The sequence below is a fragment of the Leptinotarsa decemlineata genome, unplaced genomic scaffold (genome assembly GCF_025532065.1).
Source record: "Leptinotarsa decemlineata unplaced genomic scaffold, Ldec_3_MD MMD2_tig00000505_RagTag_RagTag, whole genome shotgun sequence".
NCBI classification, from domain to species: Eukaryota; Metazoa; Arthropoda; class Insecta; order Coleoptera; family Chrysomelidae; genus Leptinotarsa; species Leptinotarsa decemlineata.
In genome coordinates this window covers 5,169,092-5,234,347 of record NW_027412549.1, presented here as the reverse complement: position 1 = coordinate 5,234,347, position 65,256 = coordinate 5,169,092, and the positions used below count along the sequence as shown (strand labels likewise).

Sequence of the window (65,256 nt, the reverse complement as noted above, 5' to 3'; positions counted from 1 at the left end):
CCTCCAAGCCATAGGTCGCGAGATATTCGCGAAAAACTGATTTTCGTGACTTTTTGACCGTTATAACTTTTTTAGCCGGCACGATATCAATGTAGATTTTTCACATCTACATCAAAACGCCATAATGAAGGTGTATACAAAAATTTAGCTCAGTAGGAATTTTTCCGCAGATTGAGGTTTAAAAAACCTAAAATGACTGGATTATGAATCTACTGCTCTTTTGTGGCTTGCCCAACGAGTATAAGATAACTTTTTCAAAGTGGGTTTATTCTCTCCCGTTTCGTTTTCTACCTGGATTGTTTCAAATAGTTTTAACCGAGACAAACTTCCAGAAATTAATACAATATTAATATTGAGAACTTTCAGTTATAATTTCATAATATGATTCTGCTGATCCACTAGATATATCCACAAATTTCATAAATCGCTCCTCTGCAAACCCACTTTTTTTCATTGAATCTGAATGATAGACATCTGTTCCATTTTGGATAAATCTTGGGTAGAATCAACAATTAAAGTAAAATAGTTGGGGTTCTTTATGTCGCAAATAATATTTTGAAGTACATGTTGGCTTAAAAGGTTCCAAATCTCTTTTTGGATGGTACTACTTATATATTTTGCATTCTTTCTTGCATTGGTAACATGATCTGAAGCTACATCATATTTTTTAATTAAATTCATAAGTTCTAAAAAGTTCCCTTGATTATTACTAGATTCGTCCTCACAGTGACCCCGTAGAAGTATTTTTTTTTGCTAATAACACAAAGATTCTTAATGAAGTTTTTCTATTCTGATTCATCTCATCTTTTTCTGCGCGAATCTGTTCATCAATGCTGTTTAAATAACTGTGATTTAGTTACAATATATTTATCAAATAACCGTCTGTGACCAGTGCTGGTCTCTTGTTTGACTATATTTTCAAGTCCTTTTTTGAAATTTTTGTTATCCATATTTGGATCTGTTCAAACACTATTTTTTGTTTTACCACCATCAAAAAGCCAGCATACAAAACAAAACATTTTATTACCTCTTGAAGAGTAAACTAACCATTCACGTACGCTGCGCTGTCCAAAAGTCGTTTTTCGTACCAAGAAACGTTAAATTTTCTGTAATTGGAAACTGGAAAGTTTGGAAGTCATCTAATAACCCAAGTTGGCAAGGCCCTCTTAGAATTAGTTGACGCGCTATTTCAGAGATCAAAATGGTATTTTTGAATAAAAATGGGTCGTTGGTATAAGCATCTTCATCGACAGAATAGTGAATAGCTACAAAATTGAAATATCAATTAAAAACAAAATGTTTTACCCACCTTCATTCTCAGCAGACATCTTAGCAGAATCATCTTGTTCTTGAGTAGGTACTATCACTATTCAAATGAATCATAATCTACTTCCGTAATTGGTAAATCAGCCGATCCTAATGAAAAATCGGATTTTGTTCTTACTGTATCGGTTGATGTAGATGGAACATCGAGAAATGTTAACCCCGTACTAACCATACTCTTCGTAGTGACAGGTTTATTTGGCACTGATTCCTCTACACAACTATGAGTTTGAATTAATTGGTCTTTCGTTTCTCTCTCTCTCTCTCTCTCTCTCTCTCTCTATATATATATATATATATATATATATATATATATATATACGTTTTCCTTACAAGATGAGATCTTATTAAAATTAAGACAACCCGAGATCTACCTGAAAGAGTGTAAATTTTGAAGTATATTTATAATTAGTAGCATTATAATGACTCATCAAACCTCTATCCCTTGAGAGGGGAAACAGATTTGAATTTTGGGTTTTTGTTAAAAAAGTTTCGAAACGAGATCCATAGAAAGAGTTATCCACGTGTTGTATTAGATTTGTATGTTCTGTAAACTCACACCAACGTGAGATCCGTCGGTAGTGCGCAGCCATTGTTGAATTTGGCACTAAAATGCGAACCCTTAGCAGATGCTTGATAAAAAGACCACGTGCTAGACATTAGTTCGCATCGGAACAGGTCAATTTTAGTTGCCCTTAAACACACAATTGAATTTAAAGATATATTGAAGACAAATGCGAAATGTCGCGGGGAAAGTATATAGTGAAGTTGGTGGAATTACAAGTGGAAACAAATAAGGAAATTGATAGTTTCTATGATTTTGTTATTCCTTTTCACCAAGGACATTATTACTCCGTTACAGTCTAGAGAATTATTACCATTTCATCATCGACTAAAAGACTTAACCTTTCTACTCTACTTTTACAAGAGAACGCGAGCAATAATATGAAATGTGTCTAAATAAGGATTTCTAACATTCAAGAAAAAGTTTAATTATGACTGCAGTAATATAATCACATTTTGTTGATTTCATAAAAGTTTACGCTATTATTTTCCTGTTGACGATGTGCTACTCATTATCAACCCATGCTAGGTGGCAAAAAATTATTTCTTTTTTTACTACGCTTTTATTTGGTTCACCTGTAACTAACAAATAATGTGATAAAATCTTGGAAGTTAATTTTCACCTACTTCCAATCGTCTGAAGAATATAAAATTTGGCACACATATCAAGAACCAATGACAATACAAGAATTTCGTGATGAGAATGTAATAATGATAATTATAATAATTATAATAATAATAATGATGTCCTCGACCATCAAAGTAAGACGATGTTCGTCATAGAGTTTTCGTCTCCTGGCGAATCGAACATCGCATCGTCCGAAAAGAGGAGGAAAAACGGACAAAATATCGAGACTTGCTCTTTGAACTCCGCAGGCTCTACCCAAACCATTCTGTAAAAATGGTGGTTCTGATCATAGGGGTTCTTGGTGGAATGATGGACACGCTGCTCTCCAATCTATAAATCATACTGGTTTGCCGTGATACGGCAGAAATCTTAGCCGGAAGAATGCAGAAGGCCGTCATCCTTGGTTCACTACGGCTACTCAGGGCACATGATACTCGGGCCCAGTAATCACTCACCCCACGGACGTGGGGAGTGGTTATCAGAGTAAATGATCCAGTGCGGCCTCCGGAAGTATCGGGGCTCCGGAGCTAGGGCCTGACTGGGACATCCTTTTATGGAAAAAAATAATAATGATGTGAATTTATTAATTATAAATTCCACCTGCTTCCAATCTTCCGAATAATCTAAAATTCCGCTTACACATCAAGGACCGACGACAGTACAAAAATTTATTATTATTAATGTAATAATAATAATAATGTTAAGAATTTTGAAATTTGATTTTTAGCCATATCTCATCCTCCGAATAATCTAAAATTTGGCACACATTTCAAATACCAATGAAAATATAAGAATTTCCAGATATTTGAAGTTGAATAAGTGTATGCGTATGTTATAGGGATACTCATTAGTTGCTATGTAAGTTTTTCTATATCGGGAAATTTTTGTAAACAAAATCCCTCAGAAATGCCAACAATTTTCTATATACTTGAAGTCATACTCATTGCAAGGTACGAAATCTGTTGGTTTTAATGTTATAAATAGTAACTCACACATTCCTTTAAAAAATCAGGAGATTTTGATACGCACGCACTTATTCAACTTAAAATATCTTGAAAAGCGTTGATATTTGTGAAACAAAACTCATCCCTTTTTTGTGTAGGAAATATTCGGGATTAAGAAAAAGAAGACGAAATCGATATTAATCCAGTGTTGTGAAATTTGGGGAGGGGCGATTAGGGGCACCCACCTGCCGTACGCTCCTGTTTGAAGTTACGAACACATGATTTGCATTGAAATTTGGAACTGAATGTTATCATGTGACATACCAAATTTCATTAAGAGAAGTTGAGCCGTTATGGAGTCAATCTGGAAAAATATATTTTTTGTCGCTTTCAACACCCAGTAACTCTGTTATTATTCATCTTAGGGTATATGTTTATTGGAACTTTTATCCCTAAAATCCCTACCATCAAAGTTTGTCCCCTTTATTGTGGGACACCCTGTATATGGGCATACAAATTTCACCAACGAATAATACATTCTGATACACTGAACAAAAATTCTGTCAATTGCACAAAAAATCATATCGATAATTCAATAAACAATCCACAGGAACATAGACAGAATTTCTCATAAGAGGTGACCGACATTCAACAACTTTTTTGGCCAACCCTGTAGACACACGAACGAAATAATTGTTTGAAGGTGATTGACAATGTTTCATGATGAATTTCACTAGTTCGGACTTCCATTGTCTACTATATAAAATGATTTGAAATCCCTGAAACAACTAAAAAAGGAGAATTGAAAATGAATAGCTGAAAATAACAATTATATTAACCAAAATAAACCTGATTCCTCCGAGAGATGACTATTTATAGGTCGTTCGAGTACTTTCACTTATCCACGCTTTCCATTTTCTGCTTCACTGGTTCCGTGGGAGATGACCGTTTTGACTTTTTATAACTTTTTATTTTTATTTTCTTTTTTCATTTCTTTATTTTCATTTTATTCATTCAATTGTTCTATTTTTACTTATATTTTATTTCACTATTATTTCATTTCAGGTTTATTTTGGTTAATATAATTGTTATTTTCAGTTATTCATTTTCAATTCTCCTTTTTTAGTTGTTTCAGGGATTTCAAATCATTTTATATAGTAGACAATGGAAGTCCGAACTAGAAATTCAACGAAATAATTCTTCTAAAAAGTTCGATCAGATTTGTCTGAAGAAAATAAAATCCAAAAATCAACAGAAAATACGCATGTGTAGACAAATTTCTTGATATATATTAGACATTTAATGCTTTTTGTGGCTCGCCCTGTCCAGTTACAAAAAACTTCTACGAACTAAAATTGTTTTTCTTGATCACTGAAATAATACCTATATCTAAAAATTTAGAAAATCTGACGACCTACAGAATTGCATGTATCAAGAGACATGTCCTTTTCAGCATTCTCGTTCGACAACGTAGAATGACATATTTCACCATTTAGCAAAAGCACAATTGCGAAACAAATTATAATGAACACAAAAGATTAGGATGTAATGTTAACATATGTCTTGAGGAATGCAAGGTGATACGAGATCCACAATAACGCCAAAATTACCGGATCTCAGGTTTACCGTAAAATGCATATTGAGCTGATACCGGTGTATGTTACTGCCACACCCTCTGTAGGCAACATCGAGGAACTTCTGAAGTATAAAATTGCATAAAATGGGTCCAATGTGAGATCCCAACAAAAATTCAATCGTGCCTTTCCCCACCCTTCCTACACCTGATGAACTCTATATACACAGGGATACAAGACGAGATCCGAAATCGGATCTCGCCTTGAAAAATGGATCTCTACTTGTATTTTTTATATCTTAAAAGGATCTCGATTTGTTCGGAAATATATATATATATATATATATATATATATATATATATATATATATATATATATATATATATATATATATATATATATATATATATATAAATGCCTTTCTTCACACAGCCATAACACTCTACTGGAGGGTTATTTAAAGCATTGGTGCACTTTGCATTGGTACACTTTGCAAAAACAGATTGTTAGATTTCCTGAAACCTGACTTGGTATTTAAATCAGAATATGTGAAGATAAGCCTCTTTTTGTATTGCTTAATGGTTTTCCTTCGCACGTTTTTGTTCGGTTTTCATTCAGACTTTATTAAGAAATGAAGTTTACTTTGTTGCATTCAACTGCAGTTTCTGATAACAGAAATACTTCAATTGCAGAATGTTGCAAATAGTAGTTGTAACAGATTAATCGACACAGCTCGATATCACTTCCGAATTGTTTCATGGAAATCAAACCATGAAAATTAGTAAAGTTAGCACAAGTAACTGACACACATCTCTACACTTCTGTTGTCATATGCTTTGCTTACAAGTGGGTGGTCGGGGAGGGTCGCTAGTTTGTGATAAACATGACTGTTGATAATGCCATCAATCATTTTACTATTTTGAATAGCGACTTTTACTTCATCAAATAAGAAAAATATAAATTTGTGTTATTTTCATTGTTGCCTGTACTTGAAATGTGTATCAAATTTTTTCTTTGTTGTCTGCAAAAAATTTGAAATATGTTTTTATCAATTCTCAGATAGAAGATAGGTACATAGAGATTAGATTGTGAATATGGAAAATCACTTATTATTGAATCAATTACTTGAGAATAAGGGGTATCTGTCATCTATGATTATTTGAGAAATAAGAGAGAAGAAAATGGAAACATTGGAAGAAATTAAAACAAACATTCAAATTACAAACCGGGTGTCTCCCAAAGGAAATAACTAATGCAATTACATTCATTTTGATTTTATGCGAGAGTTAGTTAAGACAAATTTGAATCAGATCACCCCCCAAGTACAACGCTTCCAAATTTTCAGATATATTTCTAATATTTACCCATTTCTGTTTCCTAAAGTGAGTTTGTTAGACACTTCCCACGGAAAAGGACATTTCTGTTTTAATTAAAAAGGGATTGAGCACTTTATTATAATTTTTTCTGAGCAGTATGCCGAATACTTCAATGGAATTAGCAAAAAGAGATTTAACTCTATAATGCTGAAAATTCAAAATTTACTCCTTCCAACTGGATGACAATCCATAACTTATTTAAATAACATACTAGAAGTTAGCGATTGCTACTAAATATACAATGAAACATTGATTGAGAAGAATATAACAAAGTTTTGTTTATCTGATCCGCAAGGAATTTTTATTGCACATTGTAATTTTTATTTTTTCTTCTTTCGGGAAGTGATTTTAAAACAGAGTTGAAAAGTTGTTTTTGTATTAAGATATTCAAATTGGAAAAACCTCACGTGGTTGTTTTGTAAAAATGTATTCTTCAACTCATCTTTGGAATCACAAATGAAATAATGTATGTACCTACATTCGAAATCTGATGCTATTTGACGTTTCAGCGGAAGAATATTTACACATCTTTTATTGGTGCAAACTACTCTTTTTGGAAAGTTATCACGTCTTTGTGGCTAGACACAATAATCATGGGTTTTTTATTAGTTAATTTTCAATAAATGGTGGCTTTGAAGCGTTCGTTACCTTAGAATATAAGTCAATTGTCTGCCCCACTCTCCTGTTTTGTATTTAGAAGAAGATGCCAATATGTACAGTGAAAGTCGTTCATCTCAAGTCAAATAGTCACTCAGAAATATTCTTCAAAATTATCGTACATCTCGTATATTATGAACTCGAAAAAAAATGTCATTACGTATGTCAAACTTTCTGTCAGTTGATCGAAGTAGCTGTAGCTGTGAATCAAGTGATTCAAATATTAAAAGAGGAGAGAAAATTATTTTTTTTCGAGGCAATCCTGTATTTACTGAGTGCACATCTAAATTTCGGCTTTCACGGTCAGTAATTGGTAGTGAAAATATGAGTTGAATTTCCTAATGCAAAGCTCTTATGAAGTTTCTGAGGACGTTTCTCTTAGTCTCATTGATACGGGAGAAATTAACTCTGATATCTGTTTTTGCTGGTAGTTTTTAGTTTGATAAATTTTTCGAATGACATTCGAATTTTTTCAGGAACATTGTATGAGCTTCAAATTAGAAAAATAAATCCATTCATAGAACGTAATCAAAACCAGCTTGGCTTTCTAGGACAGTTGAGTTCAATAATTAATTCGTGATTCGCCTAACAACACTGATGAGGATGACACCTATGGTGCATATCGGTGTATAAAAAAATGAGCTGTAGGAAGTTCCTGAAAAATTTCAAATGTTGGTCCAAAAATCCACCAAAATACAAGGTACTTACCAGCGAAAACATGTAGAAACTTTCATTATTGTCTTTTCAAATTTCCATTTCTCTCAGGTATACCATAATAACAATACTTAACTATTTTTTTAACACTGATTGTCTCCCAATCAAATATCACGAGAGTCAATATAGAGACTGGACTGGAAGTTATAGTACGTTGGGAAACTCCATTGGAAATACTAGTTATTTTTGATATCATTCAGTCACTTGGTTACGTTTTTGAGAATCAGTAGTACCTAATAATTGTTTTCACTAGTACGATAATCAGGGCCATAATAGAAGGAAAATAATTTTGATGATATTTAACAAGTAAGTATATCTTATGAATTATCCACCACATTCACTTCAACTATCCTGTTGAATTTGGAAATTCAATCAATTGGAGAATGTATCATGTTATAATAATCTCGAAGTGAAGTTGTTACTCAAGGGTTGGAATGTATAAACGTTCAGACTTCCATTGTCTAATATGATATAAAATGAGAATACAACTGAGAATTAAAATGAATTGCTGAAAATAACAATTATATTATGCAAAAAAAACTTGTGATGCACTGTTTTGAACCTTTGGTGTAGTAATTATTACTCCAGTAATAAAAAAACCTGAAATGAAATTACAATAAAATAAAATACAAGCAAACAATTGGGAATTGAACAATTAAACAAAAACAAAAATTGAAAGATTTCAAGTTTCGATTATTAGTATCAACAATCGTCTTTGGGTGATGACTGGACTGTTCCTCCGAGAGATTACTATTTATAGATCATTCAAGTACTTTCACCTATCCCCTCTTTCCTCTCTCCGCTTCACCGGTTTAGTAAAACTTGACTGTTTTCCGCTTGATTCTAGGTTTCCATATGTTGCGTATCTCTACGCTAGCTTGGCTGAATACGTTGTTGGATAACATATATGCGGCTTCTTTGAAATTCATCCTAAACCAGTATTCCTCCCTGGGACCACTTGATGTTATGTTGATGAGTACAAACATGCTCTGCTATTTGCTGGTTTTATTGGTTCTTTCAGATATTTCAAATCATTTTATAAAATTTTATAAAATATGGTTGAAGACTATAATGAATATCTGTAGAGGTAGACTGTGACTTCTTTGATGATTATTTTGTCATCCCGATTAAATTATCATTTTGAATGCAAAGTTAATCCAAAGTATAGTACACAATTCAGATAATTAAACAGTTTAGATATCTGATAGAATTGACTGATAACGTGATGAAAATCAATGATATACGTACTTGAAAACAATTTTAATGAGATTTTTACAAAATATTTTACAAAACCGCAACACGTGTCTCATTATAAAATAGTTCAATCGGGTGTGTTCAACAGTTTGTTATGGAATCTTCCAGAGAAAGATGGAGAAGTAGAAGGCTAAAACCTTTTTTTTCCACAAATTAGTCTCTCCCAAAAATATACCCCTTTCAATTCATATGACAAAGATTGAATCAAATAATCGAATGTCATTACGTATTGTCGCCAATGATATGAGTAGATTTAAATAATTCGTGACATAAAGTCGCCATTTTATGAATGAATTAAGAGCTCCATCTTGTAATGTTATCCGTCCAGAGTGTCTTATTTCGAAACATCGAATTTCTGCCATTGAGGATGACAGTGTTCCATGTGAGTGAAATTTTATCTGTTTCTGATACTATATTTTTTAGCAATTGTGTGAAGTGTGAATGATATCTGATTCAATTTCGTAACGAATATTTAGGGTACACATACACTGAATAGGACATCAATGTTTCGTATAATTCAATGTTCATATTTATAAGGACCCGTGAACAAAACGAGTCTGCAAGCTGTATTGATCATTGCTTTCTCGAAAATACTACTACAAATATAAAAAATATCTATCTACCATGTATATTGAAAACAAACCTAACTGATCATTATACAGAAGTTGTAAGTATCCTCTTTGAAAACCATCACATACAAACTAACGACACATCTAGATACAAAAAATTTACTGATTACGAACAAGTTAAGCTTGATCTAGGTGCTCTCGACTGGACAATATCAAAAAAAAAATAACAAAAAGCAATTGAGCATTACATAAATACATTCTATAATATGAGAAATACACAACGAGCAGCAAGCTATTTCATCGAGACGCTCCAGAATACCATTAAACATAGAACTACTTTAGTCAAACAAACAAAAAAAAACATTCGTAGAAAACCATGGATGACGGCGGGATAACTTCGCTCCATAGATCAAAAAAATGAATTATATGAAAAATTCAAAGAGAACCCTAACATTCATAGAGAAGAGTACAAATAATATAAAAATGATCTAAACCTTTTGATAAAAAATACTAAGAATAATTATTATAAAGATAAAATCAATGAAAATAAATGAATACAATACAATTATTTCAAGAAGAAATAATACACAGACCTGACCCCGCGTTCCAATCCTTTTTTCTAGAACCAACAAATCATACAGAAATTGAAACAATAATATCAAATCTGAAAATTAACAAGGCCCCTGGGTATGACCTCATCCAAACCGACACACTAAAGCTTACTTCTGGAAAAATATCTCATCAGTTAGCACATTCATTTAACTTAATAATACAAGAGGGCTATGACCCAATTGAATTCAAACTGGCGGTAGTCAAACCTGTATATAAAAAAGGGGACAAAACCCTGCCGATCAACTACAGGCCTATCTCGCTGATTACTACCCTAACAAAAAAATTCGAGAAAGATATAAAACTGAGACTAGAAATATATTTAAATGAATTTAAATTATTATCTGAAAATCTGAAAATCAACAAATGACGCCATCAGTAATCTTCTAAAGAGAGTCTATGAAGCTGTCGATGATGGGTACCCAGCCCTGGGCATCTTCCTAGATATCTTCAAGGCCTTCGACACAGTGGATCATACCTTACTACTAGAAGTGTTGGAGAGAATAGGTTTACGGGGAACCCCCCACAGGCTCTTCTCAAGCTAATCTATCAGGGAGAAAACAAATGGTAAGAATAAATGAAACCTATAGCAATGAGAAAGAGATTCTGTGTGGAGTACCCCAAGGCACACTTCTATTCATAATATACCTCCGAGTTAATGGCGCTGGATACAACTGGTGAAGTAATCAGTTTCGCTGATGATACCGTGATATTTTACACAGACACGAGTTGGATGAACCTCAAATCCAAAGTTGAAGGTGATATGTAAAAATCCTGAACTGGTTCAGTTCACGAAAATTAACTGTCAACTACGAAAAAACGACATACACGTCTTACACCTGCTATAAAAATCGACACCCAGAATTTAACTGCTTATCCATTAAACATAAAAACGAGTCCATAAATATACATGCAAATTATGACATTAAATACCTGGGTATAACGATTGATCAACACCTTAGATGGGATAGGCACGTACGGAATGTTGTAAAAACTCTCAGAAGCATGCTCTACAGATTCAAATATTTTTCAAATACATAGATACCAATCATATGAGAATATTGTACCTACTATACCCTTATCGAGTCGAGACTGCAGTATGGGATCCTGGTTTGGGGAAGTGCCTTAGAAGTACACCTGAAACAGTTAATAATATTGCAAAAATACTTCCTAAAAGGTAAATTTTCATTATGTGGACACCCGGCGATTTTGAAAAAATTTTTGACTGTACTTACGTATTTAGATGCGTAGATTACGAATCCGAAAGAAAAAAGCGGCGCTCTCCCTTATTTAAAAAGTTACGGCCCTTCAAAGTTCAGAAAAGGGCAACTTTTCAGCCTTCTTTTTCACTAAATAAACTATTTAAAAACACAAGCATTTATTCACTAGGTCACCTTTACACCTTATTCCTCCTTCTTTAACACTTTTCACTTCAATAATCAACATTTTTCTTATAAAAATGTTGAAAAATGTACGGAGCTGCTTTTTGGTTACATATCACTGTATTTTACGTTTTTAAGGTTAATGATATGGTTGGTACGACTGATGCAGTCCATATTCCTGAAGTAATTCAAATGTTTTTTACCTTCATTCTTTAGATCGTAAATTGGTTTTTGGTGGTGTATTACGAATTTGAAATAGTAGGCGACGGCAAATACCAACCGCTTTTTTTCTGAAATGTCACTAGTAACTAACCTAAAAATAGAATAATGTCACCAGGAGAAGCATTCGTTTTTAAATTAAGTTTTTTATAAGAAAAATGTTGATTATTGAAGTGAAAAGTGTTAAAGAAGGGGGAATAAGGTGAAAAGGTGACCTAGTGAATAAATGATTGTGTTTTTAAATAGTTTATTTAGTGAAAAAGAAGGCTGAAAAGTTGCCCTTTTCTGAACTTTGAAGGGCCGTAACTTTTTAAATAAGAGAGAGCGCCGCTTTTTTCTTTCGGATTCGTAATCTACGCATAAAATTTGTAAGTACAGTCAAAAATTTTTCAAAATCGCTTGGTGTTCACATAACGAAAATTTACCAAATCACTAAACTATACAAGAGATAACTACAAGATTCAATCCTAAACTAATACCCAGGGTGTGACCTAATATATGGATATGATAAACCACGATAAAGAAACACTCCAAGGTCACTGAGTCTTAATGTTCTACTCAACGATGTAATGAGCCGATTCTTGCAAGAACTTCGGTGGGAAGAATTGAATGTGAACAGGCAAAACACATCAATCATTCAATTCTTCTTAACTATGAATAAGGTTCCTAGTATAACATAAAATATAGGCATCGGTTGGTCCTTAAATAATTCACTCCACAAAAACATGATCTTTCAATTCTTATATTTATTGCTTCCGTAACGATTTTTTTTAAAGAAAAAGAAAATCCTCTACGAGGTACTTCCTCTACGAGGTACTTATCCTCGTCGATTCTATTATCCAAGTCCGTTGCATATAATCACCAGGTAAAAAGGTGTAGCAATACCAAACTTCAAGTAGTCGCAATACTTCGGGAAGTAAAACAGGCTAAAACTTCCTTCTGGATACACGAGTGTAGGAAACTCATAAATATGGAACGTGGTCCGTGAGAAATGAAACATCTGAAATTATGAACAGTTCAAGGTATTTTCAAAGTTTATGTTTCTAAAAAAATGTCGAACGCTTACCTCCTTGTGTCGAGATCCCTAGCACAACAGGAGATGTTTCGAAATCAATGTATTATCTTAATCCAAACTCGTTTGAAACAAGGGTTGAATTCACTTTCAAATAACCCAAAAATGCACCAAACATTCAACCCTTAACAGCCTTTGAAATGTAAATCCGCAGTTTTGCGAAAATCAATCAATGATAGTTAAAAATACATTTACTAGGCAGATATCTTCATGATTTTCTCCAGAAATCGCTATCTCATTTATGAAGAAGTGACTACTTTTATAGGGTGTTCGTGATACAGGAAATATATTCAATTGAAGTTGAATCGATGCAAGGAATTAATTGAACAGAAAAATATTGTAACAACATACCTACAAAAACAAAAATAGCATACTACAAAACTCAGACCACACTTACCAAACTAGACAAGAAACAAATTTGAATACGAAAACAACTGCAACTAAAAGGAATTTCGGCCAGAGAAATCACTATTACTTATGCCAAAGAGTATTCAACCATGTACCTGAAAACTTGAAAAAAGAAATATTCATGGCGAATTCTATGAGAGTCATCAAAAAAAGGATAAAACAATATATATTCAGTTTGCAGAGAAATACTATACATGACTTTCTGAATTGTAAATGAGAAATAGGCAGTAGATTAGAATTCGTGTTAGCTAATAAATTCATCAATTCACGTATACAATGTACAAGGAATCATTATTTAATTGCCAAATAACATGGAAATTGCATTTTATGGCCATGATACATGTATACTTATCGGATTCCCATGTACAACCTCGAGTTTCTGTGGGATTCATGTTTATTTACTGTAGGTTTATTCTGTAAACTTCATCATATCCATGCACTTGGTAACTAAATATTATTATTACTAATTCTATCGTACTCTTTCTTTTTAATGATGTATAATATGATTTTAGTATTGTAATGATTTATATTTTCTATTGTTATATTTTTATCATGTTTTACAAATTTTACTGCATCAATTTTATCTATGTTGAAAATCTGCAACCTACATTACATAATCTACAACATATTACATAATTTAAATTTAAAATACTTTCGGAAAAAATAACTATTAATAAACCATCCTCACCGAGGACAGCCAATGGCTTTGCAGTTCCTTTCCTTGTTTATTTGTTTTACATAGTTTATAAGACATAATGTTGACTTTTATCCAAATAAACCTTATTATTATTATTATTATTATAAAAGTAGTAGTTTCGAAAGTATTTTTTTTTCATGTAATTCAATATGTGTAAGAAATCAGTTGTTTCGTGAGGGCTTTTTAATCCATTTCGTCTCTGAAAGTTATTTCGTGAATAATTTACTTTGTTACTAGCGGACCCGGCGAATGTCGTTTCGCCTCACAGTCAATGGATGAGCAGATTTAGGATTTTAAAAATGATACAAAATTATTAGTATAATAAAATACATGGTATTGATGTATAAAAAAATAAATGGGAACTGGTAGTACGAGTGCACCCTTCAGTATAGCATCCCGTGATATACATGTTAGCTGTCAATTGCGTTTTATTATAACATGTCACTATTATCACTGATGTTTTGTCTTTTTTATTATTATCATTTTTATTGATGAAATATCATATTTTAATACTTGTTATCCTATTCCCGATGAAGACAAATCCAAAATCACAAAAATTATAATAATTGGTCCTGCCATTCTTGAGTTCTTTTATTATATATTGATAAATTATCATATTTCAATACTAATCCTATTTCTGACGAAGACAAATTCAAAAAAACAAAAATTATAAAAATTGGTTTAGCCATTCTTGAATTCTTTTATTACCATCATTATCATTATTGATAAATCAATATTTCTCAATACTTATTATCCTATTTCCAAAGGATACGCAGTCTACGCGACTGCGGTAGACTGAGGTGTTGAAGACACCGTCCTGGCAAGCCATGATAAACCCCTTAGTTTCCGACTTTAGACCACTCGACTTGAGAAAAGCGAAAAGCGAAGACCCCATGGATTGGCTTATCCTTGAGTTGCCGTGGAAGTGAGGTGATCTTTGCGGCTTTTATACGAGCCTTTTGCTGAACGGTTTCCGACTCGGTAACAGAGTTGTGATCACCTCGTTCAGTGTCGATAACTAAACTGAGTTCATTAGCTGCTCGGGCAACTGACCTAAAGAGAAATGCTCCAATTCCTGATCTCTCATGGTCGCGGACCATGTAGTGAAGGGGATCCGAACTCCTGACGACTTTACAGGCTACATCCAGTACCATTCTGTTACGTACACAACTCCAAACTCAAAAGTTCACGGCCTCCCTGTTGTTGGGGGAAGTACAACCGTGGAACAGACGATTTGGGATGCAAACTCCTATAGAGATGCATCATTTTTCGGGTATTTACGTCGAGTTGATACAGCTCCTTCCGAATCCACTTCACTACTCCAAATGAGTAGAGTAAGATTGCAACGGCAAGCATATTTGTTGCAGCAACTTTGTTCTTCCACGACAGTTCCGATGACCAGATCTGCCGGAGTTTGTGCTGATACTTGCGGCGGAGAAAATTCTTCACCGCTGTTACCTCTTGTGAGTGGCGTTGTTCCACCACGAGGTAGGTATACGTCTCTCCGGCATACAAATGGTGTAGGATGCTTCTTTCTACGAGCTGCACATCCTCTCCGTAGTCTCCGCATCGTCCTGTTTGGAGATAGACCATTGCTCATTTGTCTATCCCGAATTTCATACCGATAGCATGCGTATATTCATCCACCACCCTCAAGGACTGATTGAGATCCATCTCTCCAGAGGCATAAAGTTTAAGATGATCTATATAAAACAAATGGGGGACCTTGTGCCTCCGGTTTCCGGGGGTGCCATAGTTATGCCCTCGAGTATTTCTGGGCGCAACGGATAATGGCAATAGTGAGATGCAGAAAAGAAGGGGACTGAAGGAATCGCCCTAAAATACACCCAATCTGAAAGTGACCCACCCTGTTTGAACTCTGTCTTGAACAGATGTTATGGTAAAGCGAGGATACGTAATTCCCAAGAGCAGGCAATATCGCCATGTAGCCCTCTTCGGGCTCACTAATCTCATAGCAATGCAAAAGGCTATCTCTTAGCTCATGCGTACGCTCAAAGCGTAAGTTTTTATTGTCAGGGTTGTCATCGGTAAGCAAATCATCGTTATGGGCCCCTCCACTTTGTCTCTGACACCTCCGAGCGGGTCGATTGTGGGGGCTCCTTCCTCGATTACTAGAAATCAAGTGTTGGGTCCACCGGGTAGTTAGCCCTGTAAACCCACGGCCGGCACCTGAGGGAGAATAGTGTTCTCCTTCCCGGGTGCTCCTGGGCTGCCGGTCCGGTTTTGCACCAGTTGTTCGGGTAAGTGGTGGCGCAACTCACCAAAGGCCAAGGGTGTTAGTGGCCATCCCTGCTTATGAATTCTTTTATTATTTTTTTACCGTAGTATGCGCTGGTCAGGCCCTATCCCCCGAAGCCCCGATGCATTCGGGAGAGCGCGCCAGCATTATCAACCAACGACCACTCCCCACACCGTGGAATACATGATCATTGGGTCCGAGAATCATGTGCCCTGAGCAAGTGGTGTGAGCCAAGAATGACAGCCTTCTGCATCTGTCTGCATTCTAAAGTGTGAAAGATGTGAGTTCGAAGATAGACTGTTTTACTGTCAGGAGGTTCGAAGAGAACATTATGAATATTTGCTCAAATTATCATTTGATATCTAAAATAAATAATGTGGTTAAAATAAAATGTTATCGTTTTATGACCTTCAAATTATCACTTATCTGTTGCAAAAGATGTTACTAATTCATTTTTTTTCCAATGAACATTTAATTTCCTTCAAAAAATATGACAAAGGATCGATGGAAGAGTGACGAAATTCCTAGACTCAAATTCAAACATCAGTAACTCTGCAACCGTTATAGAAATAAAAAAAAGTGATGGTCATTGCATGGAAAATTGAAATACTTTCTGCAAAAAGTGTCACACTTTCGGCAACAAAAAGTACTAAAATTATTCTTTTTTACAAAATTTTAAAAATTTTGTTCGACTATGGTATCTCCCTGTTCGAGGAGGAATATTTACGTCCGCACTGTATTGATGTATATGACGTTTGAAATTCAGCGAATAATTATTGATAATGCATTTATTTGTGTCGGTTTCATATGATGGTAAAATATTTCATCCAACAATGTCGCGTACCTATACACGCAGAGAACATTTTGTACTTTATTCGCGTCTCCTAAAACCTGATTGGCGTGAAATAAACTTATCGAAAATTACCTGATTTGAACTCTGTTGTTGTCTTCTCCCCCCATACATTATTTGTTCATAGTCTGTAAACAGTCTGGAAGTGTTATGTTTACCAAAATAATTTTTTGTTTACTTATCGATAGAAAAAGATAATGAATAAAAGCTAAGTGCCTGGTGGTAAACAGTGACATCAATGATAATTTTTATTATTTTTATTCAAGTTGTTGCTGCTGAACAATAGCTTATGATGGTACTCTTAATTATAATACTTTTCGTTTGTGTGTGTGATTCTGGGTTGGGGTTATATTAGTTGACAGTTCCCATACCATATCGGAAGATACATGGAAATCCACCCCAGAAATGATTGTGGCTGCAGGATATCAAGTTGAGAGTCATTATGTCACTACATCTGATGGATACATACTGGGTGTGCACAGGATACCACAAGGCAGAACTAGTGAGAGGAAAAATGAAACTGTATTGTTCGTTCACGGTCTGTTCTGTTCTTCATCTGACGCCATACTTTTTGGACCCAAAAAATCACCGGGATACTTCTTTGCTGACAAAGGATACGATGTGTGGATTATTAACGTTAGGGGAAACACCTACTCTCGTAATCACACCTATCTCAATCCCGACACTGACGCTGAGTTCTGGAATTTTAGTTGGCACGAAATTGGCACTATTGACGTTCCAACGGTTATAGACTACATTCTTGATGTCACAGGGACTGACGGAGTTTACTACATTGGCTATTCACAAGGTTCCATAGTTTTTCTGGTTATGACTTCAATCAGACCAGATTATAACGCAAAGGTCAAAGTTCACATCGGTTTGGCACCAACAGTATATATGAACAACGTGAGGAGTCCATTACTTCTAACCATAGCATCTTGGAGTGGTATATTGGAAAGTTTCTTGAAACTGTTTGGTGTGAATGAATTTCTTGCGAGAGAAGGAATTGGTGGAAATCTTATCAAAATATTGTGTTCGACAAACATAGGTGCTTCGCTATGCGAAAGTATTTTGTTTTCATTATGTGGATCGAATCCGTCTCAGTTGAACAGCTCTCTCGTTCCATTGATGATGAGCCACGCCCCTTCTGGGTGTTCCACCAATCAAGTGTTTCATTTTCTCCAGTTGATGCTCAAGGGAGGGTTTGGTCAGCTTGACCTGGGATTAGAGGGGAATTTGGAGAAGTACGGTGCAGAGACACCACCGCAATATGACCTCAGCAAAATTACCACACCTGTATACCTATTTCATGGTGCAAATGATTATCTTGCAGCGAAGGCAGACATCGATACTCTTCACGAGAAATTTTCAAGTGGAGTTGCAACCAAAGTGCTGATGGAGGACAGTATGTGGGCTCATATGGATTTTGTTTTTGGTATTAATGCTTCTGAAGTAGTGTACAGTAAAATTACTGATATTTTTGAAAAACATTGACAGTTTTTCTTACAATAACAAAAATAGTGTGGTTTTGTGGCAATAATGTTATCCAGATAAAACGAAATAGAAAATTACTTCTGTGATTCACCGTCAGAAGAATAAAATGAGTTCCGTGCGTAATTATAGTTACAAGGTTATTGATGGGCTTGTAAGTTTGAGTTTGTTCATTTTTGAAATGTTTGTCACACAAAATACACGTGCCGTTTGAATTTTTAAATAATAATAAAATGATAACTTCCAGTTATTCATTTTGATTAAGTGAAATCACACATAAATATTTGAATCTTTTATTAAGTACTTTTATTGGTTTTTCACATTTTGTCTTCAATCGAGGGCCGCCTGCCCGGTATTGACGATGATATGGAAAAGTTTTTTTGACTAACCGTAGAAATATAAATTTCTATTTAAATTGGGTATGGCAGTCAATTTCTAATGGCTGTAAAGAAATAATATTTACTGATCTTCAACCTTTCGGAATTTCTTTTTTCAAGAATATTCAGACATGAAATATCTGTTTGAAATATGTTTTTCCGTTATCTAGCAGTCGCACCCATATGGACGACAACCCTCAGAAGTCGAAACTTGTGAAACCTTTCAAAATGTGATTCCCAACACTGGTTGGACAATAGCAAGTGAAAATCGATCGTCCAGCCTGGGGCTTGAACCACCGACCAACACGGCGGTCTATTCGAGTGAGTGAACAAAGCACCCACGTCGAACCGATTGACTACCGTCCGTCCAAACAATAAATTTAAAGAACATATGGAAAAAACTCACCAAAATAAGGTTTAAAATAAAAAGATATGAATTTACAAACATAAAGAATGATGAAAGATGACAAATTTTGACAACTGTTGAATAATCTGTCAGATCATCAGAGAAAATGTATCTGAAAATAATTTTGGTCTACACAAAGTTATCATGAATATAATTCCCAATAAAGAAGTATAAAATAGATATATTTTTAATCATAGTTGTAAATTGAATTGAGGTAATTTAAGAGTTAATTATTTTTATTTTGATTTTATTGTTTATTCAAAAGTTAAAATGTTATTATAAACTTTGCTCAAATTTTTTATTTTTGATTTTTTATTTAAAGAATTCTGACTTTTACTAATGTGAACCATTTCAAGAAACAATCTTTCAATTTCATCATTTTCTAAAGATAGAATTTTGGTATTGTTATAATCCATAACATGACCCTCCGAAATTACATTCTTTGCTAAACCATAAGATCTTTTATTGAGTCTACAGTCAATTTTATGTGAAGTAATTGTGAAGACAGGTCACGAGAAGTTTCACCAATATAACTTTTATTATAGGATCCTCAAGGAATACTGTATATTACATTGTATTTTTCTTTAGTTGTGAGAGGAGTTTTAGTTTTCGAATAGAGACGAGATATAGTTTCACAACACTTTTTTAGGAATATATTGAATTGAGAAATATCGAATAAATTTATTATGATCATTATTGTTGTTTGAAGGGGAAGAATTATTGGATTGAGAAAATCCTTCACTACCTATGAATGAAATTTAATTATTTATATTTGTGATATCTGAATATATATTGGAATTTGGTAAATGGAAGAAATATTTACTGAAAAGCTTTGGTGGATAAGAATTATCAATCAAAATTTCCTCAGTAGTTTCAAAACATTTTGGACGAAATCTGAATGAGGTAATTTCCCAACTCTTTCTTTGAGAGCGAAAATTTGATTTTCATTCTCAAGGAATGTTGAGAAAATTAACTGATAAATCTATTACTACATATACAAGGTGTCTATTAATAAACATGCGGCAAAAATTTAGGGAACTATTCTTATTCTAGGAGATAAGTTGTTATCTGGCATTCCTTCGCCTAATCCTCCTGTGTACGGAAATTGAGAGAGGTGAATGTTTCAAATTTGCAGCCGGTCATCTTACAGAGTCATAACTTCACTCTATTGCTGTATAACATCTGTCAACATCCACTTCAGTTGTAGGTAGGTAAGGGTGTTTCAAATTCGATCCTCACCATTGGGATTTCGTTAACTATGAGATTCGAAGATGATTACATTGGGGCAGGCGCATTTACCTGACTAACAATATGGCATTGAGAAAGTTCTGAAATTCAGAGTATATCCGGATATATCCGGAAAAAACTGAAATTTCGGAAAATGATTTTTATTTTTTTCTGACTTTATTTTTCGAAGGATTCGAAAATAAATTACACTACCACATTGCCACTTTTTTTCTGCTACATAATGGTGTTTTCAGATTTGCTATCGGACGTTTCATCTTCCGGCCACCATCATCAACTTTATTTTTTCTTATGGACGCTACATTGGATTCTTTCTGTTTTGAATAGAACCAGATTTTACCTTTTCAATAATGTATCATAAGTTATTATTCTTTTCCAAAAAATTGGAGATTTTGAAAAAAAATGATTCTTTTCATGATACGCTTTGGACTTTGATGTTTCTAAATTTGACTTTCAATTTGTTACACTCAATGACATTTTGTTAATGTACAAGTCATTGAATTTTTGGCGAAAAATGGCTTTCACGGATGAATAAAAAAAAGATATGATACAAATCTATTACAAATACGATAGAAACAGTGTTAGGACATCGGAAATGTATTTGAACTTATATCTCGAAAGACGATAACCACATCGAACTATGTTCAAGTTATTGGATCAAAATCTCACCGAGTTTGATTCGTTTGAAAAGCCAATGAGAAAATACGGAGACAGAATCAACAAATGAGGTGTGTATTAGGTAAATTAGACATTGTGTCATTTTCAATGAAAATAGAACTTTGAACAAATAACAATAATTAACTAAAATGTAAAGACAAAAGTAAATCACAGCAAATGCTCAAAATGCTGGCCTTGTTCATGATAACACAACTGTGCCCTTCTTCAAATATTATTCACTGCACGATTAATTTCCCTTCCCCTCAATCTTCCAAACTCTCTAGCAATGCTGTGTTGAAGGTCCTCAATATTTTGATATTCCCTCTGACCATAAATTCTATTTTTCACTGTACCACAGAAGAATGTATCCATAGCACTCAAGTCTATTCCCTATCCATTTATCACCAAACCTTCCAGTCAGGTAATTTGATACTCGTCTGGTAGTGTACGGTGGAGCACCATCATGTTGATACCAGATGTAGTTATAGTTAGCCAAAGGTAGATCATCCAAATAGTCCAACAAATAAATGAGGACCCAAAATTTTATCTTTGTGAATTCCTGCCCACACGTTAATACTAAATCGCACTTGAGTTCGAATTTCTAGGGACTGCTTGAGGTTGTTCATTCTCCAAATGTGTTCGTTATTTCGGTTGAATATCCCACAATTCGTAAAAGTGCTTTCTTCTGTCCAAATTACAGTTTACAGGAAAATCAGGTCTTCTTATAAACCAATTACAAAATTCTAATCGCCTTACGGGATCACATGGATGCAATTTTTGAGGTATGTATATTTTGTAACATTTTAAACCGCTTTTCTTGAGATGTCTCCAAGCACTTGTATGACAAATTTTCATTTCGGGGGAAATTTAACGAGTAGATTTCTCTGGGTTCATGTTTATCTGCAATTCATTCATTTTCATTGAAAAGGACACATTGTCTAACTTATTTTCTTTAGTTTCCTGGTTAATTCTGTCTCCGTATTTTTCTATTGGTTTTTCAAATCAACCAAACTCTGTGAGATTTTGATCCAATGACTTGAATATAGTTCGATGCGGTTGTCGTCTTTCAGGAAACAAGTTTAAATACATTTCCCATGTACTAACACTTTTTCTATCGTATTTGTAATAAATTTGTATCATAGTCCAGTCAATTTGGACCTGAAAACAGTAATGAAATAACGAAAATTGCGTCAGAGCTAAATTTTGGTGAAGACCTTTATTTTACCATAAAAAAAAATTTGAAAGTACCAATCTGTCCCATGAGCGCTTCAAAAGTTATTCGGGATCAAATGTCAAAATTTCAGGTTTTTTGAGTTTTTCTCGAAAACCGAAAGTTTTATAAAAAAATACCTCAGACCAAAGTTGTAGATCTCAAAATTCTCTACAAAAATGGTTCACATGATTTTTTCTAAAGCGCCGATGGAAAAAACTGAAAGACCCAGTTGTAGTTTCGATTTAAAGATTCTTGGTCGAACAGCAGTCATTATGCTATGGCAAATATTTGTACAGACTAACTTTAAATGATCCAAATTATGACGTTTTTTTTAAGAATGACTTGTTCTAAGAAATATGACAACGATTCGAATATATCGTTATTTATATCATCAAACATTCTACCTGGTGGTACATCGTATTGTGAAACACACAAGATTGAATATCTTCTTGAACGATCGCTGCCGCAGCTTTCAAAATTTTCCTCCGTTTTTCTTTTCCATCCAAGTTTTTATTATTAGACCAGGCTTGACTTAAAATGTCTTGGTAATTGTCTACAAAACAAATAAATGTTAATTTTCCGGGTTTCTCTGTAATAATAATTCTACTACCATATTTTAACTTCAATCGTACTTTGAGAATTCGATTATCTAAAGCTACATTTTTACAAACATTCTTTAATTCACCTTACGTAAACTGGCAGTCGTTACTATTTTCCAAAAATTCATAAATTTCCTCCATCGCAGAGTTTACAGCCTCACTTTAGGGACGCCCAATTTTACCGCCAGTATTAGATCTTAGAAAAGACTTGTAACAACTATCATGGTATTTATCATCAGCAGCTACTACATCATATTCAAAATTAATACTGTCAACGACAGCTTTTGATCAGAACGATCTTTAGCTAATTTCAAAATAGATTCTTTAAATTTGAGTGTAGAAAATTTGTGAAATTTTTTTCGAAGACTCTGCAGTTTTTTTTCTCAGCCTGTTCATCTGCTTCATCGCCACAAAATAAGCAGTTTTCTTTAAAACTAAAGCTGGATTCACTTACTCGTGCTCTAGTACGAGGTGGACTTACTTTTGAAGTACTGGCCCGTTCATCTTCACGTTGTCTTTTTGCTGCGGCAATTGAAGTTTTTCGAGTGTATGATTTTCGGCAATCCACGTGGATAGTAAAGGACTTTAGACCTCTTAAATATTCAGTAAACTCATCACTTCTCGCATCACTTGCAACGATTAAAGTTTGCATTCCACGATTAACCACAACAGTTTCACCTTCAGTCAAAAGCTTAGAGCAAATAAAGCAAGATTGCGATTTTTTTTTTCAAATATTCATCACTAAAAACTCTTATAGTAGACGCTTGTAATGAATACGTATATTCATTCGAACAGAACGTTTAACACTAAAAGAAGCAGGCACATGAACGACGCCACATGGACAATAGAATAGGTAACCAAATGTTTTACTCAAGGCCATACGGGTAGAGCAGAGGATTTTCGAAGGGACTGACGGTCCTTTAAATGTATATTTTCTGAATAAAATATATAGTATATACATAAAAGGGACATAAACAGACATTTTCACTTGCTTAAGTACCTGAATGTGTATATAAGTAGCTAATGTGTGCATATTACATAAAACGTGATTTTTACAATTGCGATATCTCAGGAACGGTGATACTCTCAGAAAAAATTATGGGGATCATTTTTCTAGAAAATTTTGAGATCTACAACTTTGGTCTGAGGTATTTTTTTGATAAATCTTACGTTTTTCGAGAAAAAACTCAAAAAAACCTGAAATTTTGACTTTTGACCCCAAATAACTTTTGAAGCGCTCATGGGACAGATTGGGACTTTCAAATTTTTATTTTGTATGGTAAAATAAAAGTCTTCACCAAAATTTAGCTCTGTCGCAATTTTTGTTAATTCAATATTATATAATGACCGGACTATCATATCTTCTTTTTCTTCATTCGTAAAAGCCATTTTTCGCCAAAAATTCAATGACTTGTACAATAACAAAATGCATTGAGTGTTACAAATTGAAAGTCAAATTTAGAAACATCAAAGTCAAAGCTATTATGATAAATATTACTTTTTTTTCAATATCTTCAATTTTTCGAAAAAGAATGATAACTTATTATACATCAAGGGTAAAATCTGCTTCTATTCAAAACAGAAAGAATCCAATGTAGCGCCCAAAAGAAAACATAAAGTTGATGATGGTGGCCGGAAGACGAAACGTCGGATAGCAAATCTGAAAACACCATTATGTAGCAGGGAAAAAGTGGCAATGTGGAAGTGCAATTTATTTTCGAAAAATAAAGCCAGAAAAAAATGAAATCGATATTTCGAATTTTCTGTTTTTTCCGGATATCTCCGGGTATAATCGGAACTTCAGAAGTTTCTCAACGACATATTGTTAGTCAGGTAAACGCACAACTTTGCCCCAATTCAACCATCTTCATACCTCTCATATTTTCCGAGATCCCATTGGTGAGGATCGAATTTGAAACACCCTGTTTGCAAATATGTGCTCTCAGTTAATGATTTGCGGATCCAGAAAGCTTTTGATGAATGTATAACTTCTTCATGAGTATAACAATTCAAAAAAATCAAGAAAAGATGTAATCACATTTTCTGTGAGTTGTGTAATATTACGAGACAAAATATATTTATTTATGCATCATGAAGTGATTGAGATTTGTTTTGATTTGGCGAGATAATCAGTAAAATAAATCACAAAAGATAGTGTTTGAAATTTCATCAGACGAATGTCTCAACAAATCCTTAGTTATGACATGTTTTGATAAGCTCAATGCATAATTGATTGTTTCATTTATAAGTTAACAATATTTTTTTAAAGCAAACAAAATCAAGGTTGGTCAAAACATGATCTACATCGTCTTTAAAAAATATTGTTTTGCTATACGTTCTATAATTTATCGTGTATAGATAACCTCGGCGTATTTATCAAGAAAAAATGCAATTCTGTGTTAGCAATATTCATCTTCACCTGACCTATACATAAAGTACAGGAGCGATTGATAAATAAATGTTACTAATTTTCTGATGGAATATGATATTTCAGTTATAATAATAAATTCCGATTAACTCAAAGTGCAAAATGCGAGAGTTGTGACTGGTGAATTTGAGATGAACATCAATATGGTCCCTTGTCATCAATGACTGTTTTGAAATGCTATTCATCATCTCCTGTGCATTTTTGTTTTCATTTTTGATCAACTCGAATTCAATATTTTTCAGCACGGTCCTTTTGTGAGGAATTCACATCAGTATATCGTTGTTTCTGGTGAATTTGTTGATGAATGCATCGGAACACATGGCCCTGTTCAATGGCATCCCAGTTTTCTAGACCTCACTCCCCTTGATAACTTTGAAAACAATGTGAGCAACTCAGAAGTGGATATGGACAATAAAATTGCGTCTTCCTTTTGTTAACATTGATTAGAATGATTTAGTTCATTAACAGCTCATTAACAGATGCTCAATGGCATCCCAGCTTTCCAAATCTCACTCCCCTTGATAATATTGAAAACAATGTGAGCAACTCAGAAGTAGATATAATCAAAAAACATGGATTAGAATGATTCAGTTGATCTTCATCTCATATATATATACCTTATTTCACCTTCTTTGACATTTTTCAGTTCAATAAAATCAACATGTTTCCGATAAAAAACTTCATCTAACAATGGATTCGTTTTCTGGTGACATCTCTACATTGTGAGGTTATATTCTAGCGATATCTCGAAAAAAAACAGCTCCGTCAATAAACAAAGTTTGTATAGAACAAAGTTTGTTTAGAACAAATGTTATTAAATTGAAAAGTGTCAAAGAAGATGGAATAAAATTTGCAATTTTTGCAATTTTTGGAACTTTGAAGGGCGTAACTCTGGAAATAAGGGTGAGCACTTTCAAATTCCTAATCTACATGTCAAAATACACAATTTTTTTTCAAAATCTAAGGGTTCAGCCTATCCGAAATTTTACCAAAATTGATAAAATAAAACTTTGGATCACTCAACCAATTTAGTGAATTTACGATGCGTCATTGAAGTAAGTATTCGAAGTATAATATCAGGACAAACAGTTGGATGAAAGTATTGCAAAGGTCATATTGAGTGCTTCAAGTACATAAAACCTTGAAAGTAACATTTGTTAAGTAGGAACTTTATGGAGGTTGTTTTGAATTCTACTTGAAAAACTGGTTTCTCTTACAATCACGTCAATAATGTATCATATCAATATTCGTTGATCTGTTTTTATATTTCGAAATTTCTTCCAGTCAGTAGTTGAAGGTGAGTTAGTACTAAATGTACAATGTTTTAATCCAGTAAATGACAAACATATATCACACTATCAATCGTTTTATATAACTGAATCTACAGTTTGAAATATAAAATACTTTTCTTTGGAATGTAGTTACATCTCAGACAAGTACTACCCCTTTAGTTATAATGGAATCAGGACATAACCGGAAAGAAACAGTACAAAAGTTAAAAACATTTACTGAATAATTTGCCGTAGATTAGGAAATATACCAGTTACAAGTTGTGACAAATTTTAATATGAAACATTTTTCATGAAATTGAATTTATTTTTATTCCTTGAAAAGAAGTATTTCGATGAAAATAGCATATCGTTTACAGGATAAATCTAAACGTACGAAAACCAAAAATCAATCAACAGGAAAAACGTATATAAGTTTTGAATTGAATAAGTCCTTCTGGATAACTACCTACTGTCCACTCTCCAATTCTTAGAATTATGGCACTTGAATTCGATTAAAATGCCTTCAAAAATTGAGTTTTGACCTATAAATTATCGAAAATTGATTTTGAACAAGATTTTGTAAATATTATCGACAGTGAGCTGATAATTTTGTATGAAATGGTATTGTGACGCATTGTCAAAGTTTAACATACATTAGTGAAACGGTGATAGAACTGAAATTTTCAAAAATGATTTATCGAGTGAAAATCAAATCAATTGAAATTGTTTAGAAATTTGAGAACAAAGATCGGATGTTGACGATCATTTTATGGAAGCGCAGAAGGGCCACATATTTTTATTATTTGTTTTATGCAAATAACGACTTTGTAACTCGAAACTTGGACTTTAATCTCACTAAACCCGTAATTACGAAACCGCCGACGAGATGTCGTCGTCCTTACTCGAAAATTTTGACTTTGAACTTGACATTACGACTTTTGAAATTAAAGTAGGAATTTCGAGTTTCAAAGTCGTAATTTTTACAAAACAAATGAAAAAAATATGTGGCACTTTTGCGCTTTCGTATAATTTAAACTCGGATAGGATAATTTTTGGGAAGGTTTCTATAAACACATATTGATTGTTATCAAACTTTTAAATAATAAATAGTATCTTGAATAAAATAAAGCAACCATACAACAAAAATTTGTCAAACATTATTACTGAAAGGTATTATTCATGAGGTCATAAATCGCCAAGAAAACAACTGCTCTCAATTATTGGGTTTTATAGAGTTCTCTTTGACAGGATCATGCTTGTTTATTTATTTGTTTGGGTCAAATTTAGTAATTGAAGTTTGATCCCCTTCCTGTTGACAGATTGATCTGGAATTTGGTACACACATTTAATTTTGATGACAATACAATTTAACGAATTCTGCTGTACCCTTGTAAATCCAAGATGGCCGCAGCTATAAAATGGCGGATTAGATATTTTTTCACAACTAACTTAACTTGGATATCAAATGACAGGGCTTGACTAGTAGAATAGTAGTACACTTTGAAAAAGATGCAAATTCGAATTGGTCGCAGCTGCAAAATGGCGGATTACAAATTTTTTCACAAATACCTCAATATGAGTATTAAATGACAGGGCTTGACTAGTAGAATAGTACAACACTTTGAAATAGATGCAAATTCAGGATGACCGCAGCTACAAAAGGGCGGATTACATGTTTTTTCACAGCTACCTCAATATGGGTATCATATAAGAGGGCTTTACTAGTAGAATAGTAGTATACTTTGGAAAAGATGCAAATTCAAGATGGTTGCGGCTACGAAATGGCGGATCACATATTTTTTCACAATTATCAATATGGGTATCAAATGATAAGGCTTGACTAGAAGAATAGTAGTAAATTCTGAAAAAGATGCAAATTCAAGATGGCCGCAGATACAAAATGGCGGATTACATATTACTTTGTAATACTAAGGCACTAAATGGACTGAACAGATTGGGAAGAATTAAGTAACAAAATTGGAAACTGAAAACTTGGAAATAAAATGAAGAAAACTACATCAAATGATAACATTTCGAATACTTTACCTGTTACCTCTCAAACCGGTAACAGGAGATGACCGTTTGGTGAGAGTTGACCGTTTTTCGCTTGATTATGGGTTTCCATATGTTGCGTATCTCTACGTTAGTTTGGCTTAATGCGTCGATGGACAACATATATGCAGCTTCTTTGAATTTCCTCCGAAACCAGTGTTCCTCCCTGTGGATGATCTCAGCTTGGGACCACTTGATGTTATGTGGTCCTCGCTGTGTGTGTTTCTTGTGTTCGGCAATGCGGACTTTCAATGGCCTCTTAGTTTCACCGATATAGTATTGTGAAATATTCAGTAGAAATAATGAACATGTCTGATCTCAGAAACAACAAAAATAATTTTAGAAAAGTTCGCCCTTGAGTGCGATTTTGATTTATTGATGGGTGAAGTGAAGTTTTTGAAAATATAATTTTTGATCTACTCATTTTTCAGGAGATATTGAATAGAACGTTACTTGCAGTTCTTCACTGAATACTTTGGAGATATTCTCACGTAGGTAAGTTAAATGGAATTTGGTTTCAACATGATGGGGCTCGTCTCTATTGTGTGAAAGAGGTTTCCGGATGGCACATTTAACAACAAATGGATCGCAAACAACGGATCAATAAAATGGCCCACGAGATCACTAGATATTGATATTTTATATTATTTTCTATCGGAGACATTGAATAATAGAATTTATGCTGGAAGAGAAATAACAAATACCTTTTATTGGTAGAAATCTCACAATAAAGTGTGTTTTTTGAATACGTTATAATCGATTTCCATCAAGTATCGATCAGTTCTATTATATTTTTGAAATCTATACTTATGAATGCGAAAGTCACTCACTTAACGCTAGTTACGTGGTCATAGTTCCCACGACACGGCCATTCACACGGAGATTCAGCTGAGTAAGAGATATTCCAGGAATCCCTTATCTCGACATGCAGTTAGCATCCAGTTAACATTATATTAATTATCATTCTGTTTGTAGCTCTCGTAAGAGACAGTCGTCTCTAGTTTGTAAAATAAATTCTTTTTAAAAAGTTATTTTCTCGTTCCAATCATTTAATTGGCGCAGTCGGTAGGATTTGTGCAGCGTGAAAACGAACTTTTTGCGTCGTGGAGTTTCAACCCCTTCAGCACAAATTCAACAAGAATCCTTCGAGGACCACCCAGAACGAGCGGACAAGGAGACGACAGAGCCCCAGGGAAGCTGCAAGGAATCAACGGAGAAGGAACTGGAACTTACAAGTAAGTGCCAAATATTTCCTTCTTGCCTTCACGAACCCTCTGTATAAGGACTTCGGCGAAGATATATAGTACCGTTCATTGCGAACAAATTGTTGTCTATTCGAGACGAGTAATTTTAAGAAACTATTTATTGAGAAAAACAATTATTTATTTATGAGTGAAATTGAAGATATTTTATCACGATTGAATAGTTTATCATTTCAAGAAAGTTCAGCAAATAATACTGAAAATTTTGATAATACTTTTCAACCCACAATGGTTCCACCAGTTCCACCCCAACCAACTCAAATAAATTGGAACCTTTTCAAATCTAGAATAAACAATTTAAAAACTTTTGATGGTGATAGCAATACATTGAACAAATTTATCAGTAGATGCGATGCTATAGTTAACGCGTACAATGTGTTTAATGATGCTTCACTTAATGAACACGTTCTTGAATGTATTCAAGAAAAATTGACAGGTAAAGCCGAGTATATGGTTGGTAACAGAACCGAACTTAATACTTGGGACGCCTTAAAATCTGCTCTGAAACAATGTTTTTCGGATAGGAGAGATTTGGACTGTTTAGTTCAAGAATTAACTAGAAGTCGACCCCATAGAGGAGAAGACCTAATGACTTTCGGTAGTAGAATTCAATTAATCAAAAGTAATGTAGTTCAAAGAGTCAGTAACAACCCAGACTTAACTCCAGAAGAAAAACTTTACCAAACAACTCACTACGATAAAGTAGCCCTCAGTACTTTCATTGCTGGTTGTCCTGGTATTTTGAGAAATAATATGCATCTCAAAAAGCCAGCCTCACTGGAAGACGCCATAGCATACGTAAACGAGTTCGAAAATTTTGAAAAAATGTATGGTTCGTTAAACGATTATAAATCAAAGTTCAATACTTTCGGTAGACAATCCATCATACCAAACGTCAACCAAAATGGCCCTAGATTTATACAACATCAAAGACAAAATTTTCAAAACGAAAATTTTTCTAGCCCAAATTATTTTTCCAAAAATGATCAACATTTTTTCAATCCACAATTTTCAACTAGACCTAATTGGCCTAGCCAACCAATTAATATCCAACCTAGACAATTACCACCGCAAAGATACCCTACAAACCGAGAAGTTTTCGGACCTCCTCAGAATGTTTTTAAACCAAAAAATATTCCACCTAATCCATTACCGAAACCGGAACCCATGTCCACTACATCAAGAAACCCAACAAAAATGTCTCAAAGACCTTTTTCTCAACAAAACAACACTTTTAGGAACTGTAATAATTACCGAAACCCTCAAAAAATGTTTACCGCAAGTCAAAAACCGAATTTTATATCTGAGGAATTATTTTCTAACGAATACGATGAATTTCTCCAAAATAATGACACTGATCAACAATTTTATGATAATCCCAACCTCAGTGAAGAAGCATACACTTCAGAAAATGCTGTTTATTTAGAAAACGAACCAAATTTTCAGAATGAATACTTAAGCGACGTAGATTGTGATGAAACTGGAAATTTTCATTTAACAACCCAATTCGAAAATCATACTTAGCCGAAATTAATGCATTTTGTAACAATGCATTACCTTATGTCGAAGTTAGTCACAAAAATAAAATTATTAAACTACTAATCGATACTGGAAGTTCAAGATCGATTATTAAACCATCTATTATTGAAAAATTATTCCCAAACAAAATTTATCATTCAAATACTATTATCAAAACGGCTTTAGGAAGTCAGAAAGTAAGGTACCAAGCCTCGATACCTGCTTTTCCAGAGTTCAACACAAACTATGAAATTACTTTTATTTTATTTGATTTCCACGATTACTTTGACGGAGTTTTAGGATTATCAGACTTGATAAATATGCATCTGAATATAGACCTTGTGAATAAGAGACTGATAGGAAATCATGCTGAAATTCCTTTCAAGTTCAGACAGTCTACAGATACGAGTTTTTCTTTCTCTGTCAACCCACAAGAAAGAGTACTTAAATATCTGCCTGTCACAGTTCCTGAAGGTGAAATTCTTACCCTTGAGGGAACACTCAATGATCTTTTCATTCCGCAAATATTGACAACTTCAAAAAATGGTTACGCCCTTATGGAAGTACAAAACCCCACCGATAGAACAATATCAGTGAAATTGATACAACCACTTCCTGTAGAGAGCTTTCAATCCTCTACTTTCGAAATGTATTCTTACGAAACTTTCGAAAATACAAGGACGGACTCACCTAAATTGGCAACCGAAATTAATATCGCTGATTTGATACGTACAGACCACATGAACAAGGAAGAAACAAATGCTATACTGAAACTCTGTAAAGAATTTTCAGATATATTTTTGAAACCTGGAGATAAATTAACATTCACCTCCAAGGTCAAACACGAAATCAAGACCACAGACGAAATACCCATACATACCAGACCATACAGGTATCCATACGTTCATAAGAGCGAAGTTCAGCGTCAAATAAAAGACATGCTTGAAAAAAAATATAATACGACCAAGCTGTAGTCCCTGGTCTTCCCCGGTCTGGATAGTTCCAAAAAAGATGGACGCGTCCGGGAAGCCAAAATGGCGAGTGGTAGTCGATTATCGAAAACTTAATGATAAAACCATTAGTGATCGTTACCCACTCCCAAACATAAACGACATTTTAGATAAACTGGGACGAGCTCAGTACTTTAGCACCCTCGATTTGGCAAGCAGTTTTCATCAAATCGAAATGGCCGAAAATTCAATCCAAAAAACGGCTTTTAATGTAGAGCACGGACACTACGAGTATTTGAGACTTCCGTATGGCCTTAAGAACGGTCCATCAAGTCTTCAGCGCGTATTAGACGAGGTTCTGAAAGACCTACAAAATAAGGTATGCATGATTTACATGGACGACATAATTATTTTCAGCACTGGACTCCAAGAACACATCCAAAACTTAAAATTGGTCTTTTCTAAATTACGAGAGGCACAATTTAAGATCCAACTGGATAAATCGGAGTTTCTCAGAAAAGAGGTAGAATTTTTGGGTCATGTTATTACGCCCGAAGGCATAAAACCAAACCCAAAGAAAATCAGAGCTGTTCAAAATTTTCCAATCCCAAAAACACAACGAGAAATAAAGTCATTCCTAGGATTATTGGGATACTATCGAAAATTTATAAACAACTTCGCAAAACTAACAAAACCTCTCACAAGTTGTCTTAAAAAGAACGCAAAAGTTGAACACACTAAAGAATTTATCGAATGTTTCAATACTTGTAAATCGGTATTGACTTCAGAACCGGTTCTCGCATACCCCGATTTTGAAAAACCCTTTGAAGTCACAACTGATGCTTCAAATTACGCCCTTGGCGCCATTTTGTCACAAAATGGACACCCAATTTGTTACGCTTCTCGAACACTTGACCCACCTGAAATTAATTACTCAACTATCGAAAAAGAACTTCTTTCGATTGTATGGAGCTGCAAATATTTCAGACCATACCTTTTCGGCAGAAAGTTTACAATTTATTCAGACCACAAAACCCTTCAGTGGCTTTTCTCACTAAAGGAACCTAATTCAAGACTTGTGCGATGGCGTTTGAAATTAGAGGAATTCGACTATGTTGTAAAATATAAGAAAGGAAAATGCAACCAAGCAGCGGATGCTCTTTCCAGAAATCCTCATACAAATGACTTCAATGCTATCGAAACACTTTCAGTTCAAAATAATCCTGGAGACATAAACGAACTTATCGACATCTATTTGAATAACGATAATATTCCAGTTTTAGACAACGACGTTCTCAATGAAGTCCTGGAACCGCAAGAACCGAAAAAACAAATTAACATATTATCTGATATTCAAATTGTTCCCCCAAAATTAAACGAAATCGAAAAAACATCGGATTCACAAACCGTTCACACTTCTCTCGAAGACCCTGTCTTTCAAATTCCCATTTCAGAAAGACCAGTTAATACATATAAAAATCAAATAATTGTAGCTATTGGTGACAAAGAAAAACTTAAATGTAGAATAGAAAAGGTATTCGAGAATTTGCGATCTTATATTACCATACCCTCTAAAAATCTGAGCGAGAATATTGTTAAACTCATTAAAGAATATATCGATCCAAAACAAACATTTGCCTTCCATTTTAAAAACCCAGCAGTCTCACAAATGTTCAATACAACAATCCAAAATTTACTCAAGAATTCTTCATTCAAAATTGTTCATTGTCTAACATTCTTAGAGGATGTAGAAACATCGAAAGAACAGAAAGAGAAACTTAAATGCTATCACGTTAAGAAAACATGCCACAGAGGTATAAATGAAATGAGGACATCCCTCAGTTCACGATTTTATTGGCCAAAAATGGCAGAAGACATACAAAATTATATTAATAATTGCGAAACATGTCAGAAAAATAAATACGATCGGAATCCTCCTGTAATTAAATTCAACCTAACACCTACAACTTCCAAGCCTTTTGAGCATGTGACACATTTTCACGATACGGTCAGGCATATCCATTAAAATCCTTAACCGGAGTTTTAGTAGTCGAAAATCTACTCAATTTTATTACCCATCACGGTTTACCACTCAAAATAACCGCTGATTCAGGCACCGAATTCAAAAATAAAGATCTAGAAAACTTTTGTAAAATTTATAACATTGAGTTGCATTACACAACTTCAAAAAACAGTAATTCTAATTCACCAGTTGAAAGATTTCATTCAACACTGATTGAGCATTATCGATGCTTAAAGGAAGAAGGAAAATCGTTCACACCTGAACAGCTGATGAAAAGAGCTGTCCTTGGCTATAATAATTCAATACATAGTGTTACCAAATTTACACCTTTCGAAGTAATTAAAGGTCATATTAATAACACAGACCCATTTGATTTAAATGATCGTATAATTGGTTCCGATTACGTTCAAAAACACAAAGAAAATGTCAAAAAACTGTATCAATCTATTCAAAATTCCAACCAAATTACTAAAGAAAAAGTCATTGAAAACAGAAATACCCAACGAAATGAACCCCCAGAGTTTGCAAATCAACAAGTTGCGTATATTAGAACAAAGGCGCGAAATAAAGATCGACCGAAATTTAAGAAAACTGAAATTATTGAAGAGACCGATATAAAACTCAAAACAAATAAAGGCACCTACCACAAAACAATAGCCAGAAAACCAAAAATTTCAAAAAAACTTTTGTTACAGAGAGTAAAAGAACATGAAGATACACGTGTTGATAACGCTATACCTTCTACTTCACGTGCTCCGAGTCCAAAGTGACGATATTCAAATAACCCCTATAACCAACCCCATCCTTCCCATACAGCTGGGAAATGCAAGAATCATATACAGCAAACATACATTTTTATATTACATAGAACTTAGCTCTATAATAAAACAATTAAACAAACTAGACGACTACTTCCAAATAATCAAAAATAATTTTGATAAGGGAACAATTAATAACCCAATTTCCTATCATGGATTAGCATACAGTATCTTATTGAAATGACAAAAAAGAAATTAGAAAACCTCCAACCCCATATCCGTATTAAAAGAGGTATGATAAATGTTATTGGAAAAATCGAAAATTGGTTATTCGGTACTCTTGATGCTGATGATGATAAACGATACGACGAAAGTATCGCTATATTAGAACGTAACCAAGAAAATATGATTAATGAGGTAAACATATGCAAATCTCTCTGTCCAAAAAATTAATCAATCACTATAATAAAACTATCCAAATTTTGAATTCAAATCAAGAAAAATTAGAAAACAGTCTAAAAACATTTCAAGCTGCAGTTCAAAAAACCATTTGCGACCTGACGAATTACATTAGTTTTCAAGGAATTGTTTCACAAATAACCCTTGACTGCCAAAATATGATTACTTTTATCGATAATCTAGAAGATGCTATCACATTTGCAAAGTTAAATACCTTACACAATTCAATAATACCTAGTTCTGAACTGAAAGAAATAATAAATTATTTAAGCAACATCTACTCTGATTCAAAAATCCCGAAATTTGAAAGTATGTTGACATATTATCAATTTTTCGGTGCACAAGTAACTTTTTCGAATGACAGAATAATTTTCGCAATACACGTTCCTATTGTCGGAAACGAAGTTCTTACATTTTTCCACCTTTATCCTATCATCCAAAATCACAGTATTTTTATCCCAAAATACCCATATTTGGCACGAGCAAACCACGATATCCAGTTCGAAGACAGTCCATGCCCAGTATTAGAGAAAACGTATTATTGTCCAGAAGATTACTTTTCCGAAGACCAATGCACATCCCACCTGATCGAAGGCAAAGTCGCCGATAATTGTCAGCCTCTTCCAATCAATGTGGCAGAGTCGATTATCGAACAAATCACTCAAGAAGAAATCCTGGTAATTCCGATACAGAGCGAAAGAATATTTTCCAAATGTAAAACCGATCAATATTTGGAAATAAAAGCGCCCACCCTAGTCAAGATCCCGAAAAATTGCCAAATTGAAGTGAGAAACAAGATTTTCACCAACAACGTGAAAATAGGAACAGGCAAGCCACTGATCTTACCTAAAATCGAAATGAAAAATATCGAGAAGTCAACAATATATGAAACACAAAATTTCTCGAGACTAAATTTTGAAGAACTCTACGAAATCAACAATATAGTGGACCGATTGAAACCAATCCACAAATTTAACAACTCCGAAAATAACACTACCATTTTTGGCGTTTTTGCAGGAGTTACTATCACAATAATTGTCCTGATATTGGCAGCTTTTAAGAAAAATTGGATTAAAACCCGTATACTGGGATGTTGTTGCTTTAAAACACCCCAAAAAGAAGAAAATACCAATGACGAAGATATGGTTCCAAGCCGCCAAAATAATTCCATTATTTTTTCGGCCTAAGGAGGGAGGAGTTACGTGGTCATAGTTCCCACGACACGGCCATTCACACGGAGATTCAGCTGAGTAAGAGATATTCCAGGAATCCCTTATCTCGACATGCAGTTAGCATCCAGTTAACATTATGTAACGGTCTAAATTTACTTGTAAATATTGTAGATATTGTTCGTTTATTTACTATGGAATCGACAGAATTGTCATTTATTGATGACGAACTTTTCGTCACAGCTAGGGACACATCTGGTTTGTCAGTGTGCCCGACCTACATTTTCAAAGAAGTTGTTACGTTTCAATTTAGCACTAGATCAAACTGCTCTTATGTGACCTTTCAAAACCACTACCTTACCTTTTAAGATCTTTATTCAGAGGATATTAACAATGTAATTCAGTTACAAGTTCATTTTATTCATTTAACATCATAGTAATGGGAATCTTCCGTTCCATAGAAAACCATACCTGAAATGTATAAGAATAAATGTATGCTCCCTGACTAACTGCTTTGACCAGTACTTACGCGTTCTCCTATTGCCAATCGACATTGGAGATCCGAAATTCCTCGCTAGGTTGAAATAGTTGTTATTGTTTGTTTCTCAGTTTTCTTCACCTATCATTTTTTTCAGCCGTTGTCTGCCTTATTCCCTATACCTTTCCGAGAATATTTCTTGCATAGATTGTTATTCATCACTTCCAGAAGGTTTACTGACATATTAGAGCCATATCGCCTGAAAAACAATATTAGTTAGCTCTGGTTACTGAATACTGTTTGATATTTTCGGTAAATATTCTGCATAATATGAATGCTCTAATATTTGTACTGAAAGGGAAGGATGTGGCGACTTACCTTATATGTTTCTATTCCATCGCATGAATAAGGATTGGTAAATAGTTGAAAATAGGTTGGAACAATATATTTTGTAAATATTCGTAAACAAGGTTAAAAGACAGCTGTTGGTTGACATCTGCCGAACTTTCGTAGTGTCGTTCCGTCGACTTACACCGAACTAGTTCTACAGTTGTTCACGGGTGAGGGATTGATCGGTTACTCAAGTTGTCAAGGGTTGTTTTAGGGTTGCATTGCTTTGAGAAGGAGTTTTGATGGGTCATGGACTTGTTGATGATGTATCAAGTGGCTGTGGAGGAATTGTTAGATTTATGATGTTGTGCACAGCGCCCCCTTGGTGCTTGTAGTGTAGATTGGATGCACTGTGGCAACAACTGGTTAGCTGTCAGATGTGGCATTCTCTTAGTATTTGGAAGTTAGCCTTCGGTGAGCTTGGTTCGGAGTTCAAAGGGTACCATCAGACTGATTGTAGGATATATTTGGTTGTATTTGTGCCATCCTTCACGGGGATTATTTCTACAAGTCAGGATTGTATAGTGGAAGACTGATTGGTCATTTTGGTGTGGATATTTGCAGTCGGAAACTTAAGCTCTTTTGAGGATTTGTGGTGGATACCGAACTCGTGCCAGGTGGAAGGATTTCCGAAATTAGGTATGTCTGAATCACTGTCGCATCTCTCATGTGATCTTAGCTATGATATCACTTCTTCAATTCTACAACCTTCGTTTCTCGTCTCTAGATTCATAAGAAACAGAAGGCCCTCAGTCACTCATCAAGTCCCAGCAGGACTTCCGTGCAGAACACCGCACACGAAGAATCGTATAGAAAACCCCTTGGCCAGGGTAAGAATTTTACCATTAAATGTGTTTTTGATGAGTTTAGTAATTTCTGATTCCATCGTTATATCTCAAATGAATATTAGTATTGAAGAGAGGTTTCAACACTCATTCAATTTTCTTGATTTTTACGGATCATATGGTTATACAGGGCACCCAAAAATATACTCTTGTTATCTTGCTACTTTGCTTGATGAAAATATACCAGGGGTATTGATTAGTCAAATAGTCCTATTGAATGGGGGTTGAATCTCACCTTGTTTCATCTGATTCTGATTGAGAATTTTCTTCCGTAGGGTTTTTCTTCCTGCTTTTTCTTCCTGCTTTTCTTCCTGTTTTTTTTTGTCTTCGTCAAGGGTTCCTGTTTTCCTTTATTTTCTTTCTGGATCTTATTTGGTGATCCATTACTGGTCCAGCTTGTCGTGCCCTACAGGGTGATCTATCTTGGTGGTGCTACAGGGTGATCCATCTCCGCCGTACTACAGGGTGATCCATCTCAGCAGTACTACAGGGTGATCCACTTCCGCCATACTACAGGGTAGCCTAACACCATATACCGGGTGGCCCAAAAGGAGCACGCAAGTTATAATTGATTTATTTGAAAATTTGTGCAATACTGAGATATTTAAATAATTGTTTGCCCTTATGTTTATTGATACCTGTTGATATAGTGTTGTTTATCGTTTATTGATTAAGAGTTTGTTTATTGATACCTGATTGACATAGATATTTGTGAAACGGAAATTGAGGTATATTCTTCCTTTCGCGATTGCTGATTGACACCGATGCGCCTACGCCTGAGCTCACGCGACGCAAACGAGTTTGTCTTACCATCCGATACTAGTATTTACGATTTCACCTACTCAATTTTCGTGGTAGTTTTACTCGACGTATTGTAGTTTTTTGAGCGTCGTTACTACCGTAATTTATGGCTGATTGAATTTGTGGTTAGATACACCGCGCTCTTGTATGGACATTTGAACATCGCGTAGTAGTGTGAATATTGCATTGTTGTCTTAGAAGCGTTGTTGGTTAATCCATGTAAGTTAGGATTACTGAATAAATCATATTGGGGATTTTTATCTTTTATTTCCAATATTAATTGGTAAGTTATTGATATTGTGAGTTACTTAGGGTATCTGGAGGATTAAATTTACCTGGCGCCCATTAAGATCTATTTGAAATTTGCTAAGTTGTTTAACCCACTCCCGTCTCCACTGTTTAGCTTAGCCGCGGATACCCATCTGTCTTATTTGTTACCGACAGATGATTTAGTCCCCTCTTGTGGTTTGTGAGGTGACATTTTGGCGCCCAACGTGGGGCCCTTAAAAGAAGGTTTTTTTTTGCGTTTTGGCGTTAGTAGGTGACTTTTGGAAACTTTGGAAAAATATAAATATTTTTTTTTTTTAATTGATACCACTCTAGTAGAATAGCGTTATGGCAAGAAGACTGGTAATAAATCGTCTTGATAAAGACGAACTGACCTATGAATTAGCATATCGGGGCGTAGCAACTGGCACTTGTGAGGAAATGAGACATCGTTTGGTTCAAGTAATGCAGATGGAAAGGTACGGCGAGAGTCTTCGATATCCTTCATATCCATTCACTTTCGAGGAAGATGAGGCTGCAATCAGAGGGAAACTAGATGATATCAGAAGGCTGATTGATGACATAACCGATTCTGGAACGAGTAGCGGGGCAATGAAACTTCAGACCAAGCTAGCACATGTGTTGAATCGTATAGACAATATGGACCCAGATAAGGATAAGGACAAAGAAACCCGGAAATCCGAACTCCTGGGTTTGGCTCTGTCGTTGATGGACGAATTTTCACATAAAGTTGACAGCAGCAAGAGAAGTGATACGAAGCGTGTGCCGGTTGCACTAAATCAATTAGAAAGCAGATTGGGAGCGCAATCATTCCATGCTAACTTAGGAGCAGTTGCTCGATCGTCTCTGACGGAAGATCCAGTCTTTGACCCATACTCAACCAGTAAAATGATTCCGCCTTATAAATGGAATCTGAAGAAGTTTTCTGGAGATGATAAAGGAATGTCGGTGACAGCATTTTTCGAGGGAATAGAGGAGTTGAGACTGGCGCGACATGTCCCCAACGCTGTTTTGTTGGACTCAGGTGTGGACCTTTTTGCTGACAAGGCGTATCAATTTTATAAAGATTGTCGGAATCGAGTATCGACCTGGGAAGAACTAGTGGAAGAGTTTCGAGAAGAATATCTCTCTGCCCATCATTCTGACGCATTGTTCGAAGAATTGCAGAAAAGGACTCAACACCACTCAGAAACCATCGGAGTTTATCTTGCAGTGATGTCAAGCTACTTCAGCCGCCTAGGTTGCCCAATGACAGAGGAAGCTAAGCTGAACATAGTTATGAAGAATTTACATCCCTTTTACCAAGACAGATTACGTGAACCCTTACCCACAACCATTTCAGAACTTCGCTCGGTATGTCGAAGAATGGAAGCCAGAAGGGACATAATCAATAGCTACGTAGAACCATCAGCACGTCGTGGCAACGTGATAGAGAAGGATTTGGCTTTCGTAGAGGTCACCAAGGAATTGAATGCCTTAGAGATAGCAACGGCACGAATTCCGTCGAACAATCAGTCGAAGGAGATAGTATGTTTCCGATGCGATCAACCCGGACATCGTGCTATAGGATGTGCTCTACCGAAGCAACTGGAATGCTACAGATGTAAGAGAAAAGGGTATACCGTTCGTAATTGTCCAAACTGCTCCGTGTCGGGAAACGACAAGCGACGCCTTTGAATCGTCGAGGGGAAGGCGCTCGCAAATTGCACTCGGCGACTGCTATTCAACCAATCCTTGATTATATTCTGGATCACGCCGAAAACGATGAGAGACCCTACCTTAAAGTTGAAGTCTTGGGGCGTAGTTTACTGGGGTTATTAGACTCAGGTGCCTCAGCCACTATCTTGGGACACCCAGGTTGGCAAATCGTAAAAGATTTGGTACATTTGAATTCAGCAAAGAGAATTAGTTGCACTGTTGCCAATGGTCAAGTATGTGAAAGTATAGGAGAATGTGAAGTGCCATTTTGTTTAAGAGGCAAGCTGAAATTAATTCGAGTTTTAGTGGTTCCTGATGTCCCTCATCACTTAATTTTGGGAACGAATTTCTGGAGAGCAATGGGAGTGGTTCCGAATCTGAGGCACAACGAGTGGAAATTTTCTGAGGAAATTTGCTATCTGAACGCATTGGACCATCTTCGAGGACAAACAGTTTTATCACCATTGGAAGAGGCCCGGCTAAACGCTGTAGTAGAGAAGAACAAGGAGCTCATGGGGAATAATTTAGGCTGTACGAATCTAGCTGAACATGTCATCGTGACCAACTCACCACCCATCAAGCAGCGTTATTATCCAGTGTCGCCTATTATTCAACAACATATTGATCGAGAACTAACAGAGATGTTGAAGAACGATATTATCGAGAAGTCGAATAGTGGCTGGTCGTCACCGGTTCTTCTCGTTAAGAAGAAAGATGGGAGCTACCGCTTTTGCGTTGATTACAGAAAACTAAATTCGGTAACGGAACGAGACAGCTACCCTCTCCCATATGTTTCCCACACGCTCGATAAATTGAAAAATGCACATTATTTATCCTCTCTTGATATCAAGTCTGCGTATTGGCAAGTTCCTGTGGCGGAAAAGTCGAGACCGTATACAGCGTTTACCGTTCCTGGGCGTGGTTTGTTCCAATTTAAAAGGATGCCGTTCGGATTACATAATTCACCAGCAACGTGGCAGAGGTTGATCGATACCGTCCTAGGACCTGAACTAGAACCACACGTCTTCGTCTATTTGGATGATGTAGTGATCGTTACCCAAACTCTGGAGAAACATCTGACAATTCTTGATGAAGTTTTCCGCAGATTGAGAGAAGCAAATCTCACTGTTAGCTTCGAAAAGTGTCAATTTTGTAGGCCAGAAATGAAGTATTTGGGATACGTTGTAGATAGAAATGGATTGCATGTCGACCCCGATAAAGTCAAGGCTATGTTGCAGCTTCCTAGACCAGAATCGGTAAAAGATGTCAGGAGACTGGTGGGTACTTTTTCCTGGTACAGGAGATTCATACCTGAGTTTGCATCCATCGTTTCTCCACTCACATCGCTGCTGAAAAAGGGTAGAAAGTTTGATTGGACCGAAACTTGCGATATCGCTTTTCAGAAGATGAAGGAACGTCTTATATCAGCACCAGTCTTGAGCTGTCCGGATTATTCCCTCCCATTTGTTCTGCAAACAGACGCCTCGGCATTTGGAATTGGCGCTGTTCTCACTCAGACTCGCGAGGATGAGGACGTAGTAATTTGCTATTTGAGTAGATCATTGACGAAACAAGAGCGCAATTTTTCTACTACAGAAAGGGAATGCTTGGCCGTGCTGTGGGCGATTGAAAAACTGCGACCTTATTTAGAAGCTATTCCGTTCACCGTAATAACCGATCACTATTCCTTGGTCTGGTTACAGAATTTGAAAGATCCATCAGGACGACTGGCAAGATGGGCAGTCCGCATGCAGCAATATGACTTCAAAATTGTTCACAGGAAAGGGAAGGATCACATCGTTCCTGACACCCTTTCTCGATCGGTCCCAGTCATTGATGCCATCAACCAGCAGATGAAAGAAGAGATTTTGGACAAGTGGTACCTGCGCGTGAAAGATCGAGTGAGTTTACAACCCGAAAAATACCCCAATTGGAGATTCTCTCAGGGATCACTCTACAAGTACGTCAAACCGTGTTACGTGGAATTAGAAGACCAAACCGACGTTTGGAAGTTAGTTGTACCAAAAGCGGATCGGAAGAAAATTCTTATTGAAGCTCATGCAGACCCGACCTCAGGACATCAAGGAATATTCAAAACCTACCATCGTATCAGGGAAAGGCATTATTGGCCAAAGATGAAATCTGACGTGTCGAAGTTTGTTCGAAATTGTTCCACTTGTTCCGCCTATAAACCCGACCTCAGAGGACCAAATGGACTAATGACTCCACAACCGAAAGTGACCCGGCCATGGGAAATGATCGCCAGTGATATCATGGGACCCTTACCTAGATCTACAAAAGGCAATAAATTTATCTTAGTCGTAACAGATTACTTTAGCAAGTTTTCATTAGTCTTTCCGCTAAGATCGTCAACAGCAGAAATCATCATAAGGAAGATCGAAGAGGAAGTTTTTCTGGTATATGGAGTTCCCCGAATTCTTTTGTGCGATAATGGGCCGCAATACCGATCTCGACAGATGAGAAAACTCGTGGAAGAATATAAGGTGAAAATTAGGTATAATGCCCATTATCATCCTCAGGCAAACCCGACTGAACGAGTGAACAGAACATTGAAGTCAATGTTGGCTATGTATGTGTCCGATAATCACAGGACCTGGGATTTCAACTTACCCAAGCTATCATGCGCCTTGAGAACGGCTCGACATGAGACGACTAACCACACTCCATATTTCGTGAATTTCGGCCGCTCAATGGTTTTGTGCGGAGAGGAGATCTCTCGGAGGAAAAATCTATTGGTTGATAGTGAACCTGCTGAAGATTCGAGGCCTGAAGGATTCAGAAAACTCTTTGAGGAGATAAGGAAAAGGTTAGATGTGGCTGCTCGAAAGAATGAAAAAACTTATAACCTTCGAAGAAGGAGTGAAGAATTTTGGCCAAATCAACCCGTTTGGAGGAAGAATTTTGTGGTATCGGAGGCGGACAAATATTTTAGTGCTAAGCTAGCGCCAAGATTTGTCGGGCCTTTTTATATTAAAAAAAGGGTATCCCCGTGGACATATGAATTAAGAGATGAAGACGGTAATTATAAGGGGATATGGAATGCGAAAGACCTAAAGTCAGCTAGCGCTGATGAAAATTTACGCTAGTAAATTTTCTTGAGGCAAGGGGGGAATTGTAACGGTCTAAATTTACTTGTAAATATTGTAGATATTGTTCGTTTATTTACTATGGAATCGACAGAATTGTCATTTATTGATGACGAACTTTTCGTCACAGCTAGGGACACATCTGGTTTGTCAGTGTGCCCGACCTACATTTTCAAAGAAGTTGTTACGTTTCAATTTAGCACTAGATCAAACTGCTCTTATGTGACCTTTCAAAACCACTACCTTACCTTTTAAGATCTTTATTCAGAGGATATTAACAATGTAATTCAGTTACAAGTTCATTTTATTCATTTAACATCATAGTAATGGGAATCTTCCGTTCCATAGAAAACCATACCTGAAATGTATAAGAATAAATGTATGCTCCCTGACTAACTGCTTTGACCAGTACTTACGCGTTCTCCTATTGCCAATCGACATTGGAGATCCGAAATTCCTCGCTAGGTTGAAATAGTTGTTATTGTTTGTTTCTCAGTTTTCTTCACCTATCATTTTTTTCAGCCGTTGTCTGCCTTATTCCCTATACCTTTCCGAGAATATTTCTTGCATAGATTGTTATTCATCACTTCCAGAAGGTTTACTGACATATTAGAGCCATATCGCCTGAAAAACAATATTAGTTAGCTCTGGTTACTGAATACTGTTTGATATTTTCGGTAAATATTCTGCATAATATGAATGCTCTAATATTTGTACTGAAAGGGAAGGATGTGGCGACTTACCTTATATGTTTCTATTCCATCGCATGAATAAGGATTGGTAAATAGTTGAAAATAGGTTGGAACAATATATTTTGTAAATATTCGTAAACAAGGTTAAAAGACAGCTGTTGGTTGACATCTGCCGAACTTTCGTAGTGTCGTTCCGTCGACTTACACCGAACTAGTTCTACAGTTGTTCACGGGTGAGGGATTGATCGGTTACTCAAGTTGTCAAGGGTTGTTTTAGGGTTGCATTGCTTTGAGAAGGAGTTTTGATGGGTCATGGACTTGTTGATGATGTATCAAGTGGCTGTGGAGGAATTGTTAGATTTATGATGTTGTGCACAGCGCCCCCTTGGTGCTTGTAGTGTAGATTGGATGCACTGTGGCAACAACTGGTTAGCTGTCAGATGTGGCATTCTCTTAGTATTTGGAAGTTAGCCTTCGGTGAGCTTGGTTCGGAGTTCAAAGGGTACCATCAGACTGATTGTAGGATATATTTGGTTGTATTTGTGCCATCCTTCACGGGGATTATTTCTACAAGTCAGGATTGTATAGTGGAAGACTGATTGGTCATTTTGGTGTGGATATTTGCAGTCGGAAACTTAAGCTCTTTTGAGGATTTGTGGTGGATACCGAACTCGTGCCAGGTGGAAGGATTTCCGAAATTAGGTATGTCTGAATCACTGTCGCATCTCTCATGTGATCTTAGCTATGATATCACTTCTTCAATTCTACAACCTTCGTTTCTCGTCTCTAGATTCATAAGAAACAGAAGGCCCTCAGTCACTCATCAAGTCCCAGCAGGACTTCCGTGCAGAACACCGCACACGAAGAATCGTATAGAAAACCCCTTGGCCAGGGTAAGAATTTTACCATTAAATGTGTTTTTGATGAGTTTAGTAATTTCTGATTCCATCGTTATATCTCAAATGAATATTAGTATTGAAGAGAGGTTTCAACACTCATTCAATTTTCTTGATTTTTACGGATCATATGGTTATACAGGGCACCCAAAAATATACTCTTGTTATCTTGCTACTTTGCTTGATGAAAATATACCAGGGGTATTGATTAGTCAAATAGTCCTATTGAATGGGGGTTGAATCTCACCTTGTTTCATCTGATTCTGATTGAGAATTTTCTTCCGTAGGGTTTTTCTTCCTGCTTTTTCTTCCTGCTTTTCTTCCTGTTTTTTTTTGTCTTCGTCAAGGGTTCCTGTTTTCCTTTATTTTCTTTCTGGATCTTATTTGGTGATCCATTACTGGTCCAGCTTGTCGTGCCCTACAGGGTGATCTATCTTGGTGGTGCTACAGGGTGATCCATCTCCGCCGTACTACAGGGTGATCCATCTCAGCAGTACTACAGGGTGATCCACTTCCGCCATACTACAGGGTAGCCTAACACCATATACCGGGTGGCCCAAAAGGAGCACGCAAGTTATAATTGATTTATTTGAAAATTTGTGCAATACTGAGATATTTAAATAATTGTTTGCCCTTATGTTTATTGATACCTGTTGATATAGTGTTGTTTATCGTTTATTGATTAAGAGTTTGTTTATTGATACCTGATTGACATAGATATTTGTGAAACGGAAATTGAGGTATATTCTTCCTTTCGCGATTGCTGATTGACACCGATGCGCCTACGCCTGAGCTCACGCGACGCAAACGAGTTTGTCTTACCATCCGATACTAGTATTTACGATTTCACCTACTCAATTTTCGTGGTAGTTTTACTCGACGTATTGTAGTTTTTTGAGCGTCGTTACTACCGTAATTTATGGCTGATTGAATTTGTGGTTAGATACACCGCGCTCTTGTATGGACATTTGAACATCGCGTAGTAGTGTGAATATTGCATTGTTGTCTTAGAAGCGTTGTTGGTTAATCCATGTAAGTTAGGATTACTGAATAAATCATATTGGGGATTTTTATCTTTTATTTCCAATATTAATTGGTAAGTTATTGATATTGTGAGTTACTTAGGGTATCTGGAGGATTAAATTTACCTGGCGCCCATTAAGATCTATTTGAAATTTGCTAAGTTGTTTAACCCACTCCCGTCTCCACTGTTTAGCTTAGCCGCGGATACCCATCTGTCTTATTTGTTACCGACAGATGATTTAGTCCCCTCTTGTGGTTTGTGAGGTGACAATTATATTAATTATCATTCTGTTTGTAGCTCTCGTAAGAGACAGTCGTCTCTAGTTTGTAAAATAAATTCTTTTTAAAAAGTTATTTTCTCGTTCCAATCATTTAATTCGCTCACTCATTTCTCTCTGTAACTCCGTACTGGTGAGTCCTGTGAATCTAAAATTTAGTATATAGGTGCTTCTTAGACCTAAGATGCGCAATAAGATAGGATTTTCAAATTTTTTATTGATCTTTTCTGGGTATTTCTTACCTTCCGCAATCTGAAAAATATAAATATTATAATGGAGAACTTTATACAATAGATTTAAATGTGCGAGGTGGTCACGCATCTATCATTGTTTGAGTTACTTTGATGGACAAAGTTGAGTATCTAAAAGTCTAAAAATGAAGTATTATATTGTATGGCGGCAACACTGTACACTGGACGTCACGCCGCCATATCAGAGTAAAATTGGAGGGGCTGGTTTTCCGAGACTATCTGAAACAATAAGACGAATTGGAAATAGGTATGATGTTAGAACTACTTTGAAAACAAAAAATACACTGAGATCTATACTCACACATACAAAACCCAACAATACTGAAGAAAAAACAAAAAATTGATTGTATATATGAAATACCTTGTTCTTGTGGTAAAAGTTACATTGGTGAAACCTCGAGACCATTGAAAGTGCGTGAGAATGAACATCGAGATTACATAAAAAATAGACAATTGACGGGATCTAAATTGTCAGAACACATTTTGAAATCAGACGGTGAACATCGAGTGGAATGGAATAGGAATGATCACCAATGAGCCTCACTCTAAGAGACGTAAGATTACAGAAAATGAAAGAATAGTATGGAACATACTAAAATATATATATATATATATATATATATATATATACATATATAAATATATACACACAGATACATACCTACATGATATCATAATGAACCCACATCAGAGACCACCAATTTTATACATATATACATACATATAAACATATACACACACATACATATACATACACATTTATAATGTTCAATTTGTCACATATTCTTTCAATTTTGTTTTAAATAATTTTATGGACGAAGATTCTTTGATTTCACGAGGAAGTAGATTGAATTCAACAATACCTTTGAAAAAGACAGATTTCATCGAACAAGCTTTAGAGGTTGATTTTACATAGAAATTCATATTACTTGCAGTTCGTGTTGCTCGATCATGAATATTGTTCACAGGAATCAATTGACACTGTAAATAATTGGGCAGTAAATTATTTATCATTTTGAAAATGAAAGTAATTGTTTGAATATAATGATTTTGTTTAACATTAAGCCAGTTGAGGATATCTAACATCGATTTTATATTGCAACCAAGGATAATACGCATTGCTTTATTTTGTAGAATTTGCAGTCTGTCATAATTAGATATGTTCGTGTAAATTATAGAACTGCAATAGTTGAAATGAGGCAATATCATAGTATTGTACACTGTTATCCGACTAGACTGAGATAAAGATGCAGTTATACGTCTCATGAATCCAATTTTTTACCTATTTTTTTCGTAATATAGTCAATATGTTTATCAAATTTTAGTTGGGTATCAATTACGAATCCCAAATATCTCATTTCCTGAACCCGTTCAATCCGCTGATGATTTATTTTGATATCTAATTCCATACTTGAAATTTTTGATACAGAAAATTATTGCCAATAAACATATATTCACTTTCAGTTTCATTAACTTTCAGTTTATTGATTTTAAATTTATAAAAAAGTTGATCTATTTCATCATTCAATGTGTTCATAAGATCAGCGAAATCACTGCTATTGAAGTATATCAAGGTATCATCAGCGAAAAGATGAAATTTACATTTCGTCGGAACAGAACCCAAATCATTTACATATAACAATAATACAAGAGAACCTAAAACACTTCATTGTGGCACACCATAGTTGTTGAGGTGGCACTCTGACTCTATGTTTGCTATTTTAGTTTTATCATATCTATTGCCCAGGTAACTCGTTATCCACTGTATTACTGAACCCGAAAATCCATATTTTTTTAATTTCAATATTAATATTTCGCGATCGATTGTTTCTAATGTCCTTTTCATATCAGTGAAAACTGCACATATTCCAACTCCAGGTTTATCCAAAGCACTCTTCATGTCTGATATAATAGGTTGAAGTATTGATTCGCACGAATGAGATTTACGAAATCCTGATTGGTACGAACAGATAATGTTATTTACATCAATATATTCCATCATTTGATTTAGTACCGCCATTCCTAAGATTTTGTCACAAAACGGTAACATATTTACTGGTATTAATTGTTCAGCTAAGTTAGTGTTCAGAATTTTTGGTATTGGAACTATTGTTGAAGTTTTGAAACATTGAGGTACTTTTCCCTTTGATAAACTCAAATTAATTAAAGTCAGTAGTGGATAACCAATAATATGAAATACATTTTTGATAACTTCGAGACCAACTTCATCAGTACTATATTTGCTCTTTGTGATTTTATTATATCATATAAGTTTTGTAGAGACAAAGGGGTGAATTCAGACATGTTTGACAAATGGTTTGGCACTGTATCGAGTATTTCATCTTTTTCTGCATTTTCTGGACTAATACTAGTTATTATATCTTGAATACTATTTATAAAATACTGGTTCAGTACATTTGTGATTGTTATTTGATCACTATAAATTATCCCTTGGCAGTTTAGACTGGAAATTGAACTTCCTACATTTTTTCTGCCTAAAAGTTCTTTCAGGTGCATTCACATTAACCTAGGATTACCTTTATTCCCATCAATTTGTTGTTCAAAGAAATATTTTTTTGACTCTCTCATTGTTTTGACATTATTTCTAGCCTGTTTATAGAGAATCCAATCTCCTTCCTCATTAGTTAAGACACATTTTTTATATGCTTTATTCCTTTCACCAGTAGCTGATCTACATGCATCATTAAACCATTGTTTATGATTTGTCTTCATTTTTTTTGAGGTCATGGGTGCAATCATATCAATAGAGGAAATAATATTATGTACAAAAATGTCTGAAAGAACATCAACGTCACTATATGTATAACCCTAGTCTTTTTCCACAAGTAAATTTGTTAGTTCGTCATAATTTATTTTACCACGGAGCTTTCTAATTTGAGACAAGTCCGATTCTTCCGTACTTTCAATATGTAGGATTCTATGTTCGCTTATTATATAATCTTTTTCAGTATAAGGTGCCATGTTGTAGTCATTACTAAAAACTAGATCGATAACTGAACTGGAGTCCTTATATATCCTTGTATATTCCGTAATCAACTGTTTCAAACCGTTATTTTCGATTGAATCTTTTAGTTTTTTTATAGATTGAATTTTTATCATACTGTATATTGAAATCTCCAGTAATGACTACAATATGACTACCGTTAAGTTCAATAAATTCTTCCAACCAACTCGAAAAGTGTTGGAAGAAAACTGACATATTGTCACTTGGCGATCTGTACAGCACAGCAATACTATAAGTTGAATGATGGAAATAAATATCTCCTGATAAAATCCAAAAATTCATATCAACAGCGAAGGACTTAATGTTTGTGAATTTCAACGAATCTTTCACAAACATTTGAGCACCCCCTGTATGTCTACTACTCGAGTTACACCGAGCCATTTTATTCCCCCTGTATATATAATTCATCATTATTGATTTCTTAGTCACACATGTTTCTGCTAAACACATCACTGAAGGGTTGTATCTCATTATACAGTCCAATAGATCATCTTTATGTTTACAAAAACTAGATATATTCATACAGGACAAAAATAGCTCCCTGTTACTCGGCAGTCATTTAGTGATAATATCATAATCAATTTTTCTCTGTATGGATTGAACAATTCTTTGATAGCATTTACAATTTTTGTCAGTGGCGGCGTGATCTTCCTGAAGGTTCAGGTTGAGTTTATTATTGTTTGTTCGAATACAATTTATACATTTTTTAATGGCACTATTACAGTTGGCACTTTTATGATTACCTGCGCAAATAATACATGCAGTATTTTCCTTGCAGTTTTTAACCTCATGATTGAAACCACTACAGTTGAAACAACGCTTAACACCAAAATATTCATATATTTTGCAAATATTCCTTCCTACGTATTGGGGTATTTTATTTTGCTGAATGATTTTGGCTAGTAGATTTTCAGGTTCTGATATCGGAGAGCACCTTGTATTATATCGAATGTTTCAATTGTCAATCAACAACAAAGACATAATTTCATATTTCAAAACTCCTTTGACTTCTGTCGAAGAAGTAAAGAAATAAATGCCAATATATTAGAATATATTAGAAATTTTTTGTCGATTTCTGAAGACGGAGGCAGATTTTGGCCTCCGAAACGTTAAGATGAGTATTGTATTATTTCTTAACAATTGTTTTGATAGGCAAAATTGTTGAATACGACAAGTTACTGATAAATAGAAGATTTTTCTTTGTGAAAAATACTTTGATTTTTACGCAGTAACTTATCGGGGTAAACTAAAATATTTGCCCTTCTACACTTCTATTAAGTTCTCCATTATAATTTTTACATTTTTCAGATTGTGGAAGATAACAAATACCCAGAAAAGGTCGATGAAAAACTGATTTTCCTCCACAAAAAATGACTTTCGTTGGATTTTCAAATATTCCAACTTTTGAACGCGCCCTCGTAGTGGTAAAAGGGGCGCATTTACATATGAAAATTACCTTCTCATCACTGTTTTCCGTACCGTTTTTCGGAGGCTGAACTTTTGTAGGTTCGTTTTATATCGTAGATGAGCAATAAGAAAGGTTTTTTAAATATTCCAACTGGGCCGCCAGCCCCGGGGGAAAAGAATCGTCCATAAAACAAAATTATCTTTCGATCACTGTTTTTATATTCATTATCAGCATTGCGCCTGTGCGGAGCTGGGGTAGGTTGCTACTAACAAATATGAAAGACTTGAGGAACAGGATTGTTCATGCTTTCTCAACAATTTAGCAAAAGTCATTGTTGAAGGCGATAAATAATGGAAGAACACGTCCGAAAATGTTCAGAAATGGAAGGATGTCAACTCGAACACTTACTGCGTGACTATATTTGTCATGTATTTGAAATATTCGAATTTTCGTAGTGATTGTATTTGGATATTTTCATTGGCATTATTTGATTTTTATCTTATCAAAATGAATGTGGGCGATACAAACACTGGAAAAAATACAGGTCTGTTTTTGAAATTTTTGAAAACTCAACGATGGAGGTGACCCAAGTCAGATGACACCCCGTATAGTATATATACTGTTACGAACATATGTTGATACCCGACATCAAGTGTAAATGCACAGTGTGGTTACAAGTTTCAACTTTTGAGGGTTGTTTTTCGTAGGGGAGTGACGGCTGGTTAACGTAAAAACATATTTCAACAGATTTTTTCAATTTTATTGCATATGAAAACATACTAAAATCGTACTGAATTTCAATAACAGTTAGAATATTAACAGAACAGAATATTAAATTAAGTAAAATGGTCGAATAGAGAAAAAATTGTACAGTCAAAAATTAGTACAGATTCAATGAAAGTAGGTATGTATAATTCATTGTACATAATTTGTAAAAATAATGTTATTGACGATCAATGAATTTAGAGGTAACCACAGTTGGTATCATCATTGAACAATCTTTCAGTTAAAAGAAATATTTCTATGCGTACTACTGGAATAATCACTGCTGACCGAAAATCCTGATAATTTCATTATAAACAAACTTTGGGGCGTCTTTACCATACAAAAAATCAAGATGCCCCCACAACCTATCCGTTATTAACAATTTCTCTTGGCGATTAGGAAGTTCTTTGAAAAGTTTCTCAATATCTTCAGTTGCATACAGCATATCATTCTCAGAATATATAATATACACCGGCGCTGTGATTTTCTTCAGATCGTAATTCGGTGGTGAAGTTTGGCCATACTTTTTCATGTTTCCAGATGTCCCGTAGTCATACTGGCAAAATTTTTTCGATCTTATTTCCTGAATGAAATGCATAAATACTTTCGTTCCAGTTCCTGCTGGCATGTGATCTAAAGGTACTCGGTTGAAATTCATCTGTTTCGGACTGAAGCCAACAAGCATGTAGAGAATATTCTGACAGAGAACATTTCCTATTATTGAGCGACACACTTCTTTAGCTATTGCTACTAAATCTCCACGATTTGGAAGAAGTTCATGAACTCCGGCTCGTCTGAATAATTCACTGAAAAGTTTTTCTGAAGCTGCCAAAACACGTAAGATAGGGCTTTTCAAGTGGCTAAGGTAAACAATTGGGGCCAAACTGATGTGAGTTTTTATTTTTTTGTTATACTCCGGTTTCATTGAAGCCATCACATAGAATACTGTCGACCCCTGTGAATGCCCGACGTAGTAAACGCCGTCAGTTCCTGTTTTCTCCAAAATGTGATCTATTATCGATGGAATATCAAAGACACCCATTTCATGCCATGTGTAATGCCAGAACTCTACATCGGTGTCAGGATTGAGGATAGTGTGATTTCGTGAATAAGTGTTACCTCTTGTGTTGCCCAGCCACACATCGTATCCTTCGTCAGCCAGAATAAATCCTAATGAATTTTTGGGTCCGAAATATATCCAGTCAGAGGAAGAACCGGAAGCACCGTGTTGAAGATAAGCAACTTTTCCGTTTTTTCTACCAGATTTTGCATGAGGTATTCTATGAATGTTCAAAATATACCCGTCTGGTGTTGTGACGTAAACATTTTCTACTGGATAATTTTCATTTTCAATCATGTCTATCGTGGACTTCCACCGAACTTTAGAAGGCGAGTGCTCGGTGCCACTGGAATCTGATTTACTTTTTCCACTAACAAATCGTGACATCACAATAGATAGAAGACCTATTGAAACTAAGTTGACGCTCTGCATTTTGATTCGACTGTAAGATAACAGAGGTAATGATTCCATAGAACTCTTGTCATACCAATTTATATTAGGTACCGATAGGATAAATTACAATAATTGGCATGCAACCAAAGTTCAAAAATTAATGTACTTCTCTATTTCAAACGTGTAAGTTGAATAATTTTTTAATTAGCTCAATACAGGGTTATTCGAATACGTGTCTACGTATAATATAATTTGTCCAAAGGGTGTCGTTTGGCTTAGAGCACCTTCAACTTTTCAATTTTAAGTATGAACATTTATTTTCATAGCAATTTCTAATTGATTGACTTGATAGCCTAGAAATGATTTTGCAATATTCTCGACAGTTTCAGTAATTTGATCATTATCAAATAAACTACTGTTTTTCCATTATGGCCCTCAGAATCGCTTCAATAGAAAGAATTCTCACTCTCCATGATGAATTCGTGAATAAACTTCATTACTGTCCGAAAGAGAATGGTAACAAATTTAAACATTTGCTGAAATGAACTGAAGTGGGTTCAGAATACAGTTTTTCTTAAAATTATGATTTTTATCGTTTGTAAATCTTCAAAACAAATATAAAACTACTATTAACCCAGGAACTACTGATCCGTTTCTCAAAAATGAAGAAAATGTTGGATGAACAATGAAAATACTTATCAAAGGAATTATCACTATACTCCCCTTTCCATATGAAAAAAAAAAACATTTTTCAAGAAAAAGTACTGAAAATTATACATTCTTACGTAAATTCTGTCTGACCTTGATGTTTAGTACACTTTGTCGCTTGCTGCTCTGCCTGAATAGGTACATCTTTCATATCCTAATTGGTTAGCAAAGCAAAGTCAAAGTTCTGGTAACAAGATAAACCGAATTTAGCTTTTTTGGTTCCAGAGGTATATGTTCTTCCATTGAAACATTCGAATAGAATATTAGAATTTTTATTCAGGTTCTTTCAACAGGGACTTTCAAACTTTGACAATTGATAACGGCCATCTTGTTGAAGATACATCTGTCAAATTTGATATCATTTATTCAGTCTGTATTACCAACTCGCTATGGACGTATATAGCATTCAACAGCACGTGGAAATAATAAAATTGTTTTATCAAAATAAGTGTTCGACCATTTTACGGTCGCCATAATCGTCCTAACGAGAGGATTATTCGCAATATGGTGGATAAATTGGCAACTTGGCGAATTTTGCGTTGTAACTTGGGCCTGCATCCGTACAAAATTCAAGTGACTCAGGAACTGAAGATAAACAACCATGGACAACGATGTGTGTTCGCTGAATGGGCTCTGGAGTAGAAGGAAACTGATCCTAAAATCATCATTAGGCCCCTTTTTTTCTGAATAGATACGCGAACAAACGAAATTGTTGAAATTGAGACGATATCCAAGAGCGTCCAATGCATCCCGAAAAAGTCACTGTTTAATGTGGATTTTGGGCTGGCGGCTTCATTGGTCCATATTTCTTTGAGAACAACGTTGGGCGGACCTTCACTATCAACGGCGAGCACTATAGGTCGATGAATACCAACTCCTTTTCAGCTGAATTGGATGATGTGGACACCAACGACATGTGGATTCAACAGGACGGTGCTACATGCCACACAGCTCGTGCCACATTGGATATTCTATACGAGCGATTTGAGGGCATGGTCTTCTCATGTGGAGGTGAGATGATCATGCACCATCGAGATCCAGCGATTTGACTACATTAAACTTTATCTTGTGGGGTTTTCTCAAGTCGCAGGTGTATGCGAACTAGCCACAAACCACAACGATCCTCGAAGCCAACATAACCAATGCAATCGGTCAAATTCAGCCTGGTTTATGCGCCAGTCATGGAAAATTTGTCGTTTCGGATGCGGTCCACCCAGAGAAACCGTGGCGGATATTTGTTATATTCCACACATAATGGTATCAATAGGTCTTTGAAACGAATAAAAAATGTTAATGATATCTCACACACACTTTGTTTTATTAAAAATTTAAAGATGGGAGTCGCTCAATGAAATACTCGTTAGAGGGTGACGTCTGACTTGGGCTACCATCAACAATGGAATTTTGAATATACGAACCATTATTTGTTGCATTAACTTTTTGATAAGAAATATACACTTTACAATACGAAATACCAGTTTGTTCGATATTTCTAAAAATTCCGTCAATTTCATAATCAACAGTTTTTGTCTTATACAATACGAGCAATACAATGGTAATACTGTAGCTGAGTCTTAAAAAAATCCTCGACATACTTTTTCTCTTTGATAAACAGAATTAAAATCATTATTTCGATTATGCCTAATTGATTTATTATTACTTTATTATTAGTTATTTCAAATTTCAACGGAGAATTGCAATTCGTATTTTTTAAAAATGATGAAATTGAATTTCTTTTGAACTAGGTTAAATTAGGTTAGGTTCAAAGTGAGTGGATCTATTCGACCACCACAACCTGCGAGGATTTATTGTGGCTCACACTCGATCAAATAAACCCAGCTTCTTAACGAAGCCAATTAGTTTATATGATGAGTGATCTTTCAGGTCAGATGGTAAAAATACGGCTCTGCCGAACTCTAAAAACCTGATTCGGTCCCCAGCGGGGCAAGCACAAAGTATGTGCTCTGCTGTTTCATCATTTTCCAAACAGAGGCGACACACACTGTCTTCCGACAGTCCGAGTCTCTGCATATGATGATTCAAATGACAGTGACCTGTGAGAAGGTCTGTTAGACATCGTAGTTCATCCCTATTATAGTCCAACAACTGTTTGGTATCAAGCTTCGAAGGGTAAATGAACGCATTACAGTGAGCCTGGAAGATACTGCCATCTAGGTGTTCAAACTTTGTTTGGCAAAGCCTAAAGCGATGCTGCTTGCAACCCTCCTTTGCATGGGAGTCAGCAGCCACATTGCCTTCCAGGTCAGTATGGCTAGGAATCCAGACCGGAGACAATCTTTTGAGTCTTCCTATCGAGAAGAGTCGTTTTTGGTAATTTGCTTGGTAGGAGCCAAGAGCTTCCAACGCCGCTTGACTATCCGAGAATATTTTTATTCTTCCAATCTCTCCAATAGCGTGAATTTCTGCTTGAAATACAGTCGCATAGGTTCCTAGGCAGGTTGATATCTCTGTCCTGGGTCTGCGACAGAAAACACCTGCACCAGTACCGGAAGGTGTTTTTGATCCATCTGTGAACCAACAACTATCTGCTCTTAATATTTCCCTCTCCTTGAGGATCCAGTCCTCTCTACTCGGGAACAGTACTTCATAGAGCAGTTCATAATTGACAGTTGGAGGCATAAAGTCAGAGGTCATTTTCACTAACATAGTATATGTCATAGGATACCTGCATGGAGTATACATGAACATTTGCTTGGTAACTATCTACACACACCTTGTACTTTATGTAGTTTATCCAGAGAAACTGGATAAACTGCAAAATTATGGAAATATATATCTTAAGGTGGTAAGAAACGAAAATTTCAGAAATATTCTAGGAGAAATATGAAAACAACGATAAGAACGCTAATTTCCAAGCTACTATATTCCTTTGCTGTAAGCTCAACCAATGACATTTCAGTAAGCTGTGAAAACGAATTTTCGACATTAGTCATGATTGTTGTATTTCTCGATTCTGTTGAGGGTGTATTGGTGTGAAAAATATATTTTGTAGTGAAGAGAAACGAGACAGGATGAAATTATTTATGAATACCAAAAAATACACCTATTGCTTCACGAATTTATTCCGGAAGGTGTTAGCTCCATTTAACTTTTTTCAGGATATTGGACAAATACCTCGACGAAGAAATAAAAAAAAAATGTCAGGGAAAGTCGATTCGAATAGGAATGTTTTAAAATAAATTATATGGACCCGTATCACGAATTGTGATATCATCAACTAGAACAATTAACAAACATGGCTAGTCTTCTTATTCCGACTGAAGAGACTACTAGGTAGCGAAACCCGTATTTAGTATGGTTATATGTGCAAAAATCATGAGAAATTTGAGAAAAAAGATCAGATGACGATCATTTTACGGGAGCGCAGAAGGGCCACATATTTTTATTATTTTTTTCTTGGAAATCACTACTTTGAAACGTAAAATTTGTATTTTCATCTCATTGTATCATTGATCTGAATGTCGATAATTTATAATGTCGATAATGGACTAAAAGAATCCATAGGTATTGTACAGTCCGTGAAAGTATTTTTCTTACAGATGTTAAACTGTAATTTATTATTGATTTTTGTAATAGTGGGATCCAGGAAGTTAATGCTGTTGTTTATCTTATCGTGGAGAGTATTGAGGAAATTCAAGAACTGATCTATCTGTCTCATATAGCATTTATGATTCCGTCATCAGAGGAATGAAGAAGAAATGAAGATCATAAAGCAGATAACATATAACAACCACATTCCCTCCAACTTAATTGAACAACTAATCTCCAATAAGAACCAAAAATTGATCAAGAACGAACTATACCTAAATCATAAAGATCCTAAAGAAGCTAAGAAATATGCTAGCATAAAGCATAAAGAACTATTTTTCAAAACTTAACATAATTACATCATTCAATAAAAAAATAATTTAGGGCACATGTTATTCAACGCAGAACCCAAAAGGGATAATTGGAAAAATCGTGCATATATAATAGGCTAGAATGTGGTGACTATCCAGCAGCTTGTACAGGCAGAACTTTCAACATAAGTTACCGGAAGCTTGAATTATGGGATAAAAATCACTATATATGGACATCTACAATATTCCACTCATGTGTGCAGCTTCTGGAAGGTAAAATTTCCAAATTATATTTTCAGATGCGACTATTTCTGAAATATCTTTCTGATCTAAGTTTTGAAACTATTCCTTGAGTTCACGTTCTGCTCCTACAAAATTAGTCCCGTTATCTATTATTATCTCCTTTGGTTGATCTCTTGTTCATATAAAACGTCGGGTAGAAAGTATATCAGATCTTGTGTCCAAAGATGCAGCGAGTTCAATATAGATTGCACGCAGGGTGAGACAGGTAAAGGGTATGCCTTATCATTCTTCTACTCTTCTATTCCGTTAGTGAATATCATGAGGCAATATCAATTCAATCCAATCAATGCTGATGCCCCCATCACATATTTTTTTTTTATATATATTTTATTTCTTTACATAATTGTATATTTTTTGTCTTTGTCTACTGCGAATAAGTATGTGTTTATATAAATCACGGGATGTTTCAACACTCTTTGTAAATTGACGTACTACCCATGTATATTGTGCATATCGTAGTCAATAAAGCATTTCTTTCTTTCTTTCTTTCTACCTATTGCTACAGTCATGGGACCAAAAAAGTCAATTCCAACGTATGAAAACGGAAAAAAAATGTTCCTAAATGCTTGGGAAGCAACGAACCCGTTTCTGGAAAAATAGGTTTGCAATTCCGATTTTTACATTCCTGGCAATTACTAAAGCTCCTCTTCACAGCTACTCGTATGTTTATATGTGTGAATTTGTGCTTTGGATCTGACTGAATAGGTTTCGCGATTCAAATGATATATCGAATTCTTTCGTATTTGTAATCCTACCGCCCAGGCGTAATATAAAATATTCGTTCAAGATGGTAGATAATCTATATATGCGACTTGACTTTGGTGAATATTGCTTTCTTTTCAAAATGTTATTTTCTTCTCCAAACGTTTCTTTCTGAAATTTTCTGATCCATAACTTCATGGAATATTCTATTTCATTTGCACATAAAATTAAGTCGGCGGCCTACACAGTTTGTAATCTGGACAACTTTTTTGAAAGAATCCAGGCAGTAGATCGAGTGAGTCAATTGAATTTCGAGAATCTGGATATATTGGGGAAGTCCATCGGAAGAACTAGACATCTAAGGGTAGTATCAGATTGTATTCATTGGAGTAACGTGGCTCTTCTGTCTAATCAATTTCATAAAATGTGATCCAGAATATCACCAACCTCCTGGCAAGGAATCGATATCTTTCCTTTCTTTCGTCGCCCGGTCTGCAACATTTAATTCAGATGGTACCCAAATCCATTGCGACAAATCAGAGTTTTTGTGAATTTTTCCAAGTCGCAAGCTACGCAAATCGGAAATCTTTTTGATTCAAACCTGATTTGTTGAATAAAAACCATTGAGTCAGTCCAGAAGTAAACTTTGTCAATTTCATATTCCAGTTCCTTCCGTATGAATTTTGCCATTCTACATGCAAACACTGCTCCTTGTAATTCCAATTTCGAAACTGTTGTATGTTGATTCATTGGAGTTTCTCGTTTGGTATTCGGAAATACGACCATATATCCTCAACAATGCAAGAATCAGGATGGTTAAATGTTGAGAAACTTTTCCTTCCTTCTTACCAACACACATAAAGTTTTGATAACTCGACAACATGATTACTTACTGAAGAAGCTTAAAACATTCTCTACGATAGCTTTACTACAAGAAACAGATAATTTCTAGTCATCCCCAAACCCAAATCTTCCATATTCACCCGCTGCTTCTCGTATAATGCACCCAAATATTATAATCAACTACCCAACGAATTTCGATCATACACCATCGTAAACTTTAAAAAAAGACTGAAGACTTATTTAACTTAACATTCTTTTAACATTCTTTAAAGCATTATGACTGGACTACATTCTATGATATTCAAGATACAAATAAATTAGCTGAAACTCTTATGAAAGTAGTGAAAACAAATATAGATACTAATACTCAAAAAATTAAAATAAATGCCAAAAACAAACATCGAAAACAGTGGGTTACAAATGGTCTGGTAAAATCTATAAACAAGAAAGACACACTTTATAAAGAACATATGAAAAACCCAAATGATTTATTTAAAAAACATGAATTTATTAATTATAAAAACAATTTGACAACACTGATCAGAACAGCCAAACGTAACTACTACCAAAATAAAATTGATGCATCTAAACATAATTCAAAAATTCTGTGGAACACTGTAAATGAACTCACAGGCAAAACAGAAACAAATAACAGTATAACAGAAATACATAATGTTCAAAGAAACTCTATCACTGATTCTTTTGAAATAGCTACGGAATTCAATAACTATTTTTCCAATGTAGGACCAGAACTTGCTAATAAAATACCGCAGACTTCAAATTGTAAACATTCTTACAAATCACTACCCCATTCAATTTTCTTGGAACCTGCAACAGAAGAAGAAGTTATTAACACCATAAAATCTTTAAAAAACAAAAAATCACCGGGTTACGACGAAATTACCGCAGAATGTTTGAAGGAAATAGCAAATGAGATTGCAACACCACTGTGTTATTTAATAAACAATATTATTTATAAAGGTGTATACCCTTCTTGTTTTAAATTATCAAGTGTAGTCCCATTACATAAAAAAGGAAGTAAAACTGAAGTTTCCAACTATAGACCTATCTCCCTGATTTCTAACTTTGCCAAAACATTTGAAAAAATTTTGAAAATTCGTATTACAAAATACTTAAATAAATACAATTTAATATCAGAACATCAATTTGGGTTCAGGGAAGATAGGTCAACACAAGATGCAATCTCTTTTCTGACAAGCAAAATTTATAAATCACTAGATACAAACAAAAAATCGTTATGCATTTTCTTGGATGTTGCAAAGGCATTTGACACAGTGTCTCATAATAGGATGTTGGAAACTTTACAGGATTTAGGTTTCAGGGGCAGTGTTTATAATTTGATGGTAAGCTATTTAGCTGGAAGAAAGCAAAAAGTCAAAATAAATGATAAATTAAGTGAAGAAAATTTAATAACATATGGTGTGCCGCAAGGTACGGTTCTAGGGCCTACTCTGTTCACCATTTATATTAATCATTTACTTACCTTGAATACTGAAGGTTCCATTATTAGTTTTGCAGATGACACGGCTGTTTTTTATCAGAGTGAGTCATGGGCTGACCTACAACAAAAAATTAATCAAGATTTTATTCACATTATAGACTGGTTTGATTATAATTTATTAACTGTTAATTACTCAAAAACGTGCTTTGTTCCATTTAGTTGTTATGAAAATGGTTTACCAGATTTTAATGTTGTACAGTTACATGTCAACAATAAAATAATAGAAATAAATAGAGTAAGATATATAAAATATTTAGGTATAACAATTGACGATACTATGAAATGGAATATACATATACAAAATGTAATTAAAACATTAAGGCCTATGCTATATAAAATAAAATTTCTGAACCGATACTTAGACTTACCTGTGATGAAGATTGTATATTACTCTCTGGTTGAATCTAGGCTAAATTACGGAATATTGGGATGGGGTGGAGCCGCAAACTGTCATTTGTCCAAACTTGAGACTCTACAAAAAAGATTCCTAAAAATAATATTTAAAAGAGACATGTTGTATCCTACAAACCTTCTTTATCAAGAGGCTAAAATATTTGATATTAGTCAGTTGTACTACATACAGTTAGTGTATTTTCAATATAAACATAAACGTCACGATTATATAGACCACGTACATAACACTAGAAATAAAGTAAAAAAATTGATCAAAACAGAACTGACACTCAAAACAATTGGTCATCGAAGTCATTTGCATTCAGCTAGTCGAGCCTATAATATACTATCGGAGTCCATTCGACAGGCAGAACATTTTAAAAAATTTAAAAAATTAATTAAAAAATTCGTTTTGGACGAACGACATCAAATTAATTTGTTACTAAGAGCCTGACGTCCTAGTAACATAGTATGTTGTTCTTTTTTTGTATTGGCAAATCCTGTTGTTTGCAATGGTTTGTAGTTCTTTTTGTTTATTATTATTTTTATTAACTACTACATAAAAAAGTTTTATTTACTGTCTAGATTATTTCTTCTGTATTTCTTTTTTGTTTGTTGCTATAGTTTATTTCATAGAATACGTATATTTTTTTAATCGAAAATTTTGGCAGTTTCACCGCATACAAGCTCTGCTTTCGCGATGTTCTCTGTTGGTGTTTATTTGTATTATTATTTGTTTATTATTAAACTCATTAGCCTCTTGTCCGATCCCGACCTTGGCATTTCTAAAATGAATATTCTAAAGTAAAGCAATAACTAAATTTTTTTGATATTGTTAACTCGACTTGTGTTCATATTATTTAATTATAGTTTCTCCCAAGTTGAGTTGAAAAACAGCCTTGGCTGATACTCCACCTGTTCACCATATACTGAAAGTTTGTTATTGTTCCTGTATACCGTTTTATTTTATTTTCGTCTATTCCATTTGTATTTTATGGTGAATGAAGACGTATTATTATTATTATTATTATCTAGTACATTGTAAAAGATATATTGTCAGCCAGCAGCTCAGAATTCACCTAATAATAAGATATGCTTTTACTGTGCTTATTCTGTTTGTTCAGGCTCAACAAGTTGTAGTTTAGCGATACTGGGATATTCTGCAATACCTCCTCAGAATATGTATACACTTTGTCCCAAGAATTATATAGACTTTCAAAAGAGGAATGAAAAATTGAGTACATAATACAACAAGTTATAAATCATTGAATGTAGCTATACTGACACAAATGTTACTTATATTATTATTAAAAGTTATTGTGGATACATGATACCAAGGCGTTCAGAGAGTCGAAATGAATATCGCAATGTTCACAGATTTTATTGAAGCTACTGCACATAAAATTCAATGGTGATCGTAGCGTAACGTTTGTGCGTGATGCTTGGCAATAGAATTTCAGGTTGTGTCGACCTTCACTTCTTGGTACTAAGAAATTGATCTCGGGTAAAAAAACCGTACTGTCAATATTGTTGTTCAGTAATTCATGCAGGAATTTTATACCAAGGATAACTCTCCAATTTTCCAAAGAAGTCATATCAAATCGGGTCAACAAAATGTTATAATCGATGCCTCTCGTGGGGTATTGTCCATCAATTTTTAGATATAAGTATTTTAGGAACTTCCTTTGCACGCTCTCAATTGATGTTTTTTGGTAGTCGTAAACTGGATTCCATAACACAGAGCCATACTTAGATCTGGCATAAGCAAAATATAGCAATTTTAAGGTGGCAATACTTTTGAAGCTTTTACCATTTCTGTAAATGAATCCAAGCATCTTATTTGCATCAAATCATATTCCTTAAATGTGTTGTAAATGTTAATTTACTGTCGTTTGTTATACCAAGATCTTTTATCTCATGTATGCGGTTCATTGTAGTATTGTTGATTGAATAATCGTACATTAAAGTTTGCTTTTTTGTTGTAAATGATATTATTTACATTTGGACACGTTCATTTATGATTATTATTACACCAAAGTTTGATTACATCTAATTCATGTTGTACACGTTGGCAGTCAGTAATGTCGTCGATTTTATAATATAGTTTCAGGTCATCTGCAAATAGGAATATTCAAAGATGTTGCCAAGTTATTGATAAAAATTAAAAATAAAAGGTTCTGTTAACTAGATATGATTCAATTAGAGTAAGCAGTTGGTTAGAGAGTCCCAATTTTGTCAATTTGCTGAGAAAAACATAATGGTCTATTTGATAGAAGGCTTTTTGAAAGTCTAAATAAACAACATCGACTTGTTTTTGCTTGTTCAGGTATGCATAGAGATATTGATTTAAACATGCAAGATTTGTCATACATGATCTTTGTTTTACGAAACCATGCTGAGTAGGAGAAATAACTTTTTGAATATGGGAGTACATAACATTTTGCACACATATCTCGAAGAGTTTAGAAAAGTTACATAAAATTGAAATTGCCCTGTAGTTTGTGATATCGCTAGAGTCGCCTTTTTTTAATATTGGACAAATTCGAGCC

At 34.9% G+C, this 65,256-nt stretch overlaps 3 protein-coding genes and 1 long non-coding RNA gene across 4 annotated transcripts; 2 read left to right on the top strand and 2 right to left on the bottom strand.

Annotated features, from left to right (window-relative positions):
- The first annotated feature begins 17,285 nt into the window (after positions 1-17,285).
- LOC111513879 (lipase 3-like) lies at positions 17,286-20,067 on the top strand. Its single transcript, XM_023170102.2, has one exon. It carries the CDS (start codon positions 17,506-17,508, stop codon positions 18,592-18,594), a length of 1,089 nt encoding a protein of 362 aa, XP_023025870.2. The 5' UTR covers positions 17,286-17,505; the 3' UTR covers positions 18,595-20,067.
- Positions 20,068-37,115: 17,048 nt separating this feature from the next.
- LOC141481730 (uncharacterized) lies at positions 37,116-37,974 on the bottom strand. The gene is made up of 3 exons (XR_012465132.1): positions 37,835-37,974; positions 37,508-37,715; positions 37,116-37,449 (listed from the first exon to the last, which is right to left on the bottom strand). It is a non-coding gene; the product is annotated as an uncharacterized lncRNA (long non-coding RNA).
- On the top strand, positions 37,713-41,457 carry LOC141481729 (uncharacterized). Its single transcript, XM_074173797.1, has 3 exons — positions 37,713-38,485; positions 38,574-38,676; positions 38,967-41,457. The coding sequence occupies exon 3, from the start codon at positions 40,108-40,110 to the stop codon at positions 41,455-41,457; it is 1,350 nt and encodes a 449-aa protein (XP_074029898.1). The 5' UTR covers positions 37,713-38,485; positions 38,574-38,676; positions 38,967-40,107.
- A 10,623-nt stretch (positions 41,458-52,080) lies between these two features.
- On the bottom strand, positions 52,081-54,495 carry LOC111513824 (lipase 3-like). Its single transcript, XM_023170045.2, has one exon. It carries the CDS (start codon positions 54,452-54,454, stop codon positions 53,201-53,203), a length of 1,254 nt encoding a protein of 417 aa, XP_023025813.2. The 5' UTR covers positions 54,455-54,495; the 3' UTR covers positions 52,081-53,200.
- Between the last annotated feature and the right edge of the window lie 10,761 nt (positions 54,496-65,256).

What these genes read in the sequence shown, in the direction of transcription:
- LOC111513879 (XM_023170102.2), top strand. Translation starts at nt 17,506, where the DNA reads ATGATTGTGGCTGCAGGATATCAAGTTGAGAGTCATTATGTCACTACA.
- LOC141481729 (XM_074173797.1), top strand. Translation starts at nt 40,108, where the DNA reads ATGGCAAGAAGACTGGTAATAAATCGTCTTGATAAAGACGAACTGACC.
- LOC111513824 (XM_023170045.2), bottom strand. Translation starts at nt 54,454, where the DNA reads ATGGAATCATTACCTCTGTTATCTTACAGTCGAATCAAAATGCAGAGC.